This window comes from Perissodus microlepis, chromosome 16, assembly GCF_051167445.1.
Source record: "Perissodus microlepis isolate ML-2025 ecotype Zambia chromosome 16, ASM5116744v1, whole genome shotgun sequence".
Classification (NCBI taxonomy): domain Eukaryota; kingdom Metazoa; phylum Chordata; class Actinopteri; order Cichliformes; family Cichlidae; genus Perissodus; species Perissodus microlepis.
Genome location: NC_140476.1, coordinates 16392681 through 16464237, shown reverse-complemented (window position 1 = coordinate 16464237; position 71557 = coordinate 16392681). Strand labels below are relative to the sequence as shown.

The 71557-nt window shown below is 38.8% G+C and overlaps 6 protein-coding genes across 11 annotated transcripts; all 6 read right to left on the bottom strand.

Annotated features, from left to right (window-relative positions):
• Positions 1-20566: 20566 nt before the first annotated feature.
• Positions 20567-39955, bottom strand: hoxd3a (homeobox D3a). Of its 5 annotated transcripts, none has more exons than XM_084908558.1 (4): positions 39757-39955; positions 24509-24568; positions 22486-23035; positions 20567-22310 (listed from the first exon to the last, which is right to left on the bottom strand). In XM_084908558.1, exons 3-4 carry the CDS (start codon positions 22931-22933, stop codon positions 21559-21561), a joined length of 1200 nt encoding a protein of 399 aa, XP_084764684.1. In that variant the 5' UTR covers positions 22934-23035; positions 24509-24568; positions 39757-39955; the 3' UTR covers positions 20567-21558. The 5 variants fall into 5 exon arrangements, with proteins under 5 accessions (XP_084764684.1, XP_084764685.1, XP_084764681.1 ...); XM_084908559.1 differs by lacking the exon at positions 39757-39955 and adding an exon at positions 36752-36851; XM_084908555.1 differs by lacking the exon at positions 39757-39955 and adding an exon at positions 28437-28944.
• hoxd4a (homeobox D4a) lies at positions 30243-34032 on the bottom strand. The gene is made up of 2 exons (XM_084908682.1): positions 32645-34032; positions 30243-32238 (listed from the first exon to the last, which is right to left on the bottom strand). The coding sequence occupies exons 1-2, from the start codon at positions 33051-33053 to the stop codon at positions 31940-31942; spliced, it is 708 nt and encodes a 235-aa protein (XP_084764808.1). The 5' UTR covers positions 33054-34032; the 3' UTR covers positions 30243-31939.
• A 4902-nt stretch (positions 39956-44857) lies between the features above and the next one.
• hoxd9a (homeobox D9a) lies at positions 44858-46428 on the bottom strand. The gene is made up of 2 exons (XM_084908048.1): positions 45882-46428; positions 44858-45385 (listed from the first exon to the last, which is right to left on the bottom strand). The coding sequence occupies exons 1-2, from the start codon at positions 46426-46428 to the stop codon at positions 45141-45143; spliced, it is 792 nt and encodes a 263-aa protein (XP_084764174.1). The 3' UTR covers positions 44858-45140.
• A 2149-nt stretch (positions 46429-48577) lies between these two features.
• hoxd10a (homeobox D10a) lies at positions 48578-50365 on the bottom strand. 2 transcript variants are annotated; one of them, XM_084908195.1, is made up of 2 exons: positions 49607-50365; positions 48578-48844 (listed from the first exon to the last, which is right to left on the bottom strand). In XM_084908195.1, the coding sequence occupies exons 1-2, from the start codon at positions 50363-50365 to the stop codon at positions 48578-48580; spliced, it is 1026 nt and encodes a 341-aa protein (XP_084764321.1). The 2 variants fall into 2 exon arrangements, with proteins under 2 accessions (XP_084764321.1, XP_084764322.1); XM_084908196.1 differs by having other exon boundaries at positions 48578-48852; positions 49618-50365.
• Positions 50366-54371: 4006 nt separating this feature from the next.
• On the bottom strand, positions 54372-55832 carry hoxd11a (homeobox D11a). Its single transcript, XM_084908187.1, has 2 exons — positions 55232-55832; positions 54372-54607 (listed from the first exon to the last, which is right to left on the bottom strand). Exons 1-2 carry the CDS (start codon positions 55830-55832, stop codon positions 54372-54374), a joined length of 837 nt encoding a protein of 278 aa, XP_084764313.1.
• A 4884-nt stretch (positions 55833-60716) lies between these two features.
• hoxd12a (homeobox D12a) lies at positions 60717-61977 on the bottom strand. The gene is made up of 2 exons (XM_084908358.1): positions 61428-61977; positions 60717-60955 (listed from the first exon to the last, which is right to left on the bottom strand). Exons 1-2 carry the CDS (start codon positions 61975-61977, stop codon positions 60717-60719), a joined length of 789 nt encoding a protein of 262 aa, XP_084764484.1.
• Positions 61978-71557: the final 9580 nt, after the last annotated feature.

The window sequence follows — 71557 nt, the reverse complement described above, 5'->3', positions numbered from 1 at the left end:
AAATTGGGTAGACTTACAGGGGGATATAGCTAATTTCCCATGAACAATGCAAGTTCTTTTTTATTATTTTTTTGGAAACAAACCAGGCCATCCAGTTCAGTGGTTCTCAAAATGGGACGCAGAAAAACTCATTAGGTTTCTCCTCACCTCCCTCAGCCTTGGTTGAGCTACAGCAGGTTAAGTGTCACTCAGAAATTAGCGTTCTCCTGGTAGAGCAGTGGACGCCACATCAGCTGCTACCATTTTTGTAACTACATTAAACAAACCCTCTGAAGGCCTCAATGATGCATGCAATCTTAATTTTTATTACAGCAATTTATTATACACTCCCCAAGCTTATGACAGCCCCGACTGTCATTAACAGATTAATTATAATTTCCCCCTGAGCTCAGAGTTAAAGAGAAACGTGAATGCATACAGGCGCCCCTTAAAAACAATGAGAGTTGGGTAACCGCGTTCCATCATTCCAGTGCCTTTACCCTTCACCCTTCCTGAAAGTAAATGATAAGATGGAACCAGGGGTCTGCTCCTGAGCTTCTTCTCAGCCTTAACAATGCGCTCAGATAGAGCTGATCCACTTCAAAGGGGGGACTGTCTCCTCCCAGTTCACGATGTGCCAAGAAACTAAAAAAAAGACATGAAAGCTGCTGTTGGATCCTCCTCCTTTGGGTCACCGTCCAAAAAACATGACAGTAACAGAGAGTGTAGATGTCATGTACAGTATTACTTTACATCAGTGGTTGACTGTTAAACTGCTGCCCTTCAGCTGCAAACAAATACCAACTCCCAAAGCTATTATCACGACCATATCAGCTTGCATTATTGTTCGCAACTGGAAAACCTGAAAACCAAAACAGTGGACAAATTTCTACACGACAAGAACATCGGTGGAATTAATGAACGACTGCTCAGTCCAGTCCCTTTGAAGTTGTGTATCATAGGTAATTATTCCAGCTGTTCTTCCAAGCCTTTCTTGATGCAGTGGACTCATTTTACAACTTTTAAATGCTGTCCCCAAACTGAAACCCCAACATATAATAAATGAAGCCGACTGGGATGGCCTCAGCCACAAATTAGTAAAATCAGTCCACACACCTCATTAGTTTTGTTTCACAGTTAAACACGTATTTTAGTAACATAATTCATTAATTTCTTTACTTAAACAGTGATGTTATGAAGTGCAACCATAATAGTACTGTGTTTTTTTAAATTTATTAAATGCATTCTGTTATATTAATTATGTTTCTCTTAATTTTGAGTTACCTGGTTTGGGGAGTTTGCTGTTTCCTGTCTGTGCAAAAGGTGTGGACCAACCATGTGCTTGTCAACAAGCGTGGTGTTTTAGGTTTAGCTAGGTTATTTTGTGCTTGGATAGTATTGATCTCCCATTGATTAGTTTAGTTCCCCTGTTGTGTGTAAATGGTTTGACCAAACCACTATAAAAGTTACACTCCTAGTCTTTGTTTGCCAGTTTATAAGTTAAGTTGTATATACTTTGTTTGCTGAGTTAATTTTCTGTAAGTCACTTTTTGAGTAGTTATGTTTACTTGACCTCTTTAATGGATCCATTAATTATATTTTTAACTTTTTCATTTTGGGGAGTGAAATAAAACCCCACAATGAAAACATTTTTTCCTGACCTTCACTGCTTGGTCCCTCACAACAACGCACAAGTGCCAGGAACCCTAGATCCTCAAATGGCCATTACAGTCTATGCCCAGCTTTAGAGCAGAAATAAGTACGTTTACAGCCTGCTGTGAAAAACAAATTTTGCCTCTGCACAACACTGCAGTGGATTTTTATTAAGATAAAAATGTGATGTTAGTTTATAAGATATTTTTTCTAATGCTTGGATAAAAATGCTTCACAGTCAATGACTACCTGAAATCTAGAAGTCGGGGACATCACTAAATGCAGTGTTTCCTCCCTTGAGATGCTCTTTTTAGCCTTTTATTGCAGCCACCTGCAACTGCTGTGTGTTTGTGGGTCTTTCTGCATTCAGTTTTGTCTTCAGGTATTGAAATGCATAATATATTATGTTGAGATCAGGTGATTGACTTGATCACTGAGAAACCTCGGGAGTTCTTGACTTGGTCAGATGGTGTGAGCTTGTTTTTCTTAACCGTGGTAATAATTCTGCCATCGTGCACTTTTTTTTTGTCCTCTGTGATCTTCCAGACCTTCTCTTACTGAGGTGGCCAGTTCATGCCTTTTTTTTAAAGATGACCCAGACTGTTGACTTGGTCATTCCCAAAGTTTTGGTTATCTGGTTTATTTGGGTTTTTCAGCCTAATGTCAGCCTTCCTTTTATGTATTGGCATCTCATTGGACGCTATATTTATACTGAGAGAATTAGTAAAAACCAAGTTTAACACACATCAGCTCCAGGGTTATCTCTTTAAATTGTCGTGGAATAAAAAAATAAAGGTGTCGTGGCCACGTCTCATTTCTTTTGACCCTCTAAACATGCTAACTTTTTGGAAAACCTAGAACTTCTTGATTGTTTAATTTAAAAAAAAAAAAGTGCAGTGGTGCAAAGAGACAAAACTATAAAAACTCTACTGTTGTCCAAAACCTGATGAACCTTAATATAACTTATAATAATAAAACTGCACAAATCTTTAGAGCTAAGAGCAAAACTGCTGTACTAATATCGGTAGATTAACAAAGAAAAGACATGATGCATACGTAGGTGCAGTGAACCAGATACCAGCTAACGTGAACAGCAATTCACCGAAGGTCTGTCCCCTACAAATTAAAGGAAGAACACAGAGATATTGAGGTCAGGGTAAGTTTAGCTAATTTATGTTAAAGGCTGTGAGGCGAGGACATTAAAAGGCTAGTTGGGAGAAAGGTAATAGCCCAATATTAGACAAAGGTGGGGATTAAACGCATTATATCACCCTTAATCATCTCTAATGACCCCCACCTGTAATTCACACCTCATAAAAGTTCTTCCCTTTCTGAATTCATCATCTTGGGTTACAGTGAATTTAAACACAGTAAGTACAGGTGAGAGTGAGAGTCTTAGTTCATAAACATTTGTAATTAGTCTTGCGAAATAATTCAATATTGCATTAGAAAAAAAAATTCTTTTTAAATAAATAAAAAATATATAGTAGGTATGTTTTTATCACTCTGTGGTATCTATGATTGACATGTTTCTGCTCTTGATTTATATCATAACATATTTCAATGTAAATGGAAACAAGTTATGTTATCATGGTAACATTTAATGCCTCTTTTAATGGATCGTTTGTATACTCACTAAAACAAGGAATACACAGAGTTAGCTCTACGCTTGATGAAAAATCTACCATTTCTTATTGCCTTAATCATTAAGTGGTAAATCTCTGGGCTGGAGTGGGTCTTTGTTGCATGTTCTACCTCTTTTTATACACGTGTTGTGTCTATATCTCTATGAATGGTGTCAAACTCAAATGAAAGCTAAATTATGCTAATCTTTAAAGAAATGATGACCTCTGCATGACCTTTCCAGCCAAGCACACCTTGTGCTTCTGTGCATTCTGAAAGTCTTTTTTTATTTCACCCTGATCTTGTGCTGTCGAATGCTCATCATAATATATTTAGAATGCAAAAACAAAAACAGGTTTTTGGATTCACTCTATATTTGTATAAAACAAAATATTAAAATATTCAGTTTAAGCATTCATACCCTTAACAGACCTTTGGCAGTCACAACCACATTAGCCCTTCTTGGGAATGATGTTACATGCACAGCCTGTCTCCAGAGAAGCTGTTGGATTCAGGTCCAGAAACTGGCTGGGCCGATAAAAGTCTTTGGCAGAGTTTTTCTGAAGCCACTGCTGTGTGTTCTTGGCCACATACTGTGGGTTGTTGTCTTGCTGAAATGTAAACTTTTGTGCCTGCCAGAGAATTTCATCACCGCAGACACAGTTACTCAGGATTGCCCTATGTTTCTACATCTTTCCTTTGGTTCAGACTAGTCTCAAAGTCCCTGTTGCAGAAAAAAAACATCCCCACAGCTCTGTGTTTGACTGTAGGGATAGTATTAATGAGGTGATGCTCATTGCTTGGTTTCCTCCACACAAACCAGAGGATTTTGCTTCTTATGGTCTGCAAGTTGTTCAGGTGCCTTCTGGCAAACTCTCAGTGGGCTGTCATCTGCATTTTAGTGACGAATGGCTTGTGTCTGGCCACTCTACCATGAAGGCCTGATCGGGGGAGTGCTGCACCAGTGGTTGTTCTTCTCTAACAGCATGGTGACTATGAACGTCGGATCCCTATATATTTGGACAACGACACAAATTCTGTTATTTTGTATTAATATGTGACTGAAGTGCTGACTTTTAACTTTAATTCAAAGGGTTTAACAACATGTTTTTATAACTTTGCAGTCAATGACTCTCTAAAGAGTAGAACTCAAACCAAATGCTGTGTTTTCTCACTTAAGATGCTCCACACTCATTCTTGGTTGTTGTTGTTTGTTCATTTCTCTGCCTTCAGTTTTATTCTTTTGGGTTGAGACCAGGTACCTGACTTGGCAATTGAAGGAAATCCCATTTGTTTCCTTCTGGAAACTCTTGGGCTGTGTCGGGTCATTATGCGTTTGCGCCGTGAAGCACCGTCTGATCAGTTTTGCAGAGTGAAGCTCTTAAACTTCAAAATTCCTCCTGCTACCTCTATCAGCAGTCACATCATTAATAAATAAAAATAATTAATCATGGTTTCATTTGCCCCAAAGTTTTCTCTTTCAGAGGCTGTTTTAGATGTTTTCAGCCTGCACAGTCTAATCCCCCCGTTCCTGAGTGTAACCACCTTCTTGTAAACCCTCTGTATTTACATTCATTCTTTGACAATAGTGCACTTACCCCCTTGAGAGCAATCATTACTTGGTAAAAAGTTTTTCTTAACAACAGAAATAATAAATAAACTCTCATTGTCTTCTGTGGTCTTTGGTGTTGCTGGGCTGGCCAGAGTATTCCTCCTTTATAAGAATGCATCAGATTTTTGATTTGGCTACTTTTAAAGTTTTTGCTTTCGCTCTGATAGGTTTATTTTGATTTTGTAGCTTTAAGCTCTCTCTGGACCTCATATTGAGAATCTACCAAATGCAAGTGTAACATTTGGACTTAACTCTAGATCCTTTCTATAAAAAATAACAAGGGAAAAGGCCTCACCTGGCCATGAAAGAGCTTGTCGGTCAATAGTCCAATCACCTTTAACTCTCAATTCTTTTGTAAAACCTCTTCAAATAAAACTTGAGGTCCCCCTTTATTTACATCCCGATTGTCTGATTTAAAATCCACTGCAGTGGTGTATAGAGGCACAATTATAAAAATGTGGTCATTGTCCAAAAACTCATGGACCTAGCTCTGATCTACAAGACAAAAAGAAGTTTTTCTCCAACAGGACCTCCTATAAATTATTTCTAATTGTTAACACGTAGTTTAATGAGGCACTAATGTATTCCAGTAAAAGAATCAAAGTGACAGTTGATAGAAGTGGTTTTTTTTCCAGAGATAAACTGCAAGTCTCATGCCGAAATGTCAGATTTTTTAGTACATAGGATGTTCTTTTATTTTTATACATAAACAAAAAAACTCTAAGAAGCAGCTTTGCTTTGTCATAGTGTTCTGTGGAAATTAATGAGAAAAATGAACCCATCTTAAGGTGAGTCTGACATATAAGAAAAACTTGGAAGGATGTGAAATCTTTCTTTATGCAATATAAAGGCAAAGCATCAGTCAATAAGGTAAAAAAAAAAATGTATTTATTCGTTATTTAGTATCACCAGCATACACTGTGCTCGTGGTTGTGATTTGTCTCTGAAATGCTTCAAGTGTATCAACAAGATGCTTTTTCTGCCTAAAGCCATAAATCTACCACCTGTCAAGCAAGTTGCACACCGAAACTATAAAACTCATTTCATACTGATCACTTAAGAAGAATATCGGTGTGAGTTTATTACAACCCAAGATGACTCGATTGTACCTTCTGCATACATTTTGATCTAACGCAGAGGCTTGCTTTGTGGAACACTGGACATTTTTCACACCTTTCTTCAATACATCATGCAGTTTGTCCGCATGATAATCTCCGCCGCTACACTGCCACCGATTCTGGTTTTGTTTTTGCATCGGGACACATCGCTCAAAGAATCTTTAAGCTGCCAGTATCCATAGCAACAGCATGACTTGCAACCTTTTCTGCTCTGGTTAAGATGACTCCCTGAGGTGTGTTTAGATAAACATGAAGCAAAATGAGTTGAGGCCTGCAGGAGTTAAAGAAGTCAGCATCACGAACAAAAAAGTAACGCTAATCCTGGAGGATAGATTGGAAGATGCAGAGGAACTTGAAGAAATCATAAATGCAAAGTACAGTTGGTGCACCAGTAGAGTGGGGCAACAGGCGGGATAACAGCTTGCATTTTACTCACCCTGTCTGCCCGTAAACTAAATGGGAGAGACTATAACTTGATACTCTGCCTGAACACATTCTTTTTTTACACACAGATGCACCAACAGAGCTGTTACTGCTGCTCGGCTAAAGTGCTGCTCACACTGTGCACCTTCTGCGTTAACAGTTTCATGTGGGCTGTACACATTTTGGATGCCACAAAATATAACCATTGTTTATTAAAATCATGAAGTCAATGTTCAACTTGTCTTTATATATCTTCAACTCTTACAAAGTCATACTATATTTCACACTGTGTGTCATTCTTTAGAAAGACAGATGAACACTGTTTTTAAAGGCATGTGTGGCGCACATTCATGTCATCAAAAAGTAAACTCTTTCATGGTGAAGGCATATTGTCTTTAGATAGCAAATATTGCCAGAGACCAAGGCAATGAGAGAATGCAGTGATGTACATTTAATTCATTTAATATTAATGTATTCTTTAATATTTTATTAAAGAGAAAGGAAACAAAGACAAATGAAAATAAAATATCACGTTTAAATATGTCTGTAAGATGCCAGTCACCCAGGTCACTGAAGACTCAAGTACTTGATTTGAACTGGGCTTCTTTTTATAGGCTCATGAAGATGTTTCACCTCTCATCTGAGAGGTTTCTTCAGTTCTCAAAGCTGATGAAGTCCATGAGGTATTTAAGACTTAGTGTGGCTGTCACTGTGAGGTGGTCCTGAGAGTCACTGTCCCACCTTGCCAGTTTTGCCAAGTTTAAAATTAAATTAAGAAAAAATAATAATGTACAGAAATTTGAATAAAATAACAAAAAAGTTACAAATCTGAAATTTAAATTATTCAAGTTAAAGAGAGACGGCACAGAAGAGGATGGAGCACTAGCTAGCATGGCCTCTTCCTCAGTTGCATGCTACTTAAAACACAAATAATAGCTTACACTTGGGCTGTGATATCAGCCAATAGTGGCTGTTAGAAATGACATAATTCATTGCATGGGCTGTGTAGCTGTACTGAAAACAGGCATCTCTTGGCTTTGAAAGCCTAATTTATTCAGGCAGTGGCATTTCTAAAGATTAAGCTGACAGAGGTTCATTTCTGAATGCAAATGTGCAACACAGCTGAATCAGACGGGGTTTAACCTTCCCGCTCTCTAGTGCAAAGTCTGTGTGATCGCAGGAATACGCAACTAGTGCAGCTAATTGTCACCGTTAGTGAGTGGGCGTCATGTGTGCTGCCTCCGGTTGCTTAAACCACACAGAGCATCTCATTCTCATGTAAAGCGAATGTGTCTGCTGTGTGAGAAGACTGTGAAAAAAATGTCCCAACTGTATTCTCTGAAAATTGTTCACGAGTGAAAACAGCTATATACTATATTTGCTAGTATACCATTTGTTTCAGCAGGCCTAAATGAACACTGTAAGAGCAATGCTATAAAGTACAATGTTTCATTTATGAGCTGCAAGACACAATAGTAAAGAGAGCTGCATTTCATTAAATTTTAATTAAGACAAACGATCTGTGAGAGCATACCGTCTCTTAGGTGGCTGTCCTCATGTGACAACCAGCTGGTTGCAACTGCTGAGGAGAGAGAGGAGACGCAGAGAGAAGGAGGAAACATCGGCGACTAGATAAGGAACAATAAGCTTGTGAGTTTCTCGCTGAGTTACATACATAGAGTACTGAAACTAAAACAGCAAAAGCTGAGGAGGTTTGAACAGTTGTGTGAAGCAACGTCCAAGTGGCAGGTGATGTGATTTATAATGAGATGGCAGAAATCCGAAAAGGTTAGCAACATGTCATTAATGAAATTTCACAGTGTCACAGTAAAAAGGCATCAACGTGATTGGATAACATCTCATGCAAAACCATGTGGCCATTGATGGATGTTGATGCTGCACTCGTTTTTTGTTTTTTGTATATTCTAAGGGAGAAGGCTCTTCATATACCCCAAAAGCTTGCTGTCCTCACCAGCTAAGTATTTATTTGGTGTATCTTAAATTTGGTGCTAAGTATGTAGCACAGATTCATCAGAGCTTTTTAGCAAAAAACAGATGACTGCTGTCCTGAAGCTGGTTAGACCAGTAAGAGTAATGTTAAATGGGCTGATTTACCATTTACTATTTTAACCTAGCACTCAAAGCATTTCTTTACTACATGGCTCATTCACTCAGTCACACACACATTCATACAAGAGCTTTTTTTTTCTATACCGAAATACCTTGTCTAACATTCACACACACCCACACTCCGATGGATGCATCAAGGGCAACTCGGGGTTTGGTATCTTACCCAAGGATATAGTTGCCTGGGATTAAACTACTAAACTTCAGACTTGTAGACAGCTCACTCTACCTCCAGAGCCACAGCTGTGAAGCCAAAAAAAGAAGGGGAAAAGGGCAGCTAGGCTAAATCTAGACTCTCATCCCAGAGCCCACAATTTATTCTGAAGATTTGATCCATTGCTAATAGCGGTCCAAGATATTGCATGGTGGTCTGGTTATGTGTACAAACTCTTCACATTCAACAAGCCCTTGCCCAGAGAAAACTAATGTCAGCACCTCTGAAGAAGAAAATTGTGTAATTTATTTTCCTGTCAGTCAAACCAGACTTGAGAGCTGTCAGTCACCATAAGCAAAAGAGCCACAAACACTCTGCTCTTCTACATGTCATTAGGAGCGGCAGCAGTCACATTTTGAACATTTACAGCACCCGAGCTGTCAGCAAGACATTTTTCATCAGAGGGCTTTACTCAGGGGCTTTTGGACAAAATCCAAGCCTTCAACATGCAGCTTCAGGACAAGAGGTCCGAGGATGTTACACCAAGACGGGTCCTAATGACTCGTCTAAGATGCTGCAGCTGTAACAATAAAGAGTCAGGACCGTTTGAACCAATAAAGAAATCTAATGTGTAACACAACTCCAGAAAAAATGTAGTGTTTAACATAATTTCTGCATTTTGTGTTAAAGAAAGAACCCACTTCATATCAGCAAATATTTTTCAAATGGTTATGGTATGTATGCAGGCATTGTGCAGAACAGAGGGAGATTGATGGACTTGTATAGCCCTGTGCAGTCTCTGCTGCCTGGCCATACTAAGGCGAGCTTTCCCCTGGGCAAGCAAGACTATTGGTCGAAGTTCAGATATAACTTCATTTTCTATGTGGATGAAATGCACCTTAAGGGCAGAAGCAGTGGGTGGAGGGGAGGGGAAGAAGGGGTTTAGGAGAAACTGTGTTTTCCATTCACACAGATGCTTGGTGAGAGTCAGAGGCTAAGGCATAAAAGAAATCCATTGTGGCTGTGGAGCCTGACTGCTGACAGAAATTAAATTGTGTCCACTGACTTTTCATATTGCAACCCAAGGTCTATGGCAATAGTGCCAGAGTCTCTGTAGCATTAGTGGTCAGAGACGCCTTTTTGCTTGAACTGGAGCATTTTAAAAATGATTTTATTATGAGAAGCTAATAAAGAAAAAAAAATCACAACTGTAACTGTGAAACATCACTTATGGGTAAACTGTATTATATATTTTCTATTAATAATGACTGATAATACAGATTTTCATACCAGCAAAGTTTCTGAAAATATTCATTCGTATTCAAAATGAATGAGAACGCAAAACCAGCACACATGTGATTTTAACCTAGTACATAATTTTGGACGATCTCTAGACTTTACTGTGTTTCAGTTTCCCCTTTTCTCATAACCAAAACTTGACATTGTGGGGAAGTTTTTAGTTTGTTTAACTTCCTTGTAAACTGATACATGACTTGTGTACAAGGCTTGTCCACAACAGTCAATACAGGCATCATTTCAAATGAAACTCAAGGACCGGCATCGATTTGCTATTTCCAAACAAATGAAACCTTAGCGAGTGTGTTTAATGAGTACAATGAATGGGCAATAGAAGAAAGGCTAAAAACAGATATGCTGCTGTACTGCATAACTACTCCTTAAGTTGCTGCTGGTATAGAAATTAATATCTCTAACACCTCCCTGTAAATGTTAATGGTAGTGTGAATAATTTAAACATAATGCCTTAAAGAAATATTTCTGAAAAATATCTGTCTGGCATTTTTTGACCAAAAGATTAAGCCTACTTTCAAACCTCTTTGAGAAATACAGGGTTACAGCCCATATTTTGTTATCATAGCTTAGCTGCTTGCCTAGCTCTATCTAAATCCACCTACTAACACTCAAGCATATTCCCAAGATATTCATTCATCTATTTGAAGCTACAAAAACAATAACTACAACATAATTTGAAATATCATATGGTCCTTATAAGGCAAATGAAAACAGTTATACTATAGTAATAGAGACTATAAAAGTAATACAATTATTGTTCTGTATCCATGCAAAAAACAAACTAATTTCCAGCTTTTATAAGCTATAAAAAATATAGAATGCAAAAAATACAAAAAAAATAAAAATAAAAAAATAAAATACAAAATCTTACCTTGTTGCATCAAGATGCTCACAAAATTCCAAGCTCACGCTTATTCTTTCAGAGATCGAATCCTCAGAGACAGATACAGCCCTCAAACAAATATCAGATTGACAGATTGATACATGAGGATGCCAGACGTGATGATAGTAGCAATCTGCATGAAACACAGGCCAGAGCAGCAAAGAGAAATAACTTCTTTTTTTTTTTTGATGCATGGATCCCGCTGTTGAGCCTAGTTCACAGAAAGTTCAGCTGAGCAGCAGGCCCTGTCATAGACCTTTTGAATGGATTCATTCTGCACTATCTCTCTGGCAGACTGCGTGTAATGGATGAGGTGCAAGGTTCCAACAAAAAGCACATCTGCATCCACCCGATAAAGTGCTTCACAAAGAAGAGGCATCTTTTTTGTTGCTTTGAGCAAGGACCTGCTTGGAGTTTCCCACACATGGTCCTCATAAACAGTCGAGGTCCACAGTATTACTTTTTTGATACAGCCTGCTGAAAATATCCTAATACAAATTCTCACTGTACTGCAAACAGACTCTCATGCAGACACAATCATTTTCACAGGTGACCAATGCGTTATTTGACAGAATGAAAATCTTTTAACAAAAAAAAATCTCTATCAATGGCATCAGTATAAACAATTGTGAGGCCTGTCTGCCGTTGGTCCATTACTGAGCACATATCGTTGCTCTGGGTAGGCAGTATTGTGTAATTGACTGGCTGGCCCTGAGGCGACTGTAGGCATCTCTATGGTCACACCTCAGTACCTCACAGTTGGCAAGGCTGGGCTTGCAACAAATCACACTCCACTGACAGCCGTGCTCGTCTTTCGCTTCTCGCGTCCTGTGGAACTGCAGCAGCAGCAACAAAACGCTTGAAAGCCAAGGATAGCACATTTAAATATTTCTCAGCAAAAAAAAAAAAAAGCCCAAGTGTCTCTGCAAATGAGAAAAGACTAGTTCTGGTCAGAGAACTGTAAGCAAACAGTCAGGGCACTTATCCTGCCTGTAACCATAGAAATAGCTGGAAAAACCTCTGCTTGAGCAAATGGGAACGTCTGGCGGGGGGAAATGTATTGTCTGGCCACTCCAGAGAGAGAACAGATGGAGATGTGATCCTGTTGTTGGGCCAGCAGGATACTTGAACAGGCAGATTGCGCATTTACATTTACACCTCAGAACTGGAGTCATTACAAGCTAGTGCTTATTACAGTTGCGTTAATTGGTTCACAGTTCTATTCATACAGCTCCTGTATAGTCCAATGGTACTCACGGCAGACTGTATATGAATGTATAGGTGTACCATTTCAATGCGGGCAATAAACAAACTGAAATTGTAATAACTGAATAAGAAATGTGATGATATTAATCATTACGTACACAGTACACAATCCCCCCCCCCCAAAAAAAAAAAAAAAATCAGACAGGGACAGACGAATACTGGGAATTCTGAAAGGTAACAATGGCACTATTTCTGGGGACACAAATGAATTCAGATTATGCCTGGTGGTCAGAGTGCATCCCAAAATCCTCTAGTTTGATTTTATCCCATCTATCATTATTCTCTTTGGCAAACACAATGCCATTGGTTCCCAGAAGAATTATAGGGCTGCACTGCAGAAGACAAACAATTTACTGGCACTTTGCCTCACTGAACAGCACTGTCAGCCTGCCAGGAACCATCCATTTTAAACAATACATGTTTTAGTCACGAGGCTGCACATTTCTTGGACACAATAACTCACACTATTCATAGAACCATTTAAGTTATGCCAACTACTTAAGATAATAGAAGCTATTCAAACACGGGAAGTGTGTAGCCTCATCACACATCTCTCATTTCATTTTATGTTTAACATTCTGATAGACAAATATCACACAGATGTGCAGGAAAAATACTACCGCCTTCCACCTATGCTTTGAACTAACTCGCGCTTAAGAGGGAAAGAAGATAAAATTCAACTTGGCAGGCTTTTCTGCATTAACTCCCTCTCCTACCAGAGTGTAAATTAAGTGGGGAGCTAGTGCAGTGTGCTGAAGCAGGAATGTGGGCCTGAGGCAGAGCAGAGCATAGCAGCGGGATGCTCGAGGGGAGCCGGAGGCTACATTATGCTGCAGCGGGGCCAGAGAGCTCGGTGTGTGACAGCCCTGCACCCTCGGTGGACACACCAGGACCACTGCCACCGTATTCTCAGGACATTTACATTATTCAAAGATAAATGCATTGTCAATTTTGTGTCTCCCAGCACTAGATATGTGTGCCGCTTCACTCCTCCCGCAGCCAAAGGTGGGCTCACCTCCGCCCGCTGCAAGACACACTACAAATGAAATCAAATGTCTTTCTCGATGGTGCAGAATTACTTAACCCTGCAAGCTGCCTCTGCGCTCTTGGATTTTAGATTGTAATGCAGAGGCCTGTAGGTAAGGAGAACAACAGAAGTAGGAAATGTTCCTAAGACTGGTAATTTCAAAAGGGAGACACTGCAAACTGTCTATAAGATGGCAAGATCTGTTATTTTATTAAATGACTGTCATTTGTTTGTGTCTTGACAGTTTTGGTGTTTTGGCTTGTTTGCTGGGACAAAATCTCCCATCTCAAGGTTGAGGCTTTTATTTGCTTGAATTCTAAGTGAACAGTTAAAAAAATTACAAAAGTTATTGGCATGCATCCATCCTCTGGGTATCATGAAAGCCTGCAGCAGATTTTGGCCCTATCCATCAAGGATATGTTGAGATATTTCAACCACAGTAGTAGTAACATTAGCCAGCTGGTGACACTACAGGAAAAGTCAGGGATTGCTATGCTGAAACTGAGATTCATCCTCTGGGGGAGCATAAAAGTCAGAATCAAATGTGATAATAATTTTTTTTACCCCAAACTAAAAACATCACCTTGATGTGGCACTAAAGAAACAAGAGAACACTAAAGTCCCCCCCCCAGAGGAATTATTGTCTGTACAAATTGCCAAAGTGATCCAATAGTTGTCTCGATATGTGAGTCTGCTAGATCAAAGTGACCAGCACTGCGATGACTAGAGCCATGGTGTCTGTCATCCTTTCACATGGATCCTCATTGGTTGTTATAGTTGGCTGTTAACTTAATTGTGAACTGTTGCTATAAGTAAACACACCCAGCACTAATCTTATTTTCAATCATTTTATCTTATTTTAAGATACCAAGTTCCCAGCAAAAGAAAGCTGATCTTCTTTAATTTTTTTTATTTAAATGGGCTTAACATAAAAAAAAAAAAAAATCGATCTATAGTCGACTGTTACATAGTAGATTTTAACTTGAGGTCAGTGAGGTCAGATCAGATGTAGTCCAACCCAAAAGGTGATTTAAAATGTGAGACTTGGGTTATAATGGTTAGACAAAAAAATCTTAGGGCTTTGCCAAATGTCTCCAAAGAAAACAAATATAAAATGAGACTTTAACGTTTTCCTTTAAATTTGCTGCTGTTATAACAGTGAAACAATTACAAGAAAGTAATCAGTAAGGTCAACTAAGCTTACCTAATGCGTGGCATAGACAGACACAGTGATAGTTTTTAAAGATAACAAAGATTCTTTCAATAATTGATGCCTGATTAGGATTAGAAGTATTTGAAATGCACAATCTCTCAAATTAATTCAAGGCATGGAAACAAGACTGTGTTAAACTACACAAATGATCAAACTTATTTCATACTTTATAACAAGAAATAGTGCTGTAATTTTCAAATGTAATGTGGAAGACATTATGGGATAAATAATTGCTTAACTGACAGTTAAAGGTGGTGTTATTATCATTTTATCACTGCACAGATCTCCAAAAATGACCAAAACCAACAATGAAGTGGTCCAATGAGCATGGATTACTTAAGCACAGGTAGTGGTGGTGTTATAGTTTATTCCTGTCTGTAATAGGACATCATTGCTGTCTGAAAACACTTAAGAAATGTTAAGTGTTTCAGTGCAATGGATGTAGGCACAGTGGTTGATGTGGAGTCTAACCCTTGTACAGTTTCCCCAGCACCAAGTACTGTATTTATTAAAGTGTGCCTGAAACACAAAGTCCTCAACAAATGCACCATTAATCTATGTTTTAAAATTAAACTATTTGTAGTGGTCTTTGGAAAATTACATCTTCAGAGGGAGCAAATTGGCCCGGGGCAGAATGAGTCAGACACAGCCGGAAAGTTGGACAGTTTTGAAAGACCTATTAGCACGCTGTTGGTTTTGGTCCTTTTTGTGGAATTTGTTAATGCGAAGGGAAATGCAAACCAGTGACAGCCTTATCCTTTAAATACACATTTCCATGATTTGAACAACATCACCCATCAGTGTAAATCTTTCAGGTGTCATTCTCCTCTCCTGTAAATATTTCAATCAGGTGTTTGCTTGTGTTCTGCTGTAGGCTTTCCAGCAAAGATGACACTGGCAAATATTCCCAAGAAAATGGCCTCCAGAGTAAAACAGGACAGGCTGTAGGATGACCGTTGAAACTTCCTTGGATGAATTGTTAACTTTAATACAGAAACTTATGAATATAGTTATTCATTCAACAATCCATCTCTCATATCTAAAAGTCACAGACTATTTTACTGAAATAATGTGTCTGGGATTACAAATGAAAACCACACAGGATCATTCTTTATCCCGGAGACAGATTAAATTCCAAACCCTGTTACTGTAATAGCCACACTTGTAGCTTGCCATGAATTAGAGCTCTAATTATATTAGGTACTATTTTAAACAAAATAACACATTTCTTATGATCCATAGGTGTAATTTATAGCATAAGCCAGGTTCATTTTCTTGGGCAATCAATTTCGTGGTGTAGCAGAAGACTAATATAATTATGTAAAGTGCTGAGAGCTGAGTATCACAGTCAGCACAGAAGGTTTTTTCGAAGATAAATGAAGATGCAATTTATTCACTCATAATTTCATACAGAAAATACCAAGAAGGAAATCCATAAGAGCATCAGAAAAGGGTACAGGCACTAATACTTTTTGATATAGACTATCAGAGCATTGCAGTCAAAGGCTTGCGTAATGTATGAATTACTTCAGGTTTCCTCACATCAGTGAGCTATCTTTCACACAAGAAAGGAGGAGTAGAGCCTTTTTGGCCAAGCCCTCTAAATCATACCCGGAGGAGTGAGTCATTTATAACAGTTACAATTATATCAATATTACTAACACATAAGAGCTGCGATAAATCCACGCACATCAGTTTCTGTGACACAATGCATGATCCATATGGGGAGGTTCCTCAGCTACTGTTATTCGTTTGGCTGCAGGTTTCTCACGGTTAATGTGTTTCATGACTCAACAGGACACAAGCTCAACACAAGAACGATGAATTAAAGTACCAGCTCTTCTCATTTTAGTATGACATCAATTTTCACTCTTTTTATGGTCAATTTTCATCTACTCCATGCTCTTATTGAAAGAAACACACCGTAGCCCTACTGTTATGCTATGCATAACTTCACTGGAAATCCTTTTCAGTGAGCTGTACAGGCATGTTTTAGGAGTAGGAGCTGCCAGCATGAAAAAACTATTGTCAGTACTTTAGTTGCATCAGATCTGGACTGTGCAAACCAAGAGCAAATATCAGTCAGTGGTTTATTAACAGACAGTATCCAGTGCTGTGTTTAGCTCTTTGGTAATGTTTTCACATTTGTTGTTCCGCGGGCATAAACAACTGCAGAACAAAAGTAGTTAAATAAAGTAGTTGTGTAGTTCATTTCCTTTGAGGAGGAGAAGTGCAGACTTTACAGGTTGCAAAATAACACATACTTACTGTATGACCTTCCTAAGGGGGAAAAAAGTGTCTGCCTGTTTTGCTCATCCAACCACACACAGTTTGGTAGATCCCTGATGACAGCAGAGGCCATAGAAGGAAGGACTTCTGGCAGTGGTGTCCTCTGACATTCACATCCTCTGTCACTGTTTACAGATGGTCAGGGTGTGTGTGAAAGATCATCTTTCCTGCTGCTGTCTGATGCCAAAGGCTTAGCGAACGACTATGAGGAAAGAAATTAAATCCTGCCTGTCGGTTTTACAATAAAAATGAGATATGATATTGCATAAAACATGCTCTGGAACAACAGGGTGGTTCTGGAGAGGTGGGAATTTCTGCAGAGCTGTTCCTGTCCTGTATTTTGTGATTAGTTTAGATAAGAGAAGAAAGGAAGTGAATGAATATTAAAAAGAACACACCCGTTCAAGTCAAACTAATCCTTTTATTTGGAGGATCTGGATTTTGTTGACATGAATTAAATTATGCTATTAAACAGTCCACGGAGTAACTGAAAACACTAAGTGTTACATAATGGCACAATCAACCTGAAACTTATGCTTCATCATCTTAAAGTAGGCATAACATTACAACATTACATTTAAACTGGTTTGTTCTTACACCAGGAAAAAAACATAAAAAGAATGTGAATAGACAAAAAAAAAAACAATATTAACGTGAGCTTTTTTATTTCCTTTCCTGTGCTTTGTTCTTACTGATTTCAAATTTTGCAAAGTCACAAATCTACAGCAAGACATCCTAATACTTTACAGTTGATTCTCTAGTATCAGAACTAGAGCACTTTAGTCACTTTCTTAATTTTAATTTGTGGATTTAATGATAAGACTAACAAAACAGACCTTGCCCCTCATCCCCCTTTTTTAATATCACGCTCTTCAGCCAAGAATCCCTTTCAAACTAAGTACCAGCCCTGCCTTTACGCCACATTTTTTTAAAGCTGAAACTCATCTCCCAGGTCACTCAGCTGCTTGCTGTGAAATTCAGTCTTGATCCGATGCTCTGTAATCCACAATCAGGTGCAAACAGAGCAGCCAAGGAGTCCTTTAACAAAAGCATAAAGACATTGAAAGAAACTAGATGTCAGTACAACTCTAATCTTAAAACAAGGGCTTCTTCTGCAGCCTTTTCCACGACCACAGCTCTCTTTTCTCTTGAACCAGCGCGGGTAACAAACAATGACCACCCCTTCCCATACACACACATCGGGATGGAGATGAACGCTGCTCACTTACACAAAGGAGACATCGCGATATGTTATGCCAATGCCGACGTAGTAACTTTCTTCGAGATCTGATTAAATAATTGTTTCGCGTCTTTGAGTACGAATGAATTTGGGACCCTGCCTGTATAAAGAAATAGTACATTTTCTAGTTTACCTCAGACAGTTTGAATGAACAGCTGGATTCCTCCGTTGTTGTACAGCTCCTGATCTTCAGCAGAGACAGCATACATGAACCCCTCACCAAAAAAATGTTTTTTGCAGGATGTCCTGAATACAGATGAGTTTAAATGCTGTTAGAAGCTCTTGTTCTCATTAAAACAGTAACACTACTTCGCCATATGTAAATATTACGCTCCACTGAGAAGGCGTGGCCTGTCGGCTTTGTGTCCAATCAGGAGCGCAAAATGCGCTGCACAGCCTGCTCCAACAAATGCTTTCTTGTTTAATTAAATGTACTACTTCTCTTTTTAAGCCATCATTTAAAAAATGTATTTAATACACAGTCTATACAGGATAACGTGCATGTGTAATTTCACCATGACCAGTTGCATGTGCTTAATTGACAATCACTGTAATGATATTTCTCCCCAACCTCAGTTTGCATGGACAAAATTCAAACCCAGGATTCTGTAAAACACCACCTCTCTGCACAGTTTTCTAACCATGGTTTTTGTTCTTCTTTGTAGGGTTAGAATGTCTTTTTTTTATTATTTTTTTTACTCGGCAGCCGCAGGCAACGGAACTGTGCCGCTGCTATTTCCAGCTGAGGTGTAACTTGTTTTTTCTTTTTTTTTTCTTTTTTTGTATGCCACAGTGCTGAATTTGATCTCAGCTACACCCGTGGCTAATTTTCAAAGTCAGGGGCATAATGACGTGGATAAAATCTAAAACACAATTTGCTCCATTTGTTGCCTCGTAAATTAGATTTTAACTTGCATTATTTCCAAGCTGGAGGATGCAGATTTCCACTTAGCCTCACGAGTTAGCCAAAACAGTGGGGAAACGGTCCTCTACTTATTCAGCTGTGTTTTTGTTATTAATTTAAATATTTATTTATATGATCATTATTTCACTTACTTGCAAGTAAATAATAAAATTGTATTTTCATTGGAACTTAAAATTGCCCGAAAATCCCAGGAAAACAATTAATATTATCTTCTTCGGTGCTAAAGTTGTTTTTTTTATGAGAACTATTTTAAGCTCCATAAATTACATGTGAGGTGTAGAAAGAGGGAGGTGGCGGTGGTGGGGGGGAACCCACCCAGGGTTAAAATGGCCGCCATCCACGGAATACTGATGATTTGTGTTGCAGTAGCTCAGAGACAAAATGCAAGATGGATTTGTTTGTGGCACAGCACGGACTGAACGTACAAACGCCGCCGTTAATATAACCGTGAATCACACTCAGTTCAGCGGCTGATGTTTGTGAAACTTCTGGGGTGGGGGCTCACTCTGAATTAGAGCCACAGTGAATTAAAGCCACTGATGATTTCTGTGACAAGAGTTTCATTTTCCTTCATGCGCTCTTAAATCCAGGGATATATCATCTTGGAAAATGTGAACACAGATTCCAACTGCCCCTTCTTTTTTTCTTCTCCCCAGCTCCCCCACCACCAACACCACCATTAAAGATTGGCCTGTTCGGTTAGAAATGTGTTACTTGGATTTGGAATGCAAATGCTTTGTTCACGAGGAGGAGGGATCAGCGAGGAGTCTGAAAGCGACGAGTTTTTGATTAATGAGCTTTGAAATGGCTCTCCAGGAGCAATAAAGGATGAACTGCTCTCTCTCTTTCTCTCTCTCTCTCTTAGTCACACACCCCTCTGCATCTTGTCCTGTGTCAAGGAATCGCCGTGTATTTTTCTGTTTTGTCACCAGTCTGCTTTGTCTTACACCGACCATGAAAACAAATGGCCATTATATACATATATATATATATATATATATATATATATATACATATATATATATATATATATATATACATATACATATATATATATATACATATACATATATATATATATACATATACATATATATATATATATACATATATATATATATATACATATATATATATATATATATATATATATATATATATATATATATATATATATATATATATATATATATATATATATATATATGCTCAGTCTCGCTGTGCACCAATCAATTAGACAGTAGTCAGTGATTAGACTTTGGTCTTTGCTGGAAAATTGAGCTTATTTTCTTGTCTCAGCAAGCAGGAGGCTAATCATGTGGCCGTCTCTAAAAAAAAAAAAAAGATAAGTGACATGTGGAAGATGCAATAAGCCCGTAGACTCACTTCCCTCATACCAATAAAACATCAATAACCTCCAGAGCCTTTTATTCCGCTGAAATGCACTTTGCATTGGAAGCATAGAGCCGTCTGATGAGTTTTAGATATCCTGGTGTCTAATTATTGATTGTCTCTCCCCGTTTAGGCTGTACAGTAAAGCTTTGGGTCAATACGCCTCCTCGGGACAGTTACCTGACAGATTCACTGGCAGCAACAGCAGCAGCTGAATGAGAAATTAAAAATAATGAGAAGCTGCAGGGTAACCAGAGTTCCTGCTGCAGGGTTAGTTGAAAAAGAAAGAAGGGGGAAAAGAAAAGAAAATCAACAAAATGCAATAAAAAACGAAGTTTAAGCACTTTATTTACAAAATGTTGAACACAATAAAATATAACATTTCAATATCATTAGGGTTTCATAAATTTATGGATATCCAACTGAATGGAATAACAATGGAAGACAAATAAAAAATAGCAATGGACTACACAAAATGACATGCTGGTGTGTATAATATTTGATACTTCGATAGTCTACGTTTTGCTTAAGATTTGACACAAGAATAACCATGGACATATAGTGATGTTTATACACTATAAAATGTCCCATTTGTCCCAGATTTACAATTAGAAATGCTCTTTTTTATATACCAACAACACATTGCGAGTCATAGCATTTTCCAAACCCTGTTTTGCCCACACTTCCAAGTGCACTGATCTGTCCAATCTTACAACAAACTCCACACGTATAAATACTCGCATATAAACGATAAATAATGTGCAATACAAAAGTAATTAAATAATAAATAGGCTATATGCTAGTACAAAAGATTATGCAAATCAAAAGAAAAATACAAAACAATAAATAAATTGTGGTGTGCGCGGGGGGGGGGGGGGGGGGGGGGGGGAAATGAGAGCCTAACAAACAGACGAAAAACTTCCCTAAAAAATCCTTCTCGCTAAGGATGCGCTTCTATTTTTGTGATCTACAAGACTTACCTTCAAGTAATGGCATGAAATACTCAGTCAAAAAGAAAAAAAAACAATTGCGCATTGCACTTGAGAAAAAACAAGAACAAAAAAAGAACTACTGACAACCGGGCTATCTGCTTCTCCGCATCCCCAAATATTCAAGAGAAATGGACAAAGCTGTATTATTTAGAAAATAATTACACAATAGCATTAATAGTAATATCAATAATACTGTAATAATACACACGACTCGCTTGGAGTGTAGTTATTAGACTAGTGAGGTAATAAAAAAAGAGCGCAACATAATCTTGGCACACACACACACGCAAGCATACACGCGCACGCACACACACACGCGCGAAACCACATATTACAAATGCGTCAGTTTAGGCGCTTCCTGAATCCTTCCCTGAGACGCTTGGTGAGAGGTGAGGTCTGTGTATGTGGGATGGGGATCACAGGGTCCATGGTGGTGGTTTCCTGGGATCTGTGCGGCACAGCTGTAGTCCACACTGGTGGATGAGGGGTGGGGAAGATGGCCGAGGTTGAACATGGGGCCCGAGGCTGGCATGGAATCAACAAAATTCCCACCCACGTAAACAGGGCTGCTTTGCAAATTGGCGTTGGCAAAGCTGCCGTTGCTCTGCATGCCGTGGTGTTCGTACTCGGAGCCCGGGTATCTCTTCTGTTGTGGGATGCAGCCACCCAAGGGTGCCGTGTACGCGGCCAAGCCGTACATATTTTGCTGGGGTTTGGCAAAGGACGGGGGTGAGGGTGCGTCATAGCTGAGGCTGTTCACATTTTGGAGCTGGCCAGAGTATCCAATGTGATTTGGGCCACTCAGCGGCGGGCTTCTATCCGGGGAATGTCCCAGGGGGGAGTGCGCCAGCCCTTTAGACTTCTGGTCCTTTTTGTATTTCATCCTCCTGTTTTGAAACCAGATCTTTATTTGGCGCTCGGTGAGATTCAACAGATTTGCCATTTCCACCCTCCGAGGACGACAAAGATAGCGGTTAAAGTGAAACTCCTTCTCCAGCTCCACAAGTTGCGCGCTGGTGTAAGCAGTTCTGACCCGTTTGGACGCTGGTCCCGGTGGACTTTTCTCATCACTCACTTCACCACCTGTGAAGGAATCACAGAATCATCTTAGGGTCTTTTGAACAATGTGAGGAATAATTTATAAATTCCATGCACATCAAGACCCCCCACCCCGATCCCTCCCTACCCAAACACACCTCTACACGCTCACACAACATACACAGACACTACACATACACGTCACCATCATGATCACTACCTGCGGTGGCACAGTTGTTTGAGTTCTTCTGCTTTGAGTTCTGTCGGGTCTCCTTCATCCAGGGGAATATCTGCTTGGTGAGGGCTGGTGTGGCGCTGCTGGAAGCACTGCTGGATGGGGATTTCTTCTTCTGAGGTGCAGAGCTGTTGGAGCTAGGGGAAGATGCAGACAGTGGAGGAGCCTGCTGCTCTGAAATACTAGTCGCTTGGTTGTTGTTGTTATTTTGACTGCTGCTTTGTCGCATGCAGTCTCCGTTCAGGTCACTGTCTTTTAGGGCTGGTGGCCGGACTGCAGCTGTCTGAATGGGACAAACTGAGCCTTGGTAGTCGCTGTCTATGTTTGAAGTAGGATAGGACTGGTGTGCGGGCCCATAGTTGTAAGAGTCTGGTTTGGGGTAGGTGTAGCCTCCAAAAAGTCCAGAGTTGTCGTAGTATGTTGCTTTCTGCATTTTGTGGATTCAAAGCCAGTAAGCCAGTGAAGCTTTATCCAGTTGCATGAGTGTTGTTTATTTACGTGATTGGTGTTTCCCACCGCTGCTCCACTCTGTGACCTATAAAAAGAAACATCTCTCACTGTAACGCCACAGAATGTGTGAGATGCAGCGTTTGAAATCCACATTAAACCAAAAAATTCACAGCTTGCTTGGCCCAGACTGAAGCTACCGTATAGAGCATTTGGTGCTTTCTAATTAAACAACTAGAGCAATTAAATTAGAAAATCACCAAATGTATTCAAAATGTCTATGACAATGCTTCATCTCCAGCTCGTTCGAGTCGTTTCTTGGCACAAAACAGTTAAAGTTTAACTTGGACTAAAAGGACCCTCTGGGAGGCTTTAGGAGTCCCTTGCAAATAAGCTGAATCAGCATTTGACACACACGTACACACAATACCCTTTTCAGTAATCACAAGGCCTGACAAAGCCCCTAATGCATTCATTGTTCACGCGCGCACAGACATTAGGATCGCATGTTGAAGAGCGCAAGAAGCACAACACTAAACTCCCGCACTGTTCATATAAAAATGTAGCTGTGTGAGAGGGTTAGAAAGAGAGAGCGAGAGAGAGAGGGAGGGAGAGAGAGAGAAAGGGAGGGATAGAGTGAGAGAGAAAGATGGGTTGGGTTGGGCTGGGTTAAATATGACATTTCACCAGCCTTTACGCACATCTCAAACATTATAATTTGGCTGCTTGGTCGGTTTTCTTCTTAAAGATTTATGTCTAATTATCTTGAAATTTTTTTTTTTTTTTTACTTTTGGAGGATACTTTTGAAAACCAAAAAAATATTATTAATATTCTTATTATTTTACCAATATGATAAAAAGCATGACAACATTTAAAGTAAGCCGAAACAAAAATATCAAAGGGGCCCTCCTGTACTGTATGTTGGTGGCTTTACGAGATGCAGCCTGCGCCGTGCATAACAATTGCACCTGTCAGTTTGGACCGCGGCAAAATTTATGACCGCAAATGTTATGGTTGTAAACGGCCTGAGAGAGGGGAATGAAAAGCAAAACACTCCTCAAGACTCACAGCCCCTCAGAAGTGTAAAACTAAGCGTAGGAGGAAGGCAAGGGAAAGAATTTCATAGTCGGCGACTTCTCCCATGAAGAGGCTCGGTTTATAAATGATGCCTCCATTCTGGCTTAGTGCGAGTCTCCAGCTAAACACAGAGGTGGAAAGCACGGAGCTGTTTTGCTGCTTTGAATAAGGCACGGGGATACTGGCGAGGTCTTGAAAAACTCTACTTTTTTTTTCTTTTTAATTTTCTTATTGTGTGTGCTCTCACTGTTTAATTCCGGCAACGCTGCTAAAAAAGGAAATGGGACTTACTGAAATTGGACTCTGGCCTGCGTAAATAATTACACGTACAGGTTAAGACCATCCTTCATGTCTGTTTTCTTGATTTAAGCCTCCTGTGAAACACTGTGAGCGTAAATATGTAGCCTAATAACAAATCACCCTTTCACCTTGTTAGCAGTTGGCTGTGTTGTCCTCTCCCTTCATTAAAAAAACGTTACTCACCGAAATCTGCGCAGATCTGTTTTATACCCCTCAAGCATTCACCACTGCTTCCATCTCGACCTAAAAGACAAAAGTAATAACACAAATAAATGTATTGTTATTAGTCTGAGCCCTGCGTTATTTTCGATGCATGTTGTGTTAAAAATGGGTGTCGCATTTTTATTTGTAGTATTTTTTTATTTAGATTTATGTGTAAACTCAAGCTGAACTAAACAGTTCTAGATAATTAATTAAAAATTATAGTAGCTTAAGAGAACTGAGGCTTTAGTTCCATATTTTCCAGCGTTTTTATTTTATGTCTATTTTTATTTCACTTTTTTTTTTTTTTTACTTTTTTCTTCTTCTTTTGCTTTCATTTTCTTGAGAGTGAAAAGTCTGACATGTGCACTTTTAGTACAAAAGAGTCAGGCCAAATATCTAGCACTCATAAGCGTTTTAGGTGACCTTAGGGTCATTCAGCAGTAAGTCATAGTTTAATGAACAACGAACAGTTTGCCTTAAAGAAGAGCCAAGTCTCGACTAAATTCACAGCAGCTTTTCAGCGCTAAGAGAAACAGGACAAGATGCTCGACCGACGGCAAGGAAACCAGAACTTAAAACCCAGAAATCTTTCAGATAATTATATTTGCAGTGAGTGTAATAAAAAAAAGAAACAAACAGCTACTGTTTCATTGCATCTATCCGAGGAATTTAGCTTCATAGTATCACGATTCAACTGTAGGATTTTTTCATGAGGATTTTCTAAAAAGCTGGTCGATAGTCTGCACCTCGAGTGCTTTTGAGCACACTGAGCTACTAGTAGCAGACATGGTTCCCTTTTCACGCGGCTGTGTTTTTCGCCTACGCGTTGTTACGGTAAGTTTGGTCCACACAATGGGTCGGACTCAATCTGGAGTGTTATTATCTCACTTAGTCGTTTCTTCAGCTTAACCTTTGAAAATCTATTAATAAGAGGGAAGTTTGTATAACTGGAAATATATATATTATTTTTTTAAGCTAAGTTTATAATTTTACACAATGTATTCGCTGCCGTTTTGAAACAACGAAAACAAAACACAAATTGCGTTTTTTTTTTTGCAGAAAATTGTATAGTGCTTACAAATTCCCATTTTGTAGCAAAATGTCTGTATTTTTAGTTTAGCTTTTTTTTTTTTTTTTCTTTTTTTTTTCATATCCAGGAGACTGCGCGTAATTATGAGCAGCTCAGGCCTATAATACAAAAGCTGCAGTGCACAAACATTAAATCTTTATCCAAAGTAAAACAGTAAACTGAACGAAAATGGGTGGAAATTATCTCAGATTTGAGTTTATTGCCTTCTGTTCTTAGACCTGCTGCTCATCAGTCCAAAGAGAGAGAAAATATATTTGCATGAGTCAATATTATAAACTAGGAACATGTTAGCCATTAAGGTATCCAAACATTAAAAAAATAAACGCATTTGCATTGTCCTTGTTCACTATTCAGACCTCCTATCCCTTAAAGCATCCACTATAAATTCACCTATAATATAACGTTGCAGGTTAACAAAGCCATACTATTGAACCCACATAAATCAACGGCAAACGCCAGCGAGTGAGGATAAGACAACAAATTAATGTGATTTACGATCCAAGAGTCAAAAAGAAAAGTTCCTCTCCCACTTTTTCCTCCGAGCAGGTTTTCATAAACGTGAAATCAGCTGAAAAGCGCAGGGTAGCTTAGGCTCGATCTGTCGATAATATTTGAACGCAATTTCTCGAGGAAAAAAAAAAACTATAATAATGGTAATAATATGAATCTGCTTTTGAAGAGATAGCTTTGGGCTCCATACCCGCGCGTTTGCCGGTGAGAGCGACGTTAACGAGCATCGCCTCCATGAATGGAATGAATCATATATATTTCCTTGGATTATATTAACCCGTGGTTAAAGGTTGCTTTCTGCCATGCAATTGCTTACCTGTGAATCAATTCATCATAAAGCAGTTCCCTCTCAGTCTCAGTTCCTTTCCACGTTGTCTCAAGAATAAATCCTTCACCCTTTGTCTGTAGACAATGCTGTCCTAAACCTGATCTTGCTGTTTTTCAGACATTTCCATATACCAGTGGAGACAGTATTCCCGAAAGAATGGAAGGACTCGCATTCAACTACCAATAAAAAGCGAACAAGGTATCCTTATTCCTGAAAAAAAAAATCACTGGCAATCAATCACCCAGTGAAATATACAGGAATTCAAAAACGGAGAGGCCTGTAAAGATTTGCAGCTAACATTGGGATTTTGGGGTGTTTCGGAAGCTTTATGATGACAAATAAAGGCGCTGCCTTAAGGTACAAGCATATTTGTTCACGTGATTGTTCCCTTCTTCAAGTAAGCCTTACCTCACCAATCCATTTTGATAAAGGGTGGCGTTTATTTCCTCATCTGAACTGTGTGAATGTGAAAATGTTCCTCTGCCTATTTCTTTTTATCTCCTCATGAGCTGCGAGCTTTGCAGCTCGCCTGCACTTCAGCGTTTAAACCCAAGCAGATATGCTTTTGTTTGGGTGCTCAACGTGCAAATTTAGACATCTTTAACCTCCCCCCCACAAAGGCACTGAAGTGCAATGCATGTGCGCAAAATGATCTGTGCATTTTATGTCACAGAAGATTTGAAATTTCCAACATTTATGAAGATTTCTTTTTCTTTGCCTCGCTCCCCCAAAAGATAGAAACTAGCGGGGATTTCGCAATAAAACGAATAAAGAGGGCCTCACTCACCACATTTTGCATAATATTGAAACGTTTTAAAACGCGGTTCTGTGTAATTTACAAACAACTGCACAATGATGTGGGAGTGCATTTTAAAAAATGATTTATGAAATAAATGACGTGTGTGTTTTTTCTTGCAACTGGGAACGGATTGTATTCAAATAAACCACATTATCATCTCGTGTTTGTTGTGTCTGTCTTCCCACACAGCTGAAGCACAAAGAGGCACGGAGCCAGTGTCTTCTTGCATTGTTTTCGGTACTAACCCCACACTATGCCAAATAAAGGCTCGCTTTAATACCAGAGAAAATATACCGAAAGGCCAGACTCTAAGATTTCGAACCACAGAGACGGTTCTCGGACCTCTGGTTGGTTCAGCGGTGGGTAATCTTTGCTAGCGAAGAAGAAGAAGGGATGCCGGACTGGTAGCGTCTCAGCATATGTTCAGAGGGTAATAAAAGTGAAAGATTTACAGTTTTCGCCCGGCCCCCAACAGCCTCGCACCCTTTCAGGGATAACTGAGAATGATTTACAAGGAGGCAGAACTGTCAGCCTGGCCGAACTTCTAGGACTTCTAAGAAATCAAAATTACATCATCCCCCCACTAACAATAAAAACAATAGAAAATGATTGTGCTCTAAAGCGAAAGGGAGAGATAAATAACTAGGAATTTGTCTTATGGTTAAAAATACAACACCAAAAATCGCGATTTCTGCTTCGCAAACAAGACAAGTTAATTTTAATGCTTTCTTTAAACATATTCAACTTACTTCAGATTAAAAGAAACAAAAACAACTTCACATTAAATTAGCAAAAATCCAAATTAGACTCTGAATAAGGAGTCTATGGGCCCAAAAGAGGGAACAGACTAAGCTGCATGTGTCCGAAAGAGCAGTTATTCAAAGCGAGCATCCATAAATCCTACTTGTCACTGCCATTTACTTTTTTCACATTAGTCCCATCAGTCCATTTCAAGACATTTGCCAACCGCAAAACTGAAAAATTATGCTACTGCTAATATATTTAATTAATTTATTTATTTTTAAAAAAGAAGAAGGCATGCGTACGGCGACTAGCCACAGCCTATACAATTGCGCTCAGAGCGCACACATCAAAGGGAGCAATTTATCAAATATCACGACATTTGATATCGTCATTTACCAGCTGGGGCAACATGAAAAATGTTGAAATATTTACCTACCCAAGCATCCATCGGTTCAGATGTGTTGCTAAAGTGCGGGACTACAGTTGCGCCGGGAATCGGATATTATTTTCTTGGGGGATCTCTTCAGTTTTCAAGTCTGATAGAGTCCTTGCGATTAATGACGACGCCGTGTTTCTAGGGGGACGTGCTGCATTAATTATTTAGACAATCACGTGGTCGAGAATAGAGAGCGGAGTGGTATAGTCTCTGGATTATATCTCTGAATGCAGACAGCGCACTTTAATATATCTTAGGGGGGTTGTCTGGCTCGGAGAGGCTTCTTGCGAAAACAGCTGGAAATCAAATATGGCCGGATGGAGAGCAACGACGTTGTATTCCTGCACTGGGTGCAGTGTCATTGAAAATGGCACTGCCTTTGGCTCCCATTTATTGCTGTTCAGACATGTAGGTCAGTGTGGCTACACACTGCACGTTGTAGTAGGCTGCTTTGACCTGATAACTGCCAAGGAAACTATGATATTGGCATTAGTTCAATTCATGCATTATATATCAGACGCTCAAAACATCCAGGTTTTATATTAAGTAGCTAAAAATAATAATAATAAAAAAGCAACCTTTGGTTAAGTTAGAGCTTGTAATGTATTTTAGGTAGGTTCTCCCCCCTCACCCCCCTTCTAGTCGCTTCTCCCCAGTCCCCCCCACCCACCCAGCCCCCCTCTCTCTCTCGTTCTCGCTCTCTCTCTCTCATCTTCTCCTCAGCATCTATATGGAGATCATTTTTGGCAGGATGGTGGATTGGTAGCATCACTTTGTCTCTGCTTCTCTCCACATCCGTGTGACAAACTTACATTTTATGTATACACAAACGTTTATGCGCGGTGGGCATCAGCCCGTGGTCACTGGGGATGAAAAGTGTTTGGGTGCAGGTTGTCTTTACAAATGCATACATATGGTCACTTTGTTTGTATCCGAGCTGATCCTGTAACGTGAAGGGGTCGAAGGTCGGTATTGCTGCGACTCATCCTCAATAAAGTCTCAGCTTGTGGATCACGGGGGGTTGGGGGATTAATATTAACCATAAGCAGAATATAGGTATGCTTTAATACCCTAAAGTAGTATACTGTGCTATTGGGTGTTTGTTTCTTCGTTCTAATACAGCTCTAACAAATGTGGCGTGAATTAGTCTTGGAGAAGGACCAACTCCTCTTAACAAGTTTTCCCTGTCAATTTGAGTCTTATGAGGCCACTAGAGATAATTTGTGCTTCCACTGCACAGTAAAGAATCGTCTAAATAACTTTTACGCATTGAATGTGGTTTTTATGGCACAAAATAATAATAATAAATTAATTAAATAATCCCCACTAAGAGTTTAAGGGGAGGTTTTTGCGCAGTGCTTGCTCTCGCTTTGTTACGAACTCATGAGTAAAATGAAACGGCAAAGTAAAAAACCTCTTCTATTTTATTTTATTTTCTAAATAATAAAAATACACTTGTGTGCTTAAATTTAGGACCTGCCAAGACAACAGGCTGAATTTGTGTATCCACTGGCCATTTGGTCCATTTGTAGATGTTTTGTAAAAGCGGCCTTTAGTTCCATATGGTTCCACACGCTTGTAACCCTTAGGTGAAAAAACACTTGGAGCAAAGCTGTCCTTTGCGTCTAGCGTAAACCAAATGGCACCAAATAACGCAAACAAAGAAAAGTTACTCTAAAATTTCAAGCTATCGGGGAAATAATAAATAACCCCGGGGTCGAAAAAATATATGTATTTCTTCTAAATCAAAATCGATCTTGAGTGCAGGAAATAAACATCCCAGAACACACACAGTCTCCCAAATACTTAAATGCATAATCAGTAGAAATCTTTATTTTTTTTATTCAATATACTTCTCACATCTCAATGCACCGTACAAGGTAAAAAGCATGTACAAAAATAAAAAACGAAAAGATTGCATATAGACATGAGGAGACAAACGCACAAATCAGAACCTTTTCGGGGGCTTCGCCTGGTATAAATACTGTTTAAACACGTGTAAAACGAGGAATTCAGCGGCTCTTACTTTGAATCAGCTTTAGCCTTTTTTCTTTTTCTTTTTTTTTTTGAGGGTGGAACAGTCCTCCAAAGCAAAGCGAACAGCGCCTGGGAGAGAAATGCTGCCTGTCCGGCGGGTCAGGGGTGCTGGGGTCAGTCCTTGCGGCTGAAATGTGTCCCCTGGATGAACCTGCCACTGCTGCTTTGTCGACCTTCGGTTGAAATACCTTTTCAACTCTCTCGTCAAGAAGACTTCAGAAAGGAGACCTCCACATACTGGGAGAGCTTCTTGGCTTTTTGTCCGAGGACAAAGACGGTATAAAACGAGAAATATCTGTCTTGAAACATGACCTGAAAGAGCCCCACGGATAGCTTGGTTGTGAATGAAAAAAAAAAAAAATAAAAAAAAAATAGAAGATTCCCATGTTAACTAAGACTAAAACTTTGCATAAGGCCATGCTAATAACGCACAAGAGTTCAAACATATTTCGGAATAATAAAGGTTTAACGAATACTTTTAATTAAATTGTGTGCTATACGAAAAAATGTACACGTTTTTAAACAAATAAATAATGACGCAGAAATCGTCTGAAAAATAAAAAATAAAATACTGCTAAATCTCCAGGATTTGATTATTTCCGATTGGAAACATCTAGTATCAATTTGATGCCATGCAAGAACAAATGATCTTTCATAGGAGAGTTTTAAATGGCACAAGAGAGCCTCTGAAAATGTACACTGTTTACAAAGATGTCAGGAAAGATTTATAAGGGCACTCTGAATAGTATGCACACAGGAATGTCTTGTGTTTGGGAAATAACATTTTAAAATTTCAAAGCTTTTTTTTGTACAAAATAAGTTAAAACATACAAGTCACAAAAGATTCAGCGGGGATTTTTGAAAAAGGTTGAGGAGTGTTTGGCGTGCTCTATATGCAAATAATATTTCCTTCAAGTATACATTTATATATATATATATATATACACATATATATATATATATTGTGCGTTTAATGTGAATTTTTCAATTGGCTAAAATAATTTCTGTGCTGAAAGCTGTAATAACTTTTGTGTATGTGCGTGTAATTTGAAATGATCTCACTGTTTTGTTTTTAAGCAAAGATATTTCATTGTTTAAATCAGCTGAATCCACGTGAGAAGAGCAGAGACACTTTGTTTAAATCCACTGAATCGGCCGAGGCTGCTTGATAAATGTCTCCTCAGAGGGGGCAACGTCGGAAAAACAGGGAAGGAAAAGTTTATTTCGACGTTTTTTCTGTCTCTTTGAGGAAATTTGAACACAGAAGAGGCTCAGCTTGCAAACCTCTCGGTTTTAAAGACCGATTGATTTTCTCACTCAGACTCGAGGCAACAATGCTGGAGGGTCATGTTTGTTAAATTAAAAACAAAATGGCTAGAAACGACATCAGTCCATGCAAAAGTCAGATGTAACTTTTGTCTTTTTTATATACAGTTAATCTCTAAGGACAGGGCCACTTTCCTTTCTTATAATGCTGTGATATCAGTCAGGTTATCCTTCTGAATGCTCTGCAGATGGTTGGAGACTGGTGCAGATCTTCCCTTGGTGTTGGGTAGTTTGTGATCTTTCTTCCATTTCATCCGTCTGTTTTGAAACCAGATTTTAATCTGCCTTTCGGAGAGACAAAGAGTGTGGGCAATCTCAATCCGCCGCCGCCTGGTCAGATACCTGTTAAAATGAAACTCCTTTTCTAGCTCCAGAACCTGCTGCCGGGTGTAAGCTGTTCTGGACCGCTTGGGTTCAGATCCCGTGTAATCCGGGTTCACTGGGAGAAAGAACACAAAAGAAAAACAAAACGAAACAAACAAAAGTCACTAAATGTGGTCGATGCAGCATGCAGGTAGAACATGTGCAGGACAAGAAAATTAGTTTCTCTGTCAAAGTTCATACTTTAAGGAAATTTAAACGGAACTGTCATCAGGAAACAGTGGATTATTTTAGCTAAATTTAACCAGATTTGCTCTAGATTTCATCCCAATTTCCACCGGCTAGTCTATGTGTTTGAGGAGCTTTTAGGCGCTCACCTAGCGGCCTATTTCCTGAGCTATAAAAATTTATGACTTGTGTAATTGGCGAGGCCTTTCAAAGACTCCTATAAATAGTATACTGACTGATTTCTGGATTATAGCTCTCAGTAGAGGAAGAAGAGGAAGAAGAAGAGGAAATCTTACCAGTAGTTACGTGAACTTTCTTCATCCAGGGGTAAACTACTGCTGGCTGCTTGGCTTGTATCCCATTTTGGCTCTTTGTGTTTTGCTGCTGTCCACAAGTCCGGGGTCCGGCCACTTGGACCGGAGTCCCCTGCTCAGTCTGTGCGCTAAAATGGCTCGGGTGGCTGGCTCTCTCGTGCCCATGACCCCGTGGTTGCACTGTGGAGTCCTGCACAGTGTTGCAGCTGAAGGGTTGCTCCGTGTAGTTTGACCGTGGGTAGATCCCTGGATGCTGAAAGTCTGTGTCCTGCGATGGACTGTAGTAGTCGGAGCCCTGCTCAGGTATATAGTTATTCTGTGAATATTCCTCGCAGGGAGGAAATTTGGGATCCACATACTTAGAGTTCACCATATACGAACTCATGGCCATTAATTTCTGAAGGTAGAAAATACTAATTTTTCTCGAGTTGTCTTTTTTCCTCCCTCCATAAAGCCCTCCTACTTGGTGTCAACTGAATAAAGTTAGCGAACCATGTGACCAGATCGGCCAATAGAGGTGATGCGGGTCCAAACACGGGTAAACATACAACTAAATGCATTTTTATCCGAGTTAAGATACACAGAAATTAGACCCTGATGGAAAAAACGCAAATATTATCTTGAAACATCTGCGTACGTGTTTGGAAGACAGAAAATGATGATTTCAAAATAAATAAATAGAAAAATTGGGGGAAAATATGCACAATATTGAACTTACGAAACTTATTAAAAAGAAAACAGAATATTAAAAATGGGGATTGTCTTCTGTGCATGGTGATGTTTCATCAAAGCTGATTCCTGGTTTCTAAAGTCTAACTTAAAAGCATGGTGTTCAACAGAGAAACCAACAAAAGATACAAAAAGCCCCTTGGCATAAAGACAGCGAATAATGAGTGAGGACAATTGATGGACACTGTCTTTGTCAAGAAGGGGTCATCCAAAAGTTACACGAATCTCATCACTTCATCTGCTCCCATCCCTTTGAAAAAAATCTGTCTCAGGAGCCTATTGGCCAGCAGCAGCAGTCTCTGGGAATCAATAATGTAGAGACAGAAACTGCCCACAAGAGAGAAAAAAGAGCTACAGCTGGAGTGTCTGTGGCTTGGTTTCATTTAGTAAATTCATTTGGTATTTCATGCAAAGCACAGCGAGCCAAACAGGAATAGAGACACCTTCCAATGTTTATTTCCACGTGCAACATTTCACATTAGATTTCCTTTAAGCCTACAGAGTTACAGCACGACCGACCTCTTATGAGGAATGTGGTGTTGTCAGATTTACTCTCACTCATAAACCAACACTGTTAATGTAACAACTGGAAGCACATTAGGCTTCAAATGCCTGATAACGATGGCAGTAAAGTCAATAAATCGAAGTTTTTTCATCGACCATATACTCCCCTAGAATCGAATCTGTGAATCTGGTTTCATCACACAAATTCGGTTCTACAGGGTATATATAGACGACGGGAAGCGATGCTGCCTAATTTTACCCCCTAAACCACATCACTTTTTCTTTGCGCAGCACTCTAGACTAATAAAATTATCAAAGTGGCTCACAATCAGAATAAACCAAAACCATCAAAGAAGCTGAGGTTACATAAGAAAATAAGAGGCAAGAATTAAAAACCCAGGGATAAACACATACTTTTATAAGCTATAATCACTCCGGAGTGCCCCATTTCCTTTGTTTTAGCCACGGCATTTCCTTTTTAATTTATTCCCCTTTTCTACAGTATAAAGTAGGCTTTTTTCGTGGTCTTTTTTGTTGCTTATTTGAAGGAAATCTCGTCAATAGGACACACGAAACCCTCGAAGCCTTGTCAGTTGCTGGCTGACAAGGCTTCCAAAAAGAAGAAGAAGAAGAAGAAGAAAGACATAAAGAAAAGGAAAAGCAAAAATATTAGGCTACAGGCTACCTCTGCCCTGGGTGCTCCTGTCAATCTTGAGAAAATGACAAGCGTAAAGTAAATGAAAAAACAGCTACCAACTCGGGTCAGCCCAGCTTTCAACGCAGAAGATCTTCTTCTCTTCATCAGGCTACAGCCCAAGTTCACAGCAAGACAATACACTTTCTTCAAACACCATAAATCCATAAATGACCTTAAACTTTTTAAAACTGTCAGCTCAGATTTAAAGTTAAGCCTCCGTCAAGCAATCGAGCAACGGTATAAACCCCTGAGCACTTGCCAGGTTATACAGGGGTTTCCTACCTCCGCTGTCCAAAAGATGCTACGGGCTGGAGGCCATCGAGGTCAACTCAAATCATTTACAAACTTATCAAAAAGTTCAATTATTTTTACTGCTGCCGACAGCTCAAAGGGTGCAAAAGTTTACCAAGTCGTCAGACCTTAACTAACTGCCATGGAGACCACCTCAAGCCCTACACCGAGCTTCCTCTACAAATTAAATTAGTTAAAGCTGGGCGTGATCAAGACAGATTGGCCAAAACAGAGAAACTGAGAGGGTCTAGCAAAAATAATACACTTTTTCTTCAAGGACGCTAAATCACCATGCGAGTGAGCTAATTTCATATCATTGCGTCTATATGGAGAAAATAACGCTGATGGCGAGAAAATATAGCAAACTCTGAAAATTTTGAGTCAGTATTTAAGCAACGAGACAGTAATTTGAATTTATGACATGTTTCCTTCTTGTCCAAACTGTGACACAATAATTGCATCTCAGCTCTGAAAGGGCTTAAAAAGCAACTGTGCCTCACACACAGACCACGTTTTCTTCTTTAATAAGAAAAATTAAACGGATAAAGAAACAAATTCGTGGCTAATTATTTGACAGGTGATGTAAACGGTTTAGTGTAATATAATAGGGAATATTATTGGCTTGCACCAACCTTGTAAAAGAGGCCTTTAATAAATAAGAATAAAACATAAAACAGTAAAATGTAAAATCAGTGTGACGCTTTGTGCTGGAGCTCCTTTAACGAATATGTAGGCCTGCGTGTAGTATGCATGTGTACATATATATGCTGTTATCTGAGCTGGAAAATTTCCGCTAAAATACCAACAAAAACTCAAAATATTCGTTATGGCCTCAATTAAATGATGAGTGCATTATTTATTTATTTACTCATTTATTATAAATCGTCCTTGCACTTCACGTTTCAGTATTTATTAGACAGCCTGACCTGCCTTTCACCTGACCCTGCCGGTCCTTGTGACGGGTCAAAGCCGAGTTCCCCAACAAAAGAATGATAAAGTCAGCGTTTCCTGGCAGCTCGTGTTAAACCAATGGCCAACTAGTCTCCAGCTCGACTATTTCTTCATTACATTCACAGATATTTGTTTTCGATTTTGTAAACCATCAGCTGTGGATTTGAAAGCTACAGAAAACACCAGGCCTGCTTATTTTTCACACAACGTAATAAAGGTTTTTGTTTTTTTTTTGTCTGATAGTAATACAAAATAAAGGCTAAATTCCCTTTGAAGCTTGGATCAAACATGCAACCATTGCAAGACTAGATTTCTAACAAAGGGTGACAAAATTAATAATTTAAAGGCCTGCAGTTAGAAACGCGCCAGGCCTGGGGTGAATTAAGAAAAAAGAAAATCCACATCATGTAAAGACTTAAAACTGATTTTCTTGCGAAATCAGTGCTGTTTAAAAAAAAACAACACATTTCTGTGTGATTGAAACCCAAAGAAAAGATGACGTTATCTAGCAAACGAATTGTGGGTGAAGAAATGTGCAGCTTAACAGTTGGACACAGCAGGAAATTAATGCAATTTAAAATAAAATTCCTTTGATTAAAATCTCAAGTTAACTGCACAAGATCATCAAACAGCTTTAAAAAGACCAAACAAAGAAGCAGAACCAAAAGAGGAAGAAGAAGAATATGGTGTGGAGCAAATCAGACCAATGACACTTTAAAAAAAGAGTGAAGGCTAGATCAATAAAAGCTTTTCAAAACAAATCAAACAAGTACTAAACTTGAACACAACTTCATCAGAAGAGCGCACTGTCTAAAAGTTGCACTGCAGCTTTACAGGCAGGAAACAGTTTAGCCTGAGCATTACGCATGTGACATCACACGCCCATACCACGAGCATAATGATAAAACGCAGCTTACCGCGGAAACCGCAACAGATGACACGCAGTCCAACAAACGCATCCATGCTGAAGGGGAAAAGTCAGTCCGGTAGAGTTCCATGTCAATTGAGGCTCTATTCCATCTGGACTGTCTTACTAATACACAATGAGAATTATATTTTGGCTTGTCAAGTCCCAGGCCATAAAACAAAGTTTAATGGCATCACGTGTTTCCTCACAGCCATTCACAACAGGGCGCAGGCCCATAAATAACCCTGAAAGTTGCACTTACTCAATAATAGCGATTGCACTGATGTGCACTGAGGAAAAGTCGTGGAAATGAGGAAGCAGGGAAGCGGAAGGGATTTTGTAACAGTCACAACAGAAAGTGGTACAAGAGCGAGCCGTGACAGAATAGCATGTTTTATTCCCACCGTGAAAACTGGGGAGAAAAAATATGTGCGAGCTTCAAACTTCCATAAACAAACACCAAAGTATCCTGGTCATCTTAAATATTCATTTTAATCATTTTAATATTGAGGCGTGATGGAATCAAAACTACTGAAATCGAGAATTTCAATATTTAAATCTCCTGAAATCTGACGCCTTTTGACCTCTAAAGTGTTAACAAATGAACCACTACGCGTCACTGATTGGTGCCCGAATACATTTTTTTTTCTGTCCAGTGAACCTGTCACAATAGGACTGATGTCATTCATTCTTCCGGGCCAATCCCAGAGTGCAATGCCTTTTGCTCCTCCTCCTCCCCCTGCTCTGACCTAACCGGAGAGAGCAGACCATGTTGAGGTTTGGGTGGCTGCCACAGTGCGGCAGGTATAATAAATGTGAGGGCAGCAGATCAGAGGCTTTGAATTTTCTTACATGGATGTCTTCATAAAAGCTTTTCCTTCATTGGAGATTCAAATTCTGCCTACACATAACCCCTGCTTTTAGCTTTCATGTTTCCTCGAACTGTTTTGAACTTGTAAATAAAGTCGTTTTAATTGAATCATCCTGTTTATCACGAGGACACAGTTTACGATTATTGAATGACTGTTTGCTGGGGAAAGATGACAGACATGAATATTTGGACGATATCCAAACCAGCACAAAATGCACCATTGTATAATCTTAATGGCTGATCTCATTTGATAGCAGCATTTAACGTATCTAGTGCCCATGCGTGCAACATGGGCACCAAAACAACTTTTAGAAAGAAAACGAACTGGATCACGTGATTCCCGCCTCATCTATTTACAGCACCAAAGAGCATGCTAGTAAAAGGATTGCTAAATGGGACCAGAGAATCTGACTGTTGGGCAACAGCGCCTTCTGCTGGCATGATAAAGGCCTCTCCACAGTTCCACTGTAATAAATACAAAAATAAATAAATATATAAAACATACAGAAACCAGTTAGTTCACCCAATCCTGTGTTTCATCAAACTGTTGATGAAGTTTTGAATGAGGGGAGAGGAGATTTACTGTTGGTATGCAGACCACTGATTTCAAAATTTGCTCAATTACTCTTCTAAATGATTCCCTCCAAAGCAAGTAGCCTAATGCAAGCTAATTCAAAACTGGGTTTAGTCAAGCTCTTTAAACACATTATATGAATTCAGAATAATTACCATAGCATATTTATATCTAAATATTTACAAGTATTTTCCTCTATTTGTAGACTGAACATTTAAAAAAGACTATAATGGGAATATTTATAGTAATAAACTGCAGAGTAGATGTTGAAATTGAAAATGCTGATGTTGTGGTGATGATTCATACTTAACATTGTTAATGAAAGCATCATTTATCCAAGTGGAAACAAAAAAAACTATTAAAACTATTAAATAGAAGGCAAATGACAGCACATTTAGGTTCACGTGGCTTGGCTTGAGCAAAAAAAAATTAAAAAAGAAATCAAAATCACAAAATATATTATATGATTATATAAGTCTGTTGCTAAAGGGTCTGGACAGTCTGGATGTCTGAGAGGAGCTGAGTAGGAGTGAAGAGAGTAAATCCATTTATGGAAACTAATAAAAATATTAGTGCAGGGCCTGCGGTCACACATATACTAAATAATTATGTGCATTAGAAAAAACGCTTAAAACGTGTGATCTTTTTTTTTGCACTGTCAAAATTTTAAAAAATCATGTCTGAGTCCTATGTAATTCTCTCAGGCTTCTGCTTGTGCCTGTCTTTCAGGGTCCATTTTGCCGCATTGCAGTAAGGCTGTAAATACTTTCGCAGCTGCCTGTCAGGCAACAGTGAAATACTGTCTTTGTTCAGTTGGCCTCATCTCCAGGCAGCTGAAAACAAGTAGGAAAACTGAACTTTTGCTGCCAGGCTTTGTATACGTTCAATAAAGCAAATTAACTGAATTTTGTCTCGAGTATAATCCCGCATTTATTAGCATAGAAAGCGAAACAGTGTGATGGAATATGGTGGCCTGAATACGCCAATACAGATTTTCTAGCAGGTTGAGAGATGAGGGATAATACAGCTACAATTATTCGTAGAGGCTGATGGAATTGGGATCTGTCTACAACCAATAGCTTAACACTGAAAGCAAAATAAGGAATGACCGGTTAAAGACAAAGCTCTCTTGCAGTGCACAGTGGAAAAAAAACTTCTCTGCATCAAAAACACAGCTCACACATCACCATCTGTGACCTCAGAAACAACTTCTATTTGTGCATCTAAGGCTTTAAAAAGGTATCAATAAACATGATGATACGACTTGAAATCCATATGATATCTTCTTAAATATTTCTCTGTGGTTGTTGCATTATAAAAGGCAACTTGCCGGCTAAACGGACGTTTGTTAATCATTATAATACAATGGCCAGACTTCTGTTACTGAACATGTCTAAAAACAAAAACAATTAATCCCAACACACCCAGCAACATGTGACTTCACCAAATTACCTGAGTGCCATTACCTTGCAGCTCATTTACATGACCAATGAAACAGGAAGCTGTCAAACTTTACATGCTCTCACACATGCCCAACTAATAAACGCCATTATCGCACAAGAAATCTTACCTATGGCGGTGAGGTACTCCATGCTTGCTCTTTGAAGTTTGCTCAGGCAGTGCATTTTGCGTGAAAGAGCCAGCACAGCTCTGTGAATGAAGAAGGTGGTATGTGGATAAAGTTGAAACGCTTCTCTTGTCATCCAGTAAAAGAAAAAATAATTAATTAAACAAACGACGCAGCGCCGGGAAAATATGCGCTGATCAGACAATTATGAAACGAATGGCAGGCGATTTTTAAGAGAGCAGACCGTAGTGTATCGGTTTAACACCATAGACAACGTGATACAGAATGCAGTGGGGGGAAATCGCCAGGGAAATCAGGAAAAGGGCCATGAAGACGTTTGCCTCTCGCACATGACCAGTGGCATCCAATGACAGGCGATGGAGGCACATAAAAAGGTCTATTACCAAGTTGTAAATTGTCCCCTCACAAAAAGGAATTTGGACTGCAGCAATTCTCCCCATCTTGGCGCATAATAGCAGAAGCCCCACCAGGTCTCCCAAACAAGAGCTTTTCCCCCTGTTTTTTTTTTTCTGTCGTCGTTTGCAGCACTCAAAAATCTAAAACTTCCTGCAAAGTGTACAGAACAACTGAGAAACGCGTCTGATTAAGTATATGAGATTAATCTTTTTTTTTTTTATTAAATATTTGGCAACATCAAACTGATCCGAGGTTTGGATATCACAGTGTTAAAATGCATAATCTGCCATAGATCACGTTGATGTTTAACGTTTTGCAGAAACTGGAGATTTTATGAAACAAAATCTTTTGAGAAACCAAATATTTCTTGTATAAAATACAGAACAACTTTGTGCCTTTATTTTATTTTTCATCTGTGAGTTCACGGCCTGTGCAGCAGATGCTAGGAAAACGCCACACAATAAAACCAGCAAGTATAATTTACAACTTTTTTCCCTCATTAAAAGTCTAATGCTTTGTCGCCGGCCTTTTCCCGTGGATGTTCAGTCATTGTCCTGGAGGACAGATTTTCAACGGATGCGGGACTTTTGTGTTTCCAAATGATTTTGCATATCAGCGGCTTTTTTCCACGCTCTTACAGGCCAGCTGTTGTTTATTATTAGAGACAGAGATACACTATGGTGTGAATGTTTTTTCGTGTAATTGAAACTCGACACTTAAAGACCTAAATACTGCAACTGCATGCAGTCTCTGCACATGTGTCTACGACTGCACCAAAGAGGAATTTCATGTATTTCACTCTCGTTTATCTGGTGGCACGCCAGAGAAAGCACTGTGCGATTTATAGTTAGGCTAGCCCGAGCTATGGCTCTGGTTTCCTGTCTTATAGCTCCCTTTCCTTTCTCTCTCCCCGCGTGTGTCCCTGTGAAAGAGGGAGAAAGATGCAAGACCTCAGGATTTGTTAAATCACATTGCATTGCGACTATGACGTTATTGTAATGTAGACTATACTTGAAGGCCTTTCTTTTGGAGGGAAATAGACTGATGCATTTTTACTGTACTTTTAACCTATCTATCTATCTATCTATCTATCTATCTATCTATCTATCTATCTATCTATCTATCTATGCAGGCACACACACACACATACACACACACACACACACACACACACACACATACACACACACACACATATGGGGCATATCAATATCATTTTTTCACTGTATGTCGGCGCCTCTTTGTTTGCGCCCAACATATATCTTGTTGCACGACTTTAAGCGTTTCGGCATGCCACATAATGTACATTTATATAAATGAATCAATCACATATCAGTTATTCTGCAAACGACAATTAGGGCTTTGCAAAGTTTAAAAATCGTTTTCTTCTTCTTCTTTTTCTCCTTCTTTTGCCAAGTGGCTTTCACTGACAGGTTTAGTGCTGCATGCTTATTGATAGGCCGACACTGATTTTCTCAGAGACATAAATTCAGATCCTGGAATCATGTCAAAGTCTGCCTTCAAGAAACTAAAGATTAAAAAGGGGGGTGAACTAAGTTAATGCATACAGGCAAATTTGTGTCATTATTTGCCAAGCACACTGACTCTATCTGTCTTTGTGACCCATTCTGAGCTACAAATTCCTCGTCACATTACTCCTGATCAGCCAGAGGCTGCCTACCCACACTTTTATCAAACCACAGTGTTTCATTCGCTTTTGGAGAAGTGTCATTTAGTGTTCCTCCGCATTGTCATTCTATATTCATCCGCAGCTCTATTCTCATAGAAACACCGTGTAACGTTCAGGTTCTGTTGAATAGGATCTAGAATATATAGTCATATTTTATGCTTGTTTCGTTGCAGTCGTTATGAAAACAAAAGCGGTTAAATTCATAAGCATATTTATAACAATACATCAATAAAAAAAACATTTTAAAAATCTAAAATTATATTGGGACGAGTGGGGGAGAGGAGACATTAAAATGCATTCCTGACAAGCGAACTTTAAAACTTTAAACACATTTGTTTCTTTTCGTCTTCTTCTTTTCTTCGTTTTTTAATGTGCACACAGTTCTCCCAACAATAAAATAAAATAAAATAAAAAGGTGTATTATGTGTCTTACGTCGTTTTTTTCTAATAAAGTTATCACTTTACGTTTTACTCTTTTTTTTTTATGTTAAATTGCCCCGATTACCTTGGCCTACACGCATAACATTAATACGGGAAAAGTCTGCATGCAGCGCAGTGCTCACTAAAAAGCTGTCCCTGTTCACAATATGTACACACACACACACACACACACACACACACACACACACAGACATATATATATATAATCTGATGGAAGCAGGCCTGTTCTGCTGTTTTTGTCCTGCTGTAGTGATTGTACACAATAACGTCAGACGGACAGACGTACTAAAATGTTACTCCCATGCTCCTTCTAGGTCTATTATTCTCCTTTGAACCAGTAACTGAACCAGTACGGTCTCTAACTATTCGTATTATTTAAAGGGTAAGCAGCTTCCATTGCAGAGACAGAGTTCGATACATTCCTCGTGTGTGTAAACAGTGTAGTCTCAAAAAAAGAAAAAACAACAACCAAGTTGAACGTGTGTGATTACTAAAGTGATGCTTACTCTATCTGCTCACAGCAGTATGTGCTGCCACATCTCTTTATGGCTCCATAACTGCGCTAAAACGCACAACCAGCAGAAGAAGGATAAGCTGCATTTTATTTCATGAAATGAGTGTATAAGGTGTAAAACTAAAGCAAAACAACTTGGATTTATATATAAAAACAAAGCTAAATCTGAGTGTACTTGGTGTGTTTTATTGTCAGTGAATTGACGCCATTTTTAAACTGTAATTACTTGTTTTAATGTGAGCTTTGTGAAGCTTTAATGAAACACACAGCACTACAGTTTACATTTTAAGTATTAGTAATATTATTAATAGTATCACAACAAGCAGGACACTGTGGGACAGTCTAAAAACGACAGGCTACTTCGCTGGTTATTTAACAATAACAATAGCAGGCTAATAATAATAAAACGACGAGGCTCAGAGACATGCCCTTTAAAGGAAAAAAACCATCTGTGAAAGATCAGTGTCTCTGTTGTTATTTTCTCTGCATTTACGCGGTGGGCTGAGTCTGCTTCTGCCTTCAGAAAGCCTTCTCTCTAACGATTAAATTTGGCTTCTCCTTTGTGCAAATGTGTGACATATTGCTGAAATATGGGGCCTGGGAGCTGTCAGGAGATTTCAAAATCAGTATAAGGGTGCTGCAATAACCGATTAGAAAAATGGGGCTTTCAGGTTTGGAACTGTTAAAAGTAGCGCGCTCTTCTTCACACACGTTCATCAGGGCATAAGACGTTTATGATATAAATGAGTAAAAACATGGACAATGGTATGGCCCTTGCCTTGTCTACGTGTTCCAGCTGTGAATAGGCTGCTTTAGCTGAGACTTAAAGGACAACATCGCCCTCTAGCGCTCCCGGTATTCTTTCCAGGGGCCCTGAAGCTCCAGTAAAGGTAAACAGATTTTAGATCTGCAACTTTCTGGATTCCTGTTTTAATCAACTGAAGGTGTTTTCAAGTTTAAGAACAAAGAAAAACAAAGCGTGTTAGCTCCTGCCCGTAAAGTACAATTAAGACACGTGCTGTTCTTGGCCATTTCAGTACACAGTCCCATCAGAAGATAAGACTGCACCACACAGCAGTCAAAGTTAAGTTTTTTTTTCCCATCGGTGGGAAGTGCAATTGATGAATACACGTGACCATTAAGGTGGGGGTGATTTCCTCTAAAACAATTCATCGACCAGACACCCCATGGAAAAGTGTCTACACTCTGTTTGTCAGCAACAGACGCAAACACCCAGGAAAAAGGATTTTTCAAAGGAGAGCGTAATTACTGGCCAGGCCCATAAAGTAATTTAGGCCAGACGTCTAGCCATTTCTATAGCTTTATTGGACCGCGCTTCTTCCTGCTTTAAAGTAATTGTTCGTACAAGTTGGACCATAAATTGGAAATTCGCCGCAACACCTCTCCCAATAGCAAACATTTTATGACTTGGAGCACTACTTTTCAAAAAAACACTAAAATCTTCCGTTTTTTAAAGTTATTTTTAAAGATGTTTTAAATAATATTTAGTGGGGGTTTAATATAATTTTAATATGTGGGCTGCTAATAAGAACATCCAGCCATTACATATTGGATATTATGTTAAATAGTGCTGTTCTCTATTAGGTTACGTGGCCTCGATAAACCGCATTTGGATAAGTAAGGCCTTAGGGGATATGCTTTGGTCTAATACAAATAAATTAAAGAACAAGGTGCTTACGTCAACATGTCAAAAATACGAATACAGGATAAAATCTTTATGCATTTATTTTTGATTTAGACTAAAGGGAGATTTTTCCTTTCCTAAACATGGCACCTTGTCATGAACTGTATGAAAGCTTAAAAAATAATTTAGGAGGTTTTAAAAACAAAGATTTTAAGCAAAAAGTCGTTAAAACTGGGTAAATTCTCGCTTTACTGAAACTGCGTCCCGTGTGTGTAGTGACATAGACAGCAGTCGAAGTAGTTGCTCTGAATTCTTTTTATATTTATATTTATATATATATACAACTCCAAATAACAGCAATACACATACATGTTTCCTGCTGCGTAAACATCCCACTTTGTTGCGTAAAACTTTCAGTTGGCTTGAAACATTGTTCGACAGATCCTCTGTGGGTCTCATCAAGGCAAATTTTTTGCATTTTGCACGTGTGATGCATATTTGGCCAAATAACCCCATAACGCTGACACTTATTAAATGTTAATAATAATAATAATAATAATAACAATAAAATTTAAAAAAATAAAATGGCTAAGGAGGCTCCTATCAAAAATCATTATAATTGTTCACATGGCTTCCTTGGTACAAACGTCAGAATGTGTGAAACGGCACCAGCACCGGACTTATAGCTGCTCCTTGCCGTTCCTCTCTCTGTTCATCTTCTTCATTTTCATCCTCCTGTTCTGGAACCAGATCTTCACTTGTCTCTCCGTTAAACTGAGTATGCGAGCGACTTCATAGCGCCGGTCTCTTGTCAAATACATGTTGTAGAGGAACTCCTTCTCTAGCTCTAAAGTCTGATATTTTGTGTAGGGACATCGCTTCTTTCTCGTCGAGCGTGCGTGAATCCAATTTGCTGCAGGGTTACCTAAAAGCACATAAAGTAAATACACATGTGATTAGTTGTTTGGTTTTTTCCCATTTTTATTGTAACCTTTAATAAACTGTAGCCATTGTTTTTCCCTAAATGGGGCTCAGAGACTTGCGGTCGGTTTCATTGAAGCAAAAGAAAATGAGAACTGTTGCTTATGTCCAAAGAGGACTATTTCGATTACATGATTTCCTGTTTGTACTGATTGCCCCCGTGCACCAACAGAGGGAAATAAATCAGATCTGTACTTAGGTATATAGTCTCCTTAGATGCAGTCTTATCGAAATATTAAGTTGTGTATCTATTTCGGGTGTCCCGTGACATGAAAAACATTAGGATCCCTGCAATAACCCTTGTAGGGCGGGTTCTCCCCTTTCGGAGCAACAGTATAGTACGAGACACTTTTATAGGTTAGTAAAACCTCCAGTTTTACACACCCGGCTCATACAGTTCTTAAAGTTGTAAATCAGCACCGGCTATTTCGTTTACTTACTTGGGTCAAGTTTTTGTTTTTCCTCTTTGGGTTCGCTGTGGCTCGAAAGCTCACTTCCACTGTGTTCTTTGGTTGCTTTTTCTGGACACTCCGATACTCCACACGTGAATTCGCCAGCGAGCGGCCGAGCCTCCGCTTCCAACGTGTCACAATCTGAAGATTTAGCTGGCAAGACCTCTGGCTTTGTCCCGTACGACCGACTGCTGGATGGGAATCCGGCGAACGAAACGTGGTTCGAAATGGGGTCCATCCACGGTCGGACGCTAACGTATCTCCCGTCCGACGCAGGCAGATGGGACTGGTGGTGGTGGTGGTGCACATATGGATGATAAATCCCCTGAGGATGAACTGAGGACCAGGACGGCGAGAAAACAGCGGATTTCGGTGCAAAATTACACGAGGAAAAGTCTGCGTTGTCCCCAGCACCTGACGGCCTCGGGGTCATCGCGTGTGGAGCCTGAATAAAGCGAGCACCGTACACATCCTCCGGCTCCTGCCCCATTATAGCGTCCACATAGCAGTTACTGAGAGTGCCACTGGAAGACATTTTTGATGGCTTCCTACTCACATAATAAGGGTTGCACTGTTACGGGAAGCTTCCCTTTATGAACAATCATAGTATTTTTGCTGGCCCGCATCTACAGGGATTGGTTACATGGATCACGTGGTCATATTTACCAATACAGCGAGTAAATCAATCCTGCCCTTGCTCACCCCCCCCCCCTTTTTTTTCGTCAGGTTTAATTTAGCTTTTCATTTCTCAAATAATAAAAAGCCCATTCTGATGTGACTAGTGGGAGAAAACTAACGCTCAAATAAAATGCCCCCTTTTTAATGAAGATGTGGGGATGTTTCAACAAAACCTACAGTCTGTTGTTCTGTTTTTAAAGGAGTAAGAAACATTTCCACCAAAAAGCACACACGGCGTCCAAAAACACGGATTCCTTCTGTCTTAATCCTTCAAGGGGGAAAAAGCTATTCTAATATCGTCCTGTCCCGATACCCTCAATCCCAGTAAAATGGTTTATGGACTTACAGAGTCCTCGTAAAATAGATGTAATAACATGTTGTAAAATAAAAAAGACGCCATTTCAGCTCACAGTGCGGTGTATCCATTGTTAATATTTTGGCAAGGAAACGTATTTTCTGAGTTGGTTTAATTTTTTAAGTTGAGGCGGAAACAGCAGCAGTCGTGAAATTATTACATTCATTGAAAGGAGAGTAATAATGTATCAATAAATGTTTTACGAGGTGCGTGTGATTATACATGCTGTCAATAAAAAAAAGACTTGGAGGAGTCCATGTGTGTATTGCTCTCTGAAAGGTGTAATTTAGCACTAATAGCCTGTACATCTCGCCATGTTTCTTCTTCTACTTTTTTACCTACTTTTTTCAGTATGTCATTCTCTCGCACTGGGTAAGGCAGAATGTCTCGACCTTCAGTGAACACTTGGAGATAAGAACTAGGTCAAATCTGAGGAGGGGATCAGAAATTGTGTTACGTTATCAGAGGCTTGAAAAAGATTTGTGGCAAGCTAAGAAGGCCACACGAAGTTATTTTGTAGATGAAAATGAAGGCTGATTTCGCCACGAAGAAAGGGAGAGCCGAAAGTAATTTACTCCGTCCTCTAATCCTTATAGGCAGTGAGTTTAATTATAAACAGGCCTGCACGCAAAAGCTAAACCAACTTTATTCCATTACACAATCAGCCATCTTCCAATGATTTTGCTAAGCTTTTTCTTTTGCATCCAAATAGACTTTAAAGGAATTCTATCTTGTTATTCATACTAATTTTACTTAGATTTTATTTTTAAGTCATTTTTAGCCAGAATTAGCCTTCCTCGAGTAGCCTACGCGTAAATGAGCGTGAGAATATATTTTCTGAATTTAAGAAGATTAGATTAAAAGTGTTGGAAGTCTACAAACAAACTATTTCGGCTCGTCTTCAGATGAAGTTGCGGCATAATTACAAACGTTTGGCGAAACTGGAAACACAAATGAGGGACGCATTCACACTGTTTTGCCTGCTGTTTTGTGCAACAAGCTTGGAGGAAATTGTTCTTTTTCTTGCCTTTTCCTGCTCGGAATGGGACTGTTTTTTGAAGGAAAACAATGCTTGCGTCAGTGCAAATTAATTTCGGATACTCACAGTGCTGCTAAACCTGAGGCAGGCTATTTGCCGAGTAGAGACCGTGTAGCACGGACAAATCTAAAACAAGATCCTTTGACAATATATTTATTGCAAGATACATGCCACAAACATGCAATAAATTCACAGATTGACATTGTTTTGTTCTGTATTTTTTCCATCACTTTAAAGCCCACAGAAACATTTCACTATCGAGCACACGGCTTGCACTTACTCTTAAACAAATGTTGCACTAGACGACAATAAATGTGCTTTCATGACTGAAATAAAGTAACTCCTTCCACAGCTCGGCCGGATACCCATGTCTTTTTAGCAGAAGAGAAGCACCCTCCAATAATTTAAGACCACAAAGTGTTACCCTGTGATGAAACAAAACAAATACAGGACGCCACGCAAAATAATAATAATAATACAAATAAAAAAATACTAAGATTGGCAAATACAGTCACAGTTTTGTTGATTTTGAGATAAATGTCCAATGCCAGCGAAGCATCAAACTAATATGTGAAGGACGAGGAGGAGGAAAGACAGCTAACACATGCAGCCTCACGAAAAGGTGAGATTTGAGGTCAGTTCACGGATGCGGTTTTCCCTGTTCATTTTCTTCAGCTTCATCCTGCGGTTCTGAAACCAGATCTTGACCTGCCTGTCGGTCAGGTTAACGCTCCTGCTGATCTCTAGGCGGCGCTCTCGGGTCAGGTACATATTGAAGAGAAACTCTTTCTCCAGCTCCAGGGTTTGGTGCTTTGTGTAGGGGCACCTTTTCTTTCTCCCACTTTTTGCTGTCAGCCAGTTGTTTGTGAGAGTGTCACTCTTGCAGTCTGCAGGGATTCAAATCAGAGAGATCAGAGTTTTATTTTTTTATTTATTTATTTTATTCTTTTAGCGACGCACTGAGCGTCCTCTCGAACAAAAAGCTCATCAGTTGCTTTGGATTTCACCTCTGGGAAATAACGCACAACATTTCCCTGAATAAATAAAATGCATGGGTTGTTATTAGTCACTCACATGCCATCACTAATAAAACAAAAATGAAATGAAACCCCAAATGATCAACCCGCACGCGAGGAATACGTGTGTATATGGCCTGATCTTTTTTTTCTGTAAATCCTGATTTAAATGGTGAATTAATATGAATCGTGTAAGATTTCATAAGGAATTTGACATATTTGACTAATTTTGCAAATTGTCAAAACTGGATTGGGGTTAGGGTGAGATTTCTCCTCATCATTTTTCATCTTTTTCCAAAACTTAAAGTTCACACATTTGCCAAACAGATGTTAGAATTAATCAGTGGAGCTTGATTTAACGCTTCAGTTTATGAAAGCTGTGCAATATGCTCACATAACACAAGATTATGCATTAAAAAAAATATGCATATACTTTAAATATCCAAAGAACAGGGGGACATAGGCTTCATGCTGCATGGTAAAACCATTCTCTGTTGCCTATCAGTGCAACCTGAGAAAGACTCTCATTAAACATTACGACTTTAGGGTTGTTTGTGTTTTATACTTGGTTTTATGATGCTGGAGCCTTCTCAGCACCGCGCCACGAGATAAAAGCTTTCATTACAGCCAACCCACCTTTCCCTTCCTTCTGTAGCAGCTCAGGACTGGACACAGGCGCTTCCACTGAGCAGTTTTTCTCCTCCGAGCCGGACTTGGGATCCGGGCTTTCTACGGGGACCGGCGTTCTTGCGGTTTCCGGGTTTTGCGAAGCGTCCTCAATTTTTTTATCCACCTCCGAGAAATTAGAAGATGCCGACGAGGGCTGCGGTTTCGGGGTGACCCGGCTGAGCTGCATCAGTGTTGCGTTTGGACTCGGTGCTTCATGGCAGTAGTTTTCCTGATGCTTCCCGTTCGCATAAGTTTGGCTCAGTCTGAAATAGCCGGGAACCGGGATCTCGGGACCATCGACCGGACACGATTCAGGAATAACGTTAGAATATGCGGGGACTTCTGAAGAGTTGACTTTTTGTACTCTCTTATCGGAGTACATGCAGCAGTTACTCTCTTCCTTTATGCTCTGTGAAAATGTACAGTTTGACATCTGATTGGGAGGCTCTATTCTGCAGGGTCTGTTCGGATCAGTCCAGTTATCTATCTGAGGTATGTACGAGTGGACGTTCATGCCCATATTTTGGTGGTTGACCTCCCCTCTTTTGCCGAAAGACGGCAGGAGTCCACAGGTTTGCATTCCGTAAGTTCCCATTTCTGAGCCAGACGGCATGTACATGTTGCTGTTGGAGTAAAAGCTGTCCGTCCTGCAAGCACCAATTAAAGAGTCCACTAAAAATGTATTTGCCACAGGAGAGCTACTGGAGAAGGACATTTTTTGAATTTAAGTTCTTAGGAGGAGAGAGATGTCCTTTGTAAGCTGACATATCTAGGAAAAACAATCTGTAAGTCAGGATGCCTCCCAACCACATGACAAGCCCACCAATGAGATTTGAAAATGGCCTTGAGACGCAGCCTCCTCTCTCTGCACACACTCGCACTGCGGATGCAGACGTGGTCAACAGCGACACCTACAACACGGACTTGAAATTGGTTTTTGCAGAGAGTCGCGCACGTTTCCACCGGGCATCGCGGGACTTGGATACTTATTCGCGAAATTGAAAGAAATGCGTCGAAAGGACCATTTGAATCCAAACAAAAACTGCTCGCCTTCAATCTAGTCTCAGATTTATAACGACAGACGCGCTGTGAAGTGTTTAAGTGTTTATCAGTGCACCAACTTGAAGAATATGCGTGTCTCTTTGTGTGGAAGACATTCTCGAGAGAGAGTGTGTGTGTGTAGGTGTGCGTGTGTGTAGGTGTATGGGGAGGGGGGTGGGGGTGCCTGCATGGCGCATAGGCGACAACTGCAGACTATTTGGAAAAAAATGTAGCAGCTCTGCTGATTATAATGCAAGGCTATTTTTATTCAACCTTTCACACGTCACCTGCTGTAATCATTAAGAGTGCTTTCCCTGCATATATTTTTAAACATATGCAGCATATGTCTCAATTATATTTGTATTAAATATGTAACAAAAGAATAAACTAAGTATAAATGTAACGCTTTCTCCTTTCATCTATTTAAATTTTGGTCTTTTTTCATTATGATTTGACAATTTATGAAAGGCTTATTGTTGATGTTTTTTTTAAATTAAGGTGCACAGAATCTCTCTATTAAAGAGGAAACGATTTCCCCGTTTCCTGGAAGATATCAGCTTTTAAAATACCCAGAAGATCCATAAGATGATGTGAAAGGTGGACACACACCTTTAACAAATTTAACTCACAGACTGGTAAAAACGTGAAGGTCAACGTTATAGCTTTCTCAGTCGTTATTACACACTTCACACTTAATCCATGAAGCTATTTCTCCAGCATTATCATATCTGTGCTTTCGTTTAACTACGTATTTGACGCTCAGAAGCAGAGTTCAAAATACTTGCTTGACCGTGGCTGTGCTCACAGTCACTGTATTCTCTAAATACCTCAGTGTTTTCGCTCGTAAGGAAGGCAAACGTGTACTGCCTGTTAAACTAGAGAGGAAAAAAACACTGTCCACGAAATTATTCATGATCACAAATCAGAGGTCATGCCAGTAATTGCCACTGACTCTAACGGCCTTTACAAAAAAGTGTAACACTGGGAATCCTTATGTGTTTGATAGTAATGGCACAAGCTTGAAATAATTATACAGTGTGTAAGAGAAGATGTGTAACGTCCGTTTGGCTCTCTTTAAGGCTCTTCGATATTTATAGTTGGCTGTAAACAAACACGTGTGCTATGCAAACGGGATTGTCCTAAAAGAAAAATCTAGAATACCATATGCAGCAGTTATAGCTATTTAAATAAAGCTTTACAACAGTTAAATGAGGCAAATGATAATGGATATATATTTTTTCTCTTTTTTAATTATCATGTTTCCAATAATGTTGCAAAGATAACATTTTAACATACAATAAAAAAAAACTCATTTGGAAGCAAAATCAGGCAAAATCAACAATTTATACATCACATTGATCCAAAATATATTTTTAAGTCAAATGGTCCGAAGGATACGTACACTCGTTGACATCATTGCTGTCATTATTAGTCTTGTTAACAGTGTAAATATTAACAGTGATAATTTAAAGAAAATAACAAGAGATTCACTTGTATTTAAAACATTGGAGTAGAGCGCGTAAAATTAAAAAACGAAGAAAAAATCTAAAAACAAGAAGAAAAAAATACTGGCTGATTTTAGTTACAAGCAAAACAAGAAAGCTTAAAAACTGCGACAATACTCGGTCTTTATTCGGAGTACCTGTACCTTTTTTCAAAGTAAATAGCTAGACTCAAATAGACGAGAATTTGACAATGAAAATAAAAGAAACAAACGTTACATATATATGTTACATATACATATATATATTTGAACAGAAATACATATATAGCAAATGTGGGTCAATATTCACTGCTCCTTTTAGCATAAACATGAGATATTACTGGGCTTCAGGCCCATGCGGCCCTCAGGTAAAGGTCTAAGCCTTTATGATGCGGATCACAAACAAAGAAACGCAACAGAATTAAATTCCTGGTGTCATTTCCATACGCATGACAATTATTTGAAATTGTGTTTGCTGTTTTCAAGACACTCATGAGGAATTTCATCCCTTCAGAGAAGCATTTAGCAAAATGTAATGCGCTCTCTGATTAACAGTGTTCTTATTTTCTTTAAGGAAACTCAAGGCTCTCTTTTTGTCGGTGTTTTTTTATCAGTTCATTAAAAAAGAGGATGAAATACTTTGAAGGGAATGAGTCTTTAAATAAAAAAACAGCAACATGCAAACCATGCTGAATTTAGTGGACTGGAAGAAGTAATAATTAGAATAGAAATGTAAACAAACAGCTTGCTGAACTGATTATTCCCTCACTGACAGGCTTTCATGTGGGGTTGATGTTAAATTGACTGCATGGCTGTAAAAACTGAGAGTGCCCTCTTGTGGCTACATTGAGAATTGAAGTGAAACGCCCCTCACAGTTGGTAATGCAATTGCACTGCAGGACAAGCTGAGCACCCTTCTAAATGCTTAATGAAACCTCAGTTTTCTAATATCCTTTTGGGAGGAAAACGGTAAATGTAACCCAGGTGGTACTAAATTAGCAAAAATCAATCTATAGAGGTTTTCTTTTTCTGACACTAAAAAAATGGGAGTAATTTTTGTTGCATAAATGAGCGATCGCCTGTCTTTTAACAAATGAATTATCAATAAAGCGGCTGTTTTGTCCGAAATTGGTGCATTTATTTAGTTCGTCCCCCCTACTGGTTACAAAAAAAGGGAAAGAAGGATATACAGCACCTTATATTTTTATGGAATTCAATTTTTTTTCACTTTTTGCAGAGGCAGCTTGATGGTTCGTGTATGGTGAAGCTACACAAAGATGGAATCGCCTTACCTACACAAGGAAGATCGTACAAATTTCGTGCTATAAGCTCACTTTGCGCTTCTTTCTTCTTCGCAGATTCAGAGCCATCAAAGAAACATATATCCAATTTATAATACTGCAAAAGGAGAGAAACATGAAAAAGAAATACTTATCCTTCTAGAAGACCGGCCTGGTTACAATATTTTCCATTGTGTGCCCCAATATGCCAGCATGAGCTAAATATGGAAACGATGCGCAGAAATTCTCAAAGCATTTCTAGCCTGGAGTTAAAGTACTTTAAGACAGGAAGGAGAATCAGTCCTCATGTGGTCTGGGGGTTGGGACACCAAAGTCCAATAGCCCCCTATTTAGACATTTACAGCTACTTTTATTATAGTGTCTAGACGGTTCAAGGTTTAGTAAACAATCAAGTGTTTCAAAGCAAAGGAAATAACGGGACATTACAGTACTGCAAGCGCCTAAATTATTCCGAAATCTTTCCTGATGTAAAGTTTTTTTAGTTTAGTTTTGTTTTTTGTAAAACTTCCTTGACTCCATGTGATCGGTTTCGTGACAGCATATTTATTTTCGTACTTTTATTCACACCATAATTTGCATTGCATGCGCCTTACAAATATACATTCAGAGAAGAAAGAAGCCTACATATATTTAATATAAATTATTTCAAAGCACAGCTCGCAATTTGCGGAAATTTCTGCTACCGATAACGCAAAAATATGAGAATACAAATAAACAGGTTAAATGCAAGAGTTGGTGCAAAAATTCTAATGATACAAAATATTGGCAACTTAATATTTTAAAGCCAGATTTTTGTGAAATCAACTGTTAATCACAGCTGACAACGAAGCCACTTGGAAAAGTGTTTGCGATTTTTCCTCCGTGTGTGAGTGTGTCTGTGTGTGATATGCCAGGTATCAGAACAAAGGATTCCCAGTGAAATACTGTAGACGGTCGCGGTTTAGCTTTTTCTCTTTCATTCTTCTGTTCTGAAACCAAATCTTCACTTGCCGATCTGTCAGGTTTAACATCCTGGACAGCTGGAGCCGCTTCTCTTTGTTAATGTACACATTGAAGAAAAACTCTCGTTCAAGTTCTCGGATTTGGTATTTGGTGTAGGGACACCTCTTCTTCCTGGACTTGGTTGATGAACCTGTGGAAGACAAAAAAAAGTTTTCCCAGATTTTACATCAAATGCCAAAATTCCCAAATGTGAAATATAGCAAAGAGAGCAGATTAATAGATTTACTTCTTTATTTCTGAAAAAAAAAAACTTCCTCATCCACACACACACACTCACACAGACACACACACACACACACACACACATGAGCGTAGACTGAAATAACCAACACAGGTATTCCCGTGAAAATTAGTCAATATTGCGCAAATGATCATCTACATGTTGGTGTTTGGTTACTTTCCACTACATCCCAGTCTGCATTTCCTCACTGTATTTCTATATCTGCACAGCACTAAAATATAAAATATAGAGTCACAAAAAAATTCCTCTAATGTCCTATCAAACCTGGCAACAAGGTATTATTATTGGACACAAGGAGGCCTTTAAGTATGGTTACTTAACGGTCTCCCATTGTAAATACCTTTACAACCGTAAAGTAAATCTTATTGGGATATAAAAGCTTTTGCATGCTTATAAAGAAGCATATAACCCTGCACGGTCACGGCGGTGGAAATGGCGCAGTCCAGACCCTCTAAAGTCTGGACTGTTCATCTTATGTCTAACACACATAGGAGTATATCCTTACTGACTTACTTTGCTGGTTGATCTTGTCGCTGCAGTTGGAGGACGAGTCCTCGTCGACGTTCCCGGTTTGATCAGCTTTGTGTTGTTCTACTTTGGTCAAAGCCTGATTGTTATTCGCAGCATCACCCGGAACGTTATAGTCTGTCTTTTGTTTGGGGAGCTCCGCGTTGGGCTTGTCCAAGTTAGGAGTGTCAAAAAACTGGTCGAAGCCCTGGGGAAGAACCCCATTTCGACCCACGCTGGTAAAGAAATTGCGAGGCGAGCCTGTCCCTCCGTGGTGGCCATACAAGGACTCGTTTTTGAATATCACATCCGCCCTGCTGCTGGAGGACTGGATTAAGTCCCGGTGCATTATCTCGTCCGTTGAGTAGTAAGACGCGTAATTGCCCCTGTAGTGCCATTTGGGATGGTCCAGTCCGTAATCCCTGAAAGCGACTTCTCGAACAGGTTGGACTTGAGCTATGTTGGAAGAATAGGGGAAATTAATCTGACACGAAGTCGTCTGGGGTAGAAAGGAGGAGACTGATGTAAAATCGGGCGACGAAACGTAATAAGTGCAGCTCGGTAAAAACATATTTGACGCACAGCTGCGATCATCATATTCCGTCATATCTCCTCTTCAGTTTTCCTCTCTGCAACAGAGGAAAAGAATTGGCAGCTTTGCTCTGTTAAACTTTGTCCATCTATAGCACCACAGGCGTGTGGAAAGACCCCGCCAGGGAGAAAAAATCGGAAACGTAGGCAGACCTGCAATACATCTTGATCGATTCTTGAGGTAATTGTGTCATGTGATCCAGCTAAGAAATTACCATACATCAATATCAGTCATTAAAAACTGTCCGGAAAAACTCATGTGAGCGCATGCTAGAGACTCCATTGGCTCTCTGGCTGCAGAGGCAACTCCTCTCCAGCCTTCTTGCCCTATAGCTCACGAAAAAAAAAGAAGAAATGTGTGAACCATCGCTGGAATATTTAATTAAAAGCTTTGCTGCAACATCATCCTCATCTTGTAATGACGTGTAATGACGGTCATACGCAGTGATGGCGTCAGTAAATTTTGGCTTTATATGTTTGTGGCAACAGTTAGCGGAAATATTAACGTTAACCTCAATGCAAAGCTTAAATGGCATGGCAACAAGGCTACCGTACCTACTCGTGCTGAAAAAAAGAAAAAGAAGAAGAAGAAGCAGCCTGTGGAATATGTGATTCACCAAGTCAGATTTTATGCAAATACATTTAAGGCTCATTGCGCATAATCACTGTGCACCATGGTGGTTTGAGTAGAGTTAAATACATACAGAAACGCCAGAAGGAAATCATTTGAATTCAGTTTCACTGACAAGCTTCTTGGCCTTCACCATGGTGACAAAAAACTGAGGCTTCACAAAGAAATAAAAGACCACGACAAGACTGGGCTGCAATAGATTATTGTATATATTACACCCCAGTTACATTGCAGAGTCCATTTTTAAAACTCGTTGTTTAGAAATATCTGCCCATTAAATGGTCCTGTTGATTAAAACAAACAAAAAAAACCCCCAATATTAAGTACAGATGGATGCACTTGAAAACAGACAAGTAAACAACCCCATGGAATGTTACTGCAAACACAGAAATGTTGATTTTGGTTTCCACAGAAACATAAGTCAAGCGCAAGCACAAATCGGTAAGCACATCCAGCATTGCCAAGTCCAAAACAACTGACTTTGACCGTCTGTGGTGTAGCTGATGTCCACCAAGCCTTTTTCACCAACAAGCCTCTGCAGCCAAATCATTTTACTGCCCGTGGGCAGCCATGCTTGCAGTGTTTTCCTCCTTCTTGGTGGAGAAAACGAACTTATACCACTGATGAACGGATCTCTCATATAAATGAAATTTCCTCCAATAATTTTTTTTGTCTATGTAAGTATTAATAAATTTATTGTTTAATCTCTTTCTGTATTTTTAACTTATTACCTGGCGATTTTTATTTTTATTTTATTTTAAATGACTGTAGTTTTTTTTTTTTTTGTAGTTGTGATACTGCAGTTGTGAAACTGCATCAGGCACTGGGCTAGTTATTTTTATACACACACACACACACACACACACACACACACACACACACACACACACACACACACACATATATGTATATATATATATATATATATATATATATATATATGCAGGAAAAATGTAGTTCATATTTCTCTGTGGGCTTATATTGTTTTTAAGGTTAATCGATTGTCGGGCTTCAAACATAATGTGGTGTTCGCTTAAAGACAACTTTAATATCATCTGGGGGTAAAGTCGAGCTCGTTGGTCCTGTTCTGTTTCCAATCTAACTACATTTCATAATAATCCCTTTTTAGCCAGTTAGAAGATATTTTCCAAAATTAGGCCAAAATGTTCCAAAGTAAACATCTGTATCTATGTAACTATCACATGAATAAATAACTTAATTATTTAATTAATTAAAAAAATTGCAGTGAAAAGTTGATAGCGGTATGAGACTAATGGCTTACTTTAAGTTAAGACGAGTTGTTGCTATAATTTGGTGTTTTGTGTGCTTTAGGTTGTCTTTTTTGGCCGTCTTCTATTATTTATTTGCTGTGAGACATCTTAAAATATCCTTCTGGTGTTTCTATCGCTAGTATTATTATCATTAGCGGTTATATTCTGCAAGTGTTTGTGTCATATCGAGTTCTATAGGTTTTAACTTTGAAATTCATGCATGCATTTACATGGAAAGGTTGCAATGTGTAAGACTGTATTAAGCTTAAAATTTCAGATATCAAATCAGGCTGCAGACGAGATGCTTTGAAGTTCCAAGCATTTACAAAAAGGTTAAACGTCGTGTTGTCCAGCTTGTTTAATTAAGGCGTGTGACATTAAGCAAAACATTAAAAGGTTCCACTTGAAACACAATTGCTGAAATAGACACACGAAAACTAACTTCCATAAGACTTTTTTTCTGATATTGTGAGAAATAGAAACCCAGTCTACTAACTTGACCTTAACTTTGTTTTTGGCACCCCAACTATCTAAAGGAAGCCTTAGCTATGTGACGCAGCCAGGCAGTAAACCAATAAAGCAGCAAACAATGTCTGAGACGCACAGAAACCCCACTGCAGGCGTCTGAAATACTCTGTGGAAGGAGAACTGGCTGTTAAGCTTCTAAGCACCACACAACAGGCCCGCAAAACAGTGAGGGCAAAAAGAATGAATTGCAGTGGTTTGAAAGTATGCCAAAGTCCCAGAAACTCTGTAAGGAGAGGGAAAAAATCTTTATGTTTCATTACAAATTACTATAGCTCTAAAATGTTATTCAGACTTCCTTGAACTTATGACTGCAGTTTAACAGAAACATAATAGTTGCAGTGATGCGGTGATGATGACGTGATAATGATGTAACGAGGGGAACCATTTATAGATTCACTCTCCCGTAATGTCGCGTGTGCTGCTCTGCTGATGGCTGGTCGTTCCTCCAGAGTCGCGGTCTCTCTTCGTTTAAAATTACCCTGACCACTTGTGACCTGCAGGTCCGCCGTGGAAACACCAGCGAAGAGTTTTGGTGATTGAAAACAGTGACAGAGCTAGATTTGGCCATATCACATGCACCACTAATGAGCACGGATGGACTTGTCTGGTCCAGAAAGTTCACTTGATGTCGCTGAGATATTGATTTACATCCATTTCATTTAGTTACAGCCGCAATAACCTCCAACTGGCATGCAGAGATTTTCTTGTGGGTGAGAAATGGTGCTGGGTTATCCACTGTGCAGAGGAATTACGCATATAAAATGCCAAAGCCAAATGCAGAATGGAGGGGTTTCAATTTAAAGTGAGTGCTGGAGAGCAGAGAGATAATAGCCTGTTAAAGGTGCAGATATAAAAGAAAAATATTCCTCCATGCTACAGACATTTTATAGAGATACAATTTATTTCTAGAGAAAGCTTACGCTCGCATAAGGCAGCCCCCTCATGGTTCTTTTACATCTGCAGGCTTTGAGATTTCCTAAACAAACGACGCTGACTTTAGTTTTAAAATCTATGTGACGCAGCGTGGAAGAGGTGCAGATCAGTGCTCGGTTATACGCTAAATATCAGCTCTGGAGCGGTGAACGGCACAAGCGTGAAGTCTTTAGTTACATTTTCTTTCCAATATCATTCCTAATAAATATGAAATATCTATCATGATGCAAAATAACTTGGTCACGATTCTTTTTTAAAGGATCTTTATTTACAAATGCATTCATCTCCAGGTGCATCCACAGTACAAAACCAATTTACCTTCTTTTTTTTTTTTTTTTTTTAAAAAAAGCTTGTATAACTTCATATTATACTTACCAACACCATGCGTTCTGAAATTGCTATTAAATAAGTCAAATCCAGCTTGGAATAAACTATAACTGCGTATTTATTTTCAAAAAATGTAAATCTTCCGCTTTACAATGACTTTGATGCGACCTTGAGATCACACATATGTGCGTTTTTTGTGACAATACAGAGGTCTAGCAACAACAACAAAAAAAAGATAAACATTTAATTTACAACAGATATTATGCGTTTTGACACCATCAGACTGTTTCACATCCACAAACCTTTTTTCCTTTCTTTTTCTTTTTTTGCGGGCTTCAAACGTAAACACTTCCTAGCGCCAAATACGCTGCGAAAAGTAGTTTCGCATTACTTCTTTAAACAGATTTACACAAAAAAAGGTGGATAATTCAGACATTTGATTAAATAACAGCAATTAGGGGATGGGCATGCAATCATGAGATATATTTTTGCAGTGTTGACTATTGCTAATGTTTTACACATCGTAAACGTGAACTTGACTGTTGCCTTCTACAATAAGGCTGCACTACATGCAAAGGCCGTCATACAAAAGACACAAAAACAAATGGTTCCACATTTCCGTTTAAGCTGGTCTCATATTTGCGCTGGATGAGAAACAAGTGGGCTTATAGACTGATTATCATCCGCCGGCTAAGACCATTTTGGAAGCTGTGGCCTACGGCGCATTTGGAGAATCTTAAAGCCAAAAGTGACCCAGCATGCGTAAAACTCTACTCAGTCTCAGTCACCAATGCAAATTTATTTTTTGTATTTGTTAGGCTATACTACAAATATGCTGGAACTTTTTGATGAAGGTATAATATATAACGTAACAGAAGCTGCGCATTTAAATTAAACTAAAACAAATGTATTTCCATGACCTTCACCAAAGTGCTTTAGTCGCCCAGACCTAACGACAGACACGACTGTAGACACGAAACCCGGCCCACCAATTCCGTCCACCCACCTTTCCCACCTGTGCAGCTGATAAATGTTGAGATTCATTCATTCGAGAAAAGAAAAAAAAAGAACATAGGAAATTATTCCAGTCAGTGACTCCTCCAACACAACTGGAGGAATCAATTTAGCAACATGGAGTAATTTTTAAGATGAGTGCGGACGCAGAACGTTACATTATTGATGCGATGTTCAGGATCAAGGCCAAAGGTCATCAGTATGCAGAGAAAGCTTGCTCGCGCATCATCAGTCGTTTCTTCTTCATCCTCCGATTCTGAAACCAGATTTTCACCTGCTGGTCGCTAAGGTCAAGTCTGTCTGACAGCTCCTTGCGTTTCTGTCTGTTAATGAACTCGTTCATCATAAATTCATTCTCAAGTTCAGCTAGCTGCAGCTTCGAGTAGGGCTTTCTCTTTTTTCTTGTTTTCACTTGCGACGAGCACCACGGGGCACCTGAAGAGAGTAGAGGCGCAAACAAGATTTAAACTTTAACAGCACCTTCAGCCACAGTTAAATAAGGTGAAGGAAAATAAGTGGTCCCAAATGCGCTGCTTATAGCGTGGCTAACGTCTTACATATTTTATTAAGATCATAAGAAAAAGAAACCACATCTGCTGCGCTTATGGGGAAAAAAAAAGACCTGAAATTAGAATGACTCACACATACAAAGGACTCTACAAGGTTATTATGGGACATTTTAAATAGTATACATGGACCAAAAAAATAAATAAAATCATAGCCACATGTATGCATTCCTGTTGTAATAACGTTATAGGAGATTAGTTATAGCCACAGAACCACACAGTGGGCACACAGAAGCATAGATCATGCCCATATTGTTGCAAATGTGTGGTTTTATAGTAAAATAGCTAGCACTGCTGATAAAATAAGGAATCTGGCCTGAAGAATTATGTAACTACTTAACCTTGAGCAAAAGTCGTCCTGGAGCATGGGTTACTGGATAACGTGTGAATGGGATTCTCCTCCTGTTTGGGGCCGTTCACGTTCAGTGGACCTGCTGAATCCGGATCAAGCTGTGCCGCAGAACCGTGAGACCGGTTGTCCAGAGCTGAGTAACGGACCCCGTGATCCCCGGCGTAAACTTCATCTTGACTGCCAGACTCCTCTGTCTTTTGGCTTGTGTCCTGAAAGCATCGAGGAGACTCCTCCAAATGCGTCTTGACGTGGCCGCTCGAGGAGTTTGTGTTTAAAGACACTGAATTGGACAAAAACGGCGGACAGTAGCCTCCGAAGGCGCGGCTCTGTGGTGGTGCCGCTGGCCCAGACGCGCACGAACTTGAGGAAGTCCACGGGAGCGTGCACACCTCTCTCCTATTGTAAGGGAGCTGATGCAGCCCGGGTATATGGGCTCCATTACCGCGCAAGTTGGAGAAATACAACGACTCAGGGGGAGCAAAATTTAACAGAGAACCAACATAGCCGGGATTTAAAGGATTCCGCTCACACATTTCCATGGAGCTTTCCTCAAACGCTTCTTGCAAGCGTTTTAGCAACTCCTGAAGAATAAAGGGAAGGTAATTGTTGATTTGTTAATACAGTGTCACGTGATATGTAAACTATGTTGTTCCGCCCCCACCCTTGCTTCCAATACAGCAAAGCAAAATACTCCTTGAGGAAATGTTTTGGTATTGGGCGGGTGGGCAATGAAATGGTTCCAACCAACCATTTAATCTTTGCAATTACTCAGAAAAAAAACTTAGAAATATGATTTTAGACGATGATTTTAGTGCCACGAGCGGCTGCTGAACAGAACATGAACACTTGGGATGCCACCGTGAAGCAGATATCAAGGATAACAAGTGTGGGCTGACTCATGCAGTACCATGTGCACATGGAAGCACTGAAATGCTAGATAGATAGATAGATAGATAGATAGATAGATAGATAGATAGATAGATAGATAGATAGATAGATAGATAGATAGATAGATAGATAGATAGATAGATAGATAGATAGATACTAACTTTGCGTTTTGCCTTTCATGTGACACAATGAAAGGCCCAGTAACCCTGACCATAATTCTAACTACCTTTTCACTGAAATTGCACGCAAAAACCTTAAATTGTGCAGACAAGAAGTACGAATTCGTCCTGCCTGGCGTGCTGTATTTATACACAATGCCACTATATCAGGATAAACGGACATAAAGGGGCACATACCTTTAGTGCACGCAGGGCATTGTATTTGATATTTGATTGTAGCCCTGGTTTCCTCGTAATGCCTGCAAAATACCCTTTATTTGCGCTGGTAAAGAGCCAAGGTCTAAGCACAGAAATAAAGTTACGCATGATTGAAAATTCCCACTGACTTTTAGAGAAGTATTTTTGTCTATTATTTTTATTATTTGTATTTATCTGTCTATCTATCTATTTATTTATTTGAGAAAACTTGCTCAAGAAACTTGAGGTAGGTAGATCTGAACACACCAGTTAAAGATCACCATAAAGCCACATATGAAACTCACTATAGAATATTGGTGCCTTCATCTCTGTGTAAAATGTGCTACGCTGTAACCCAACTGTGCCAAAATAACACTGATATTCTTGTAAAATGTTAGTACCTTTACATAAAATGGAAAATACTTCCGTCTGCTATCATTTTGTAGCACATTTGTTCTGGTAATATCAGGTGCTTGGCTAAATTTGGAACAACCTCAGTTTTGTTTGTAGTTTTCCGTATTTATTTATGATCGTACTGTTGGGATATGTGTGAATGTACTGTTGTGGGATACTTCAGCTACACGGTGTAATTGTGCGTTATACCAGCTTTCCTAATACACCCATAATATCTCCATACCATATTATTTTCGAAAGGACGCCTGTAATTCATGGGGAGTACATTGCACTATTTTCTTTGGTATATTACTGCATGTTTTATATAAATTATTTGTTTATTTTTTTTCTTGGATACAGTATTCCCCTGAAATCGGTGTGACGTGAAATTGATTTTTTTTAAATGACACTGACGACATGGAGGATTTTGTGGTTATGAATAAATACACAAAACATCCCTAAAATGTAAAATAAACATTTAATCATGCTGAACCTGTCGCTGTGATCTTTTTTTTATTTTCTCTTGTTTCAGGTTTTTTGGATATGTCTGGAAATGTTTAGCATTAAAGCCAAAGCTTCTGAATGGGTTTAATCTGATACAAGATAAAAGACAAAAGCTTTAATAAACCTGTAGTGTTTTGATTATGTGAGATGTTTCGGCTTTAATCCAATAGGTGGCAGCATAACATTATGCATATATAGCCTTTGTATCGTGTCATTATGTCTTTACTCTGACCATTGTAATGTTTTTACTGCGGTAGGAGCTTTGCTTATCTCCAGTAACCATTTGAGTCGTGTTTGGTTTCCTGTGCAAGAAGAAAAAAAAAGATTATCAGGAAAGGAACCATGAGATAATGTCTCCAGAGTCTACATCGTCATCAGTACCTAGGTATGCTAAATATAACAATCACATGAACTGATGTTTTACAAAGCCGATTTTAAGGGATTAAAACTATATGTGTTAGACTGAAAACAACGTTTTTTCAATTAATTAAAAGTCCAGTGACGCTGTTACATTTATTTCATCCAAAGAGGGAAACGTTATAAAATCAGACGTTTTGGGGGGGAGGGTTTGCAGTTTATACGTTTTCTGTTTTAAATTTCATAGTTTAAAAACTTTTAAAAATATAGACTATGCGAGGTTTTAGATTTAAACTGTCGTAAATAACTTGTTGGCCTATAATCAGTCAAATCTCAAACATATCGCACATTTGATTCGAAGGCATTTTGAACCTTCCTGTCACAATTTAGGCGCTGCAATCGGTTTTTTGCAAAGTGACCTTAATCCTTCTCAAACCTTCATTACAAATTTTCTTCACCCAGCTCAAAACCTGAAAAAATGACATTAAAAATGTCTTTTTCACGACATCTGGCCAAGACGGCTGCGCAAAATGCAACATAAACAGAGTTCTGTAAAAATATTTGTTGAAGTTATCAACAAGGTTCCGATTGATTGTAATGTGGAACACAGAGGAGATACTTATAGATACTTACAAAACAGGTTCTTTAATTTATATATATCCCCTTCTTTATCGATGTTAGAAATAAAACACACACAGAAATCGGCAATCACTTTTTTGCACGACTCATGCGCCATGTGTTTTCAGTATTCAGAGTAACTCATGAGACACTACAATGAAACTTCAGCAAAGAAAAAGTCAAAAAGAAAAATCTGAAAATTGTCGTTTGTCGTTTATTACATCATCATTTTAATGTGATTAAAACTATTTATATGACTAAAACTAATTGAGAAGAAAATATTAGGATTAGGAACAATTATGTGTGTGCAGATGAACGGTTTTACCTGCGCCCATGAATTGTTCGTGTTTCCTACGAGTGTTGCCCAGAATCTGGTGTTCACAGCTTCTATCGAGGCCAAATGGACAGCAGTCATCAGAAATGCTAGCTTTAATGCTAGAAAATTAATATAATAACGCACATGAAACGTGTGTGAACCTATATTTAGGAAACGTTTTGCTTTATAAAAGTGAGCTTTCGGCTGCAGCCAAAAATCACAAAATTACAGACTCCAACAATTTCAAAATAGAGTTTTAGTGTCTAGTTTTAGTGTCATTTACTGTTCTTCGTCCTTCGTGTTTAGGGTGTCAGGAGCCAAATTGAGGATATTCAGTCTAGCTGTTTCCAGTCTGGCTGTTTTCCTTTGAGGGCTATCCGCCGTCTATTGTCCTTGGTAATAAACTTGCTGCTTCCCTCGTTCAAGTTCTCATGGCTGAGAAATGCTACACTGAATTTTCGCAGTTATTTCTAAGTTTTTTTCTGAGTAATTTCGCAGCAATTTAGAGTCACTGGAAGTAAAAATAATTTTTTTTAAAAATTAATAAACATAAAAATATAGCAAATTTAAGAGACTGTAGACTTACATTCAGCTTAAATTTCCATTATGTAAAATATAAAGCTCCGGTCACCTTAACAGAAATAATAACGTGAGATGTTGCATCGGAGAAAAAGCTGATTATATTCTGAGAAACTGTCGCGTTCATTTGGGAACACTTGACACCCTGGTGCCTTTCAATAGAATTATCTGAAGTAATGGACCTGAACCAAGAGTTCCTTCGAGGATAGTACTCCCACAAATGTGGTTTTTCTGTTTTCTGTATTTTAATGGGGCTACCGAAAAGGATCACTTTCTTTAAAAATTAGGTGTGCTGACTCAAATACATCAGTGGTGTGTATTTTTGGAGCTTGGAGTCACAGTTTCTTCTCAAATATGCTGCGTCACAATTAATTTACTGATGGTGAAAAATCGTTAAAATGCCTCATATGCTATGGGCTATAAAAGCTACCCTATGTTATAAGGACGGTGCTGATGCTGCATTATAACTTCATCTCCAGTGCAGTCATGATTTTGTATAAACGTGCCACGAAAGCACTGCAAAGAAATGTCACAGTTAACATTTCAAAAAGTGGTCCCAAAACAAGGGTGGGGATAGTTTCCAGCATACATCACAAAAGTTGTAAGTTTTATGGTGGTAAACAGTTACTACTGTGTGATTTAACATTTAGTCTGCCACATTGTTTAGATTGCAGTCAATTTTCTCACTACTGACAAATTGTTTCTTTTTGTCTTTGGTCTTTTTTGTGTGTGTAGAGTTGATAGATGAGGTGGGGCGCGGTAAAAGTACTGCTTTAATGACATCAGGAAAAGACGAAAATTCTCAACAATTTAGATAAAAAAAACATATTTACATGATTCCGGTACAGTGTTTCCTTTTAATGGCTTTTAAAAGCATAAATAAAAGCACCGGAAAATGCTCATGTTTTGTATCAATGAAGCAGAGGGTTTAAATGTGAATGTTTCATCATGGCTTTCATCTCTCACTCAAAACGTCCTGTGTAATCTTAACCTGGTTGACTAGTTAAAGCAAAATAAATAAATAAATAATAAGCAAGCAAGCATCGAAATACTTGCAATAATGCATCATAACTCGACTTATGGGACAATGTGGCTTTCAAACATGGTCGATTAGGACAACATAATATGCTCCTCTTTGTTATGCAACTGCATTCACAAGATAACGCCACTAGATGGACCTCTCACTTCAAGAAAGAAGTCTACAAAGTCGTTTTAACAGTGTACATGGATTGTTTTAGCAATATCAGAAGCACTAATGATGGTGTAAGTGGTTCTCTCTTCTGCACATTTTAATAGGAGGAGGATCATGTGAAACAACTTTATCTATCACTGACCCTGTCTGCAAAACCAGCCCCATGTTATCATACTTCAAGTGTTGAAACAAAAAATAAAGCACTAAGCACAGGAAGTTCTTAAAAAGCTGAGAGAATTGCCTACACAAGTGAGTTAACACTCTTTTACAATATCACACTTTAATTCTCTTGATTTTATGAATGACTAATATCTCACACAATCTTACACATACATGATGATTTGGTGTCCCACATAGCTCAGTATATTTGTCACTTTGATTATTATTTCAAGTAAGTTCAGCATCTTTGATCATTGATGGAGGTACATTATTTTACAGCCTCGTGTTATTGTTCACCTCTAATATAGGCTATTAGTAATCCTTCAGTCGCCTCGGGTTTACTCCCTGGTTATCAAAACAATATCTAGGATTTATTAACTTAATATTCTACTATCACATTTGTATGTTTCACATATTATTTTTTGTGCAAGAGCTTGAGATGCGATGAGGAGAAAACAAGTACCTCTTTGCTAGCATTTGTTAACATTTATTCAGTTGTGGGAATTGTTCTTAGCAATACCCTGGGTGCTCGTTTTGTATTCTTCACCTAGACCAGGGGTAGGCAACTCCAGGCCTCGAGTGCCGGTGTCCTGCAGGTTTTAGATGTGTCCTTGATCCAACACAGCTGATTCAAATGGCTAAATTACCTCCTCAACATGTCTTGAAGTTCTCCAGGGGGCTGGTAATGAACTAATCATTTGAGTCAGGTGTGTTGACCCAGGGTGAGATCTAAAACCTGCAGGACACCGGCACTCGAGGCCTGGCGTTGCCTACCCCTGACCTAGACATTGTTTTACCATGGATCAAGATAACTACCTAGACTGTGGTGCCAGGATGGATCAATAATTTTCCAATTCCGAGTGCATTTGCTCAGTCTGAATGTAATGGAAAAAATCTATTGCACTTTAAACTGCAGATGTGAAATTTTTGTCACTGTGGATCATATTTTAATAACCAACTAACCTTTGTTTTTTATAGGTTTGTTGTGTAATTTTTTTACACTTTATGTGTGTGTCATCATGTATTTATCTTTCACTCTTCATTGAATAAATTCCTCTTTAATGCAAAAACAATTAACAGATGTTCGAGGTATAAGAAGATTTTTTTAGAAGGTAATGTCCACTGATCAGGGGGCCAACTGAAGCCACTTAAGAGCCGTAAAACTGCAGTTCCACTAATGGTCACTAGAGGAATACTGATATACACAAATCTACTGAGGTTAACTGGGAAACTCCCCAAACTTCTCCCATGTTTTATGGTCTGTGGTTCATTATCCAGTTTGAAATCCATCATCTCACAAAATTGATATTAGAGATTACGGGGAAATATTCAAAGCACGTAAGCTTAATTGGCAGGTGTCTTAGTTAAGAAATGACAGCTTGTCCCATGTCCGTTCCACCAGACTCTTCCTCTCTGCCCACACTTGTATTTTCTGACTTATTAAAACAGACACGTTTTTCTAAAGTTTTAGCACAATGTGAAAGTAAATGTTCGGTTTTGTGTTTCTAATGTCTGTTTATCTTTGTATGTTTGTGTGGTGACACCACTGAAGAGTAACTACCACAAAGGTAGTTTTGTGTGCTTGGGCAGGTGTTTATATATCTGTCCATCTCTTTGGAAACAGGTTTCTAATCTGTTAACACTCCAATTGTGCATTGCATAGTGTAGCAACCTTTGCAGGTGTAAAGTTTGAAGACTGATGTCGTACAACTCTTAAGCACCACTGCCACTGTGTGACCCCAGTGCAGGATGGTCACCAGTCCCGAGTCCCTAGTTTATTTGAGTTTAACTGTACATGTATTAAATCTGATCTTATGCTTTTTCTGTGTCTTGTGACTCATCGACACTAAACATGTGAACAATTTATTAGCTGTTAAACTCATTTGTGCTTTTTATTGCTTCACACTCCACAATGCATACTTTGATATGATATTATTGCATCAATGTCATCTCTGTCTACTGTAATAGGCAAAAAAAATGGCACATTTAATCAATGTTTGCTCTCCAGAATAAATAAATAACTTATTCAAGTCAAGCAATATGAACTTTTTTTATTCACCTGATTGCATTTTATCCCATTCTATAAGATGCTGTTTCTTATACTTTTTCCAGATTCCAGATTATCTGTTTTTACCTTACTTTACAGTAAAAAAAAAAGAAAAAAAAAAAAAGGTTAATTATGTTCACAAATGGAAAATCTTCTTAGCAATCACAATGTCTGAAAATTTCTTTCACATAAGAACAAAGGACACCTTTGCTACTATAATGAAATTGCAAGTAGATATCGTCACACACAATGATAGCAAAATCTTTGATTACACATATTTTCTACCAGACCTCACCTTCACTACCCTAATTATCTATCAATGAAGAGAGAAGTAATCGATAAATACCTGAAGAAACTCTATGTCCAAACAAACTCCAGCTGTCCCTTGCACATAAAAACATACAGAAATTGTGCGCATGGTGACTCCACATGACAGAGAAACGTAACTGTAAAGTACAAAAAAAGGGGAGAAACAACATATAACCTTTCATCAGCACAACTGCAGCCTTGCAGTGATTTGGCTAATACTATGAAAGCTGCAGGTTTATATTTATAGGCTCCAAATGTTCCCAACATATGTACATAGGTAAATTCTGTGTGAACAGCTCTGGTTCTCAGTGCAGCTTCACACTTTAAGTCGTCAAATGTGGTAACTCAACACATATGCATCTGTGCAATGCATCAACTGCTAAGGAAAACCTTCAGAGTCACTTCAAGTCATCCACATTAAAGCCTTCATGTCCGAGTGTAAATGTAGCAGAAAAGTGAGGGAATGCTTATTCCTCCACACCGTGCATGGTTGGATAGCATTAACACTAACTCCTGTCATAAAAGAAGGTAAAGGTGTATAACTTTAAAAAAGAATTATATATGTAATTGCACTCTCGCAACAAGATGACTGTGACTTAATAAGATAGAACTTCGAAGATTTAATCAAACAAATCAGTGGCAAGATTTATTTTCTGTCACAGATTTTTTTTTTAATGTACAGAAGAAAAAGATTCGGTCTATTACTCTGAAATTTGCCAAAATTACAGATTACAGATTACATTTTTATAGTACATAAACTTTTGCACTGTAGGACTAGCTCTCTTTTGTTGGATGGTGTCTGTGGAAGAGTCGCACTGCAGTAGCTGCACATCCAAACCTTTCCTGTCTTCTACATGTCATTTGTATTCATGCACATATTAAGCATATCATTTTTTATGCCCAACCTCCAACCAACACACACACTTAAAAAAAATTCATAAAAAGATCCATCAGCTGCAGAATTAAAGCAGTGCATATGCAAATTATCTAATTATATTACATGTAAATTCCCAAAGCTCTGGGGGAACAATGCATTTCAGTGTCTTATTTCAGTTTAACAATATTTGTATTTTTTTTAAAACATATTGTGTTCCCAGACAGTATAACAAATGCATGTAACTTGCTTTAGATTTGTGTAAATTTAATTAGTTGGTCTTTTACTGCAGGTTGTAAAACATACAAATAAAATCAACAGCAGTTAAACAGTGGGCCTGATTAAATGATTATGACTTGTGTGGATAAAACAAACAAAAAAGGGGGTGCTGATGCTGCCATGTTGACACTTAGTCACGCTTTCACTGTTAGCAACTGAAAAATAATAATAATACAATAAAACATGGGTTGGGTGAATGATTTCTTTTTCAAACTGCAACACAATGCAAGTGATACAAATATATTATAGCCCGCAGTCAGCTGATTAACTCCATTATATTCTTGATAATAGAGAGGACACTGTAAATTAGGAATAAAGCTCTTTCAGTTTCCAGCTGCTTGCAGCTGTTTTATAATACTCTTGTGGTAGGCTCATTACAGTATTGATCTATTAAACCATTGTCATAGACACTAGTATTGGCTGGCCAGACACAAGTCAGGACTTAAACTACAACCAAACATCCATTCAACGTCTCATTTCAATGCAATTAAAATTAAAACCTGCAGGAGGCGCCAGAGGACGCACATAGGATTATCTGAGGGCGCCTTTATAGTGTTTTCATGTCGACAAACTAGTCCAAGCACGGGTGTTATGTGCTCACATACCGAGTTAATATGTTAAATACTTTTCTGTAATTGTCTTATGAATACACCCTAACTACCTTTCAACAGAAACGATTGAAACGGACTAAAAACTGGATATAATACTTCAATTAGATAAGACATTCTAAAATGCCAGAAATGGCTGTGTAAGATATGAAATCTGAGTAATTCAGATGAATTTAATGCATAAGTCAATCAAAATGAACGAGGGAAACGTAACGAGAATTAGCTGTAACGAAACGGCTGTCATTACAACAGCGACGTTTCGATCGTCAAATCATAAAAGCTTATATAGACACAATTTGGCTAAATTAATTTTAAAAGTGGCCTTGTGTTAACAAGCAGGCTTTATACTATGTGTACTGATAACTGTTTGTGTGTGCTGCTGTAAAAAAAAAAAAATAATAAAATAAATAAATGGAAAATCCAGGTGCGATTATCGCAACGAAATGTGTCGTTGACGATTAAAGAGCTGGGTGCAAGTCCCCCAAAAAACGGAGAAAAACACATACTTCATAAAATAAAATAATAATAAAATAAAACAAATCATCAACGTAACACTATCGGAAGAATAACACTCTTACTCTCACGTCACTGCTTTCCAGCTTAATCTGATTGCACTTCGCATTCTGATTAAGTCGCAAAA

Coding starts and splice junctions, on each gene's coding strand:
- hoxd3a (XM_084908558.1), bottom strand. CDS start 22,933: ATGCAGAAAGCAACATACTACGACAACTCTGGACTTTTTGGAGGCTAC. Junction 22,311..22,485: donor AAACAACTGTGCCACCGCAG/GTAGTGATCATG, acceptor ATTCCTTCACAG/GTGGTGAAGTGAGTGATGAG.
- hoxd4a (XM_084908682.1), bottom strand. CDS start 33,053: ATGGCCATGAGTTCGTATATGGTGAACTCTAAGTATGTGGATCCCAAA. Junction 32,239..32,644: donor GAAAGTTCACGTAACTACTG/GTAAGATTTCCT, acceptor TCTTTCTCCCAG/TGAACCCGGATTACACGGGA.
- hoxd9a (XM_084908048.1), bottom strand. CDS start 46,428: ATGTCTTCCAGTGGCACTCTCAGTAACTGCTATGTGGACGCTATAATG. Junction 45,386..45,881: donor AAAACAAAAACTTGACCCAA/GTAAGTAAACGA, acceptor ATGTGCTTTTAG/GTAACCCTGCAGCAAATTGG.
- hoxd10a (XM_084908195.1), bottom strand. CDS start 50,365: ATGTCCTTCTCCAGTAGCTCTCCTGTGGCAAATACATTTTTAGTGGAC. Junction 48,845..49,606: donor AAGGGAAAGGTGGGTTGGCT/GTAATGAAAGCT, acceptor GCAGACTGCAAG/AGTGACACTCTCACAAACAA.
- hoxd11a (XM_084908187.1), bottom strand. CDS start 55,832: ATGACGGAATATGATGATCGCAGCTGTGCGTCAAATATGTTTTTACCG. Junction 54,608..55,231: donor CGACAAGATCAACCAGCAAA/GTAAGTCAGTAA, acceptor TGTCTTCCACAG/GTTCATCAACCAAGTCCAGG.
- hoxd12a (XM_084908358.1), bottom strand. CDS start 61,977: ATGGAAATGTGTGAGCGGAATCCTTTAAATCCCGGCTATGTTGGTTCT. Junction 60,956..61,427: donor CAGGACGACTTTTGCTCAAG/GTTAAGTAGTTA, acceptor TACTCTCTTCAG/GTGCCCCGTGGTGCTCGTCG.